The sequence below is a fragment of the Apodemus sylvaticus genome, chromosome X (genome assembly GCF_947179515.1).
Source record: "Apodemus sylvaticus chromosome X, mApoSyl1.1, whole genome shotgun sequence".
Taxonomy (NCBI): domain Eukaryota; kingdom Metazoa; phylum Chordata; class Mammalia; order Rodentia; family Muridae; genus Apodemus; species Apodemus sylvaticus.
This window is the reverse complement of record NC_067495.1, coordinates 150,981,165-151,053,253: the sequence shown is the minus strand read 5'-3', so window position 1 is coordinate 151,053,253 and position 72,089 is coordinate 150,981,165. Positions and strand designations below refer to the sequence as shown.

Genomic DNA, 72,089 nt, shown 5'->3' with positions numbered 1-72,089 from the left:
AACACAAAACACAAGAGACATTGATGAAAACATAAAAGATATATCATACATGGTTTTAAAAGCAAGCAGTAATTTAACAGAAATAAAACCTTTAGTGAAAATAACATTAAAGAAAAAGTGATAGATACAGGAGATACATGATTTCTTTGATGAAGAGTGAAAAAAACATCTAATTAAAACACTTAAGTTAAATTTTCATTGTAGACATAAAGGAAGTCTTGAGTCTATAGTCACAAAGGGAGCATGGTAGTGGACACACAGTGGAATCTCAGTAACACTCCTTGTTAGAATATTTCACAGTAGGGACTACAATAGCCTCTCTGTGCTCCCTTCTTCATCCTGAATACCTCTATTTACTACTAGCTGCAGCTGTAATGAATCAGTTCATTACCTGAGTCAATCACCTGTGAAACCTGGTAAATCACCCAATTCTCTGGAAGCAATTCAGGCAGCCAAGAGGACTCACTGGTACTAGCAAGTATACAAACATACATATGCATGGAAATGGAGCATGGTTTATAATGTTGAGAAAAAGCCACAGAGGCAAATGTCTGTCAGTCTGAGCTGGTGAAATAAACCATTGCGTATTCATATAGATTCTATGTTTATATGAAAGGGTACTTATGTAGAAACATATTTATGAAACACTATAGAGGAAAACAAATGGCTTGTATAAGGCATACATTTTAGCCCAAATTGTTATTTTTTTAATTTTTTTGGGTTTTTTTTCAAGACAGGGTTTCTCTGGGTAGCCCTGGCTGTCTGGAACTCACTCTGTAGACCAGGCTGGCCTCAAACTCAGAAATCTGCCTGCCTCTGCCTCCCAGAGTGCTGGGATTACAGGCGTGCACCGCCACCGCCGCCACTGCCACCACCACCACCCAGCCCAAATTGTTATTAAGAACTAAATATAGGGTCTTCAGAGATAGCTCACTTAATGTTATCTGATCATACTCTACCACAAATTCTAAACCCTACTACAAGCACATTTGTGTGTGTGTGTGTGTGTGTGTGTTTTCTTTATGTTAATATATGTGAGTATGGTACATGTGTGTGTGGTTTATGCACATATATGTGTTCATACTTGTGTATCTGAGGTCAGAAGAGGACATGAGGTGTTAGACTGTATAACTCACCACCTTTTTCCTGTGGAGACAGTGTCTCTCACTGAATCTGGGGAAGGTTAGAAACCAACAAGCCCAGGAGTCTTTCTGTCTCTGGTCCCTACAGCACTTGGTGGGTTACAGGTGAGCATGATTATGCTTGTCTTTTTACATGGGTCCTGGAATCTGAACTCTGCTCCTTAAACTTGCATAGCAATAAACACTCTTATCAATTTAACCATCTCTTCAGTCCCTCTGCTTTATTTTTTAGACAAAGCCTCTTCACTGAACTTAGACTTTGAACTTGTACACATACACCACATACACACTCATAAATACACACAAAAAATGGAGAATCATTAAAGAAAACACCTGACACCAAGCTCTGGCCTCTATAGGTATTTACACAAGAGTATTCATTCCCAAATACATGTGTGTGCATACATTGACAACCACATGTGCCAGAAGTGCAAGCACACACACAATATACACCACATTGGAATAGATAATATGATTATATAGTAACATTGTGCAGACCAGGAAAATGGATATAAATATATACAATTGAGCAGTAACCATCATGTCTTCTTTTCTTAGCTTTTTGGTGGGTGAACCAGTCCATTGAAGAACTAGAAGACTTAATGGGGGAAGTGTGGTATCTGATTCAACAGATTCCAAGAGCTGGAGAATGTGTTATGTGCTTAAAATGAAATTAAATTATTGTTTCCATCTTAAATAATGTTTTAATTTTTCCATTTGAAAGATGCATAATAAAAACATAAATAGCTTTACTACAGATTTGATTATAAGAGTAATATTTATTAGAAAAATTTTTAGAAACCTCAGAATAAAGAAAAGCTATTAAGATTATAAGACCTAGGAATACATGCTGTTAACAATTTAATGTACCTCCTTGTCTTAGGGTTTCTATTGCTGTGAAGAGACATGACCAAGGCAACTCTTATTAGGGTGAAATATTTAATTGGGGCTGACTCACAAGTTCAGAGGTTTAGTCCATTATCACCATGGCAAGAAGCACATCAGACATGCAGGAAGACATGTTGCTAGAGAAGGAATCAAGAACTCTATTTCTGGATCCAAAGGCAGCAGTAATCAAGAGAGACTCTGGGCCTGACTTGAGCATCTGACTTGAGCCCACCCCTACAGTGACACACTTCCTCCTACAGGCCACATCTAATAATACTGCCACACCCTATGAGTCTATGAGGGCCATTTTCTTTTTTTCTAATTTTTAATATTGGGAACAACCGCTTATATGTGGAGGTCAAAGGACAGCTTGCAGGAATCTATTCTTTCCTTCCACCATGTGGATCCCAGGGATTGGGACTGAAATCAGGCCATCAGACTCTGGCCTTACTTCTAGTATTTTACTACCATGAGTGAAGCTTTACAACAAACAACACTGAACATATGTCTTTTTAAAAAAATATTTATTTAATGTATGTGAATACACTGTAGTTGTCTTCAGATACACCAGAAGAGTGCATCCACTTCAGATACACCAGAAGAGAACCATGGTGAGCCACCATGTGGTTGCTGGGAATTGAACTCAGGACCTCTGGAAGAGCAGTCAGTGCTCTTAACCACTGAGCCATTTCTCCAGCTCTATGGGGTCCATTTTCATTCAAACAACAACATTCCTTTTGAGATTTATTTAATGTATATATTATTTCTCAAAGTCTACAAAATAATAGTTCTGTTTAAATAAATGTCATGAAACAACAGGGCTCTGTCATCAATTAGGTTTAGGAGGTGCTGGATTAATCACATAAAAATATGTTTCTTTGCTCTCCAAATTCTAAGAACCTTGATAGACTAATACCAACTTCAACAAAGTATAAAATAAGGAATATTGTATAACATGACTTTTTAACATAGTGAATATAATATGTAGTTTAACTACCTCCAAATATAGTATTTAAGGTTTTCTATATATTTGGTATTATAAATGCAATACATATGCCTTTAATCCCAGCACTTGGGAGGCAGAGACAGGCGGATTTCTGAGTTCAAGGCCAGCCTGGTCTACAGAGTGAGTTCCAGGACAGCCAGGGCTATACAGAGAAACCCTGCCTCGAAAAGCCAAAAAAAAAAAAAAAATGCAATGCAAATAATAGTTTAAAAAAATAATTTTATCTTCCCTTTTTTCTGTTGAGTTTTAAATCATTCATTCCAGGGATGTGTATTAAATATTTTCTGTAAACCAGGCACTGTTCTGAGTAAGTAATACTAGCCCTGGATATTATTATTAGAGGATTTTGTACAGCAAGACACTCTAAATGTTATGTTTCTTAACATAAATTGCTGAAAGTAGAATTTTAGGTTATATTCCACGATCGTATTAAGGTTTTAAAATATCATTCCATAAACTGGTTGTACCTATTTGCAATTTAGGCTCTCAGCTCTCCAGAAAGTTGTCCTTAAGACTATGTTATTTTAGCTGGGCTTGTTAGTCCACAGCTTTAATTCCAGCATTAGGCAGGTAGAAGCAGGTGAATCTTTGAATTAGATGACATTTTGGTCTACAGAGTGAGTTCCAGGCCAGCCAGAGCTGCATAGTGAGACTCTCCCTGTTGAAAGAGAGGTTAAGATTGTGTTATTTTAGATTAGAGAGATGGTTCAGATGTTAAGAGAGCACTTGCTATTCTTCAGACCAGCTAGGTCCCGTTCTCAGCACCTATACAGTGGCTCTCAACTGCCTATAACTTCAGTTCTAGGATATCTGATACCCTCTCTCTGGCTTCTGTGGGCACCAGGCATGCATGTGGTATATAGACATACATTCAGGTAAACCACCATACAAATAAAATAATTTTTCATTAAAGAAAAATAATTTGGGACTAGTGTCCCACTATATGCCTTGGTTGAGTCTACAACTCACTATGTGGATCAGACTGGACTGGAGCTCACAGAGATCTACCTGCCTTCACGTGCTGGGGTTATATGCATGTACCACCATTCCCAGCTTAATTTCTTTTTCTTTCTTTCTTTTTTTTTTCTTTTTGTGGTTTTTGAGACAGGGTTTCTCTGTATAGCCCTATCTGTTGTGGAACTCACTCTGTAGACCAGGCTGGCCACGAACTCAGAAATCCGCCTGCCTCTGCCTCCCAAGTGCTGGGATTACAGGTGTGCACCACCATTTCCTGGCACCCCAGCTTAATTTCTTAAATCTTAAAAATAATATTGTGTCAATTCTTTGGTGTTTTGTTTTGTGTATGAGACAAGATACTGCTATGTAGTTCTGGCTGGCCTGAAACTTACTATGTAGGCCAGGTTGACTTTGAACTCACAGCAATTCATTGCCTCAACCTCATGAGTTCTGAAGATACAGGGATGAACCACTACACACAGTTTTTTCCCCTTGGTGATAGATTTCACTATATTGCCAGACTGTCCCGAACACTTAGACCCAAATAATCTTCCTTCCTCAGCTTCTTGAGTGCCTAGATATGTAAGCACATGCCACAATGCCTGAAAGTCCTGGCTTTAAAAATATACTTAATTATACTATTTGTCTCTCTATTTAGTTCCTCCAATTTTTGTTTGTTTGTTTGTGGCTTGTTGTTGTTTTTGAGACAGGGTTTCTCTGTGTAGCCCTGGCTGTCCTGGAACTTGAGTAGATCAGGCTGGCCTCAAACTCACAGTGATCTACCTGCCTCTGCCTCTCAAGTGTTGGGATTAAAGGCATACATCATGACTGCCAGTTTTTAATAATCCTTTTAAAGTAGGATATATTAATTATACAATATATGAGTTTGGTTATTAATGTTTTATTATTTTTTAATTTGTTTACATTCCAAATGCTGCCCCATCCTAGTACGCTCTTACAGTTCTCCCCCTTCCCTTCCCTTCCCCTCCCCTTCCCTTCCCCTTCCTCTCTTCTTCCTTTCTCCTTCCCTTCTGAGAGGGTGATCCCTCCAGGTATCCCCCCATCCTGGCTCATCAAGTCTATGCAGGATTAGGCACATCTTCTCCCACTGAGGACAGATAAGGCAGTACTATTGGGGAATGGATTCCACATTCAGGCTATAGCTTTAGAGGATAGCCCCACTCCAGTTGTTGGGGGACCAAGCTATACATCTGTTACATATGTGTAGGGGAACTCAGTCCAGCCTGTGTATGTTCTTTGGTTGCTAGTTCAGTCTCTCAGAGCTCCCAGGGGTTCGGTTTAGTTGACTCTTCTGGTCTTCCTGTAGATTTATTATTTCCTTCAGGGTCCACAGTCCTTCCCCAGCTTTTCTATAAGAGTCCCCCGACTTCCATCCAATGTTTGGCTGTGGATCTCTGCATCTGTGTAAGTCAGTAGCTGCTCAGACAGCCTCTCAGAATACATTTATGCTAGGCTCCTGTCTGCAAGCATAACAGAATATCAGTAATAGTGTCAAGGAATGGTTTTTGCCCATGGAATGGGTCTCAAGTTGGGCCAATTATTGGTTGACCATTTCCTCAGTCTCTAATCCATCTTTGTCCCTGCATTAATTGAAGTCAGGACAAATTTTGGATCAAAAGTTTTGTAGGTAGGTTGGTGTTCTTATTCCTCCACTGGGAGTCCTTCCTGGCTACAAGGGATGGACTCTTTAGGTTCCATATCCCCACTGTTATTAGTCTCAGCTAAGATCACCTGCATTGACTCTTGGGAGCCTCCCCCATCCCAGGTTTCTGGCATGTCCTCAAGATGCCCCACACCTCCCCTCCATCTCCAGCTGCAGATATCCATTCATTTTCCTGGCCTTCTGGCCCTCTCTCCTGTCTCTCCTCACACCTGATCCTGACATACTCCTCACCCCATTTCCTTCCCCATCCCTTCTCCTATCCTGTTCCTTCCCTCCTTTTGCCTCCTATAACTAATTCATTCCCCCCTTCTATGTGAGATTCAAGCATCCTAGCTTGGGTTTTCCTTCTTGTTTAACTTCTTTGGGTCTATGTGGTATATTATGGGTAGCCTGTATTTTATGGCTAATATCCACTTATTAGTTAGTGAATATCATGGATGTCCTTTTGGGTCTGGATTATCTCACTCAGGATGATATTTTCTAGTTCCATACATTTGCCTGCAAAATTTATAATGTCCTTGTTTGTAATAACTGAATAGTATACCATTGTGTAAATGAACCACATTGTCTGTATCCATTCTTTGGTTGAGGGACATCTGGATTGTTTCCAGTTTCTGGCTATTATGAATAAGGCTGCTATGAACATGGTGGAGCAAGTGTCCTTGTGATGTTGTGGGGCATCCTTTGGGTATATGCCCAGGAGTAGTAAAGCTGGGTCTTCAGGTAGAACTATTTCCAATTTTCTGAGAAACGGCCAAATTGATTTCCAGAGTGGCTGTACAAGTTTGCAATCCCACCAGCAATGGAGGAGTGTTCCCTTTTCCTCCACATCCTTGCCAGCATGTGCTGTGGATTTGAGTTTTTTTATCTTCGTCATTCTGATTTGTATAAGGTGGAATCTTATGATCATTTTGACTTGCATTTTCCTGATGACTAATGATGTTGAACATTTCTTTAAGTGTTTCTGAGCCATTCGAGATTCCTTTTGAGAATTATCTGTTTAACTCTGTACCCCTTTTTTATATTTTTATTTATTTATAATCCAGCTGCTCCCCCATGTGTCACATTTTTAAATTGTGTTATTTGGGTTATTGGTGTCTAGCTTCTTGAGTTCTTTATATTTTTTAGATATTATCCCTCTGTCAGATGTAGAGTTGGTGAAGATCTTTTCCCAATCTGTAGGCTGCTGTTTTATCCTATTGACACTGTCTGTCCTTTGCCTCAAAGAAGTTTTGCAGTTTTATGAAGTCCCATCTATCAGTTGTTGATCTTTTTTTTTATTCGATATAATTTATTTACATTTCAAATGATTTCCCTTTTCTAGCCCCCCCCCACTCCCCGAAAATCCCGTAAGCCCCCTTCTCTTCCCCTGTCCTCCCACCCACCCCTTCCCACTTCCCCGTTCTGGTTTTGCCGAATACTGTTTCACTGAGTCCAGTTGTTGATCTTAGAGCCTGAGCTATTGGTGTTCTGTTCAGGAAGGAAGCTGTCTCCTGTACCAATGTGTTCAAGGCTATTTCCCACCTTCTCTTCTATGAGATTTAGTGTATCTAGTTTTACATTGAGGGTTCCTCTTCCCTCAATATCTTCACCAGCATTTTTTGTCAACAGTTTTCTTTATTTTTTAAGGTTTTTTTTTTTTTTTGGATTTTTTTTTTTTTTTTTTTTTTTTTTTGAGACAGGGTTTCTCTGTGTAGCCCTGGCTGTCCTGGAACTCACTCTGTAGACCAGGCTGGCCTCGAACTCAGAAATCTGCCTGCCTCTGCCTCCCAGAGTGCTGGGATTACAGGCGTGCGCCACCACCGTCCGGCTTAAGATTTGTTTTTATTTAATGTGCATGGTTCTTTTACCTGCATGCATCACATTTGATATTACAATATCAGCAAGGGCCAGAACAGAGTGTCAGGATCACTGGAACTGGAGTTACAGATGGTTGTGAGCTACCGCGTGGGTGTGGGTTCTTGGAATTGAACCCTAGTCCTCTGCAAAATAAGCTGTAAGGGTCTATGATTCGCCAAAGAATGATTCTCCAGATTCAAATAGTATGTAAAAGTAAGGAGTATTTTATTTTGAAGAAATCTATCTTGTTGTAGTCTACCATTTATCAATAAGGAGACACCCAAGTTAGTTCTCAGACCCAATTTAAAGTACTGGGGGAATTTTAAGGAAGGGTAGGTGACCTTTATCTTACTTGGTTGGCTTTATATTTAGGGACAGTTTAGAATTATTCTTGGGGGTTCAGGGGCTGGAAACTGTTGTTGGGGAAGCCTGGAAACTGTAGTTGGCCAATTGTCCTTGCCTCAGGCCAGGGAGTAGGCCGGTCAGCTTTTGATGGCTGGCAGTTTCTGATTAGCTTCCTGAGGCCTGGGGTTGTTTTCAGTAACTAACTTGCCTGGACTTTCCTAGTTCTGGGAAACAGAGATCTAGGCCTAGTCTCCTGAAATGTCAATTTGAAGCCTGTCATGGAGTTAGCCTGTCTCAGTCTTCTCAAAGCAAGAACTCTTAACTGCTGAGTCAACTCCTTAGTGCCCTTTGCCAATTTTTTTAGATTAGTACTTTCATTTATTGGTCAGTTTGAACTCCTTTTATAATCTATATACTAATCTTTTGTAAGATACATAGATATTGTGTGTCACACACACAATGATGTACATGTGAATTGTTTTTATTTAATGTGAGGATCGCTCTTGACATGATTTTTAAATTTTTATTATTTATTTATTTGGTTTTTTGAGGCAAGATATCTTTGTGTAACTCTGGCTGTCTTGGAACTCATTCTGAGGAACAGGCTGGCCTAGAATTCAGAGATCTACCTACTTCTGCCTGTGAGTGCTGAAATTAAAGGCATATGCCACCATGCCCAGTGATCTTTTCTCTTTTAATGAGCATTTAATGCGATAATTGTTGCTTTTGTTATTTACAAAATCCTTTTCTCCAGGAAAGTCAGAAAGGAATTCTAACATTTTTTTCTTAAAGTTTCATGAACTTTGAACTGAACTTCTGTACCTAAAAGCAGTTCTAGGAATCAAAAGGAGCAAATAGTTGTCATAAATTCCAAGAAGCAATAAATTCCAAGGAGCAAAAGGAGATTCTGAACAATGAATACCTTGAACTGAAGCCAGCTGACCATAAAAACTAAGGAAATGTTGAAAGACAGCTGTTTGAATACCTGTCCTGTACTCTGACTCAGTCACCTTGCATTCCAGTACTTTTCCATTCTCACCTTTGCCCCAGGATACACATTAGCTATTTATTAATATATCTATCATTACTTGTTCTTTCTTTTTTATTTGTGATTATTAATTATTTATTTTTGCACTCCATATTTTATCCCCTTACCCCCTCTTGAACCCCACCCACCCCTGTCCACCCTCTGACTGTTCCACATCCCATACCTCCTCCCCACCCCCTGTATTCACATAGATGTCCCCACCCCCCTGACCCACTGATGTTCCACCTGACCCATAGATGTCCCACCTGACCTCCCCACTCCCTGGGGCCTCCAGTCTCTTGAGGGTTAGGTGCATCATCTCTGAATGAACACAGACCTGGCTGTCCTCTACTGTCTGTGTGTTGGGGGCCTCATATCAGCTGGTATACGCTGCCTGGTTGGTGGTCCAGTGTTTGAGAGATTTCTAGGGTCCCGATTAAATAAGACTGCTGGTCCTCCTATAAGGTTGCACTCAGCTTCTTTCAGCCTTCCCTAATTCAACAACAGGGGTCAGTTGCTTCTGTCCATTGGTTGGGTGCAAATATCTGCATATGACTCTGTCAGCTGCTTGTTGGGTCTTCTAGAGTTTGGTCATGCTAGGTCCCTTTTTTGTGAGTGCTCCATAGCCTCAGTAATAGTAACAGGTCTTGGGACCTCCCCTTGAGCTGGATTCCACTTTGGGCTTGTCACTGAACCATCTTTTCCTCAGGCTCCTCTCCATTTCCATCCCTGTAATTCTTTCAGACAGGATTGATTATGGGTCAGAGTTGTGACTATGGGATGGCCCCCTTTTCCCTCATTTGATGCTCTGTCTTCTGCTGGAGGTGAGCTCTATAAGTTCCCTTTCCCTACTGTCAGGCATTTCATCTAAGGTCCCTCCCTTTGAGTCCTGAGAGTCTTTCACCTCCCAGGTCTCTGGTGCATTCTGGAGGGTTCCCCCAACCTCCTATCTCCCAAGGTTGCCTGTTTCCATTCTTTCTGCTGGCTCTCAGGGATTCAGTCTTTTCCCTCACCCAATACCAGATAATGTTCCCCTCTCCCCCCACTCCCTCCCCTCTTGTCCACTTTCCTTCCCAGGTCCCTCCCTCCCTCCCCATTTGTGATTGCTTTGTTCTCCCTCCCAAGTGGGACTGGGGCATCCTCTCTTGGACACGTCAGCTTGTTGACCTTTTTGAGTTCTGTGGATTGTATCTCTGGTGTTCTGTACATTTTATCATTCACTTATTAGTGAGTACATACCATGCTTGTCCTTTTGGGTCTGAGGTACTTCACTCAGGATGATATTTTCTAGTTCTATTTGCCTGAAAAACTCAGGATGTCCTTGTTCTTAATAGCTGAGTAGTTTTTTGTTCTTCCAACTACAATAGTGTGGATTCAGTACTTGCTTCACCTCTAATTAATCTACTCAATGAGACTGCCCTTTTCCTACTACTGGTGCAAAGCCACTTCGGCCATATTATCAAGTGTCTGAATGTGTGTCTCCAGTCTCCTTTCTCTCCTGTATTAATGACTCACTTTGCATGCCTAAACCATGTTCATTGCTATACAATAAGGTACTGCAATCTGGAAGGTTGATCCTCCTACTTTGTTTCTCTATAGTACTCTGGCTATTCTACTCTATTTTGTCCTTTCTCCTTCTCCACTTCCTCTTCTTTATGTTCTCTTTTTATTTAAAATGTATCTAGATTTATTTATTTTATGTGTTTGAGTGTTTTACCTGAATATATGTATATATACTATGTGTTTGCCTAGTACCCTTGGAAGTCAGAAGAGTGCAGGGCATCACATCCCCTAGAACAGGAGTTATAGTTGGCTGTGACTCACCATGTGGGGTCTGGTGATTGGATGTACATCTTCTGGAAGAGCATCAAATGCTCTCAACCACTAAGACATATCTTCAGTTCCTCCTCTTTTTTAAAATTTGTTTTATGTGATAATCTCACTACATATTTCAAGCTGATCTTGAACTTGTAGAAATCCTCTTATCTCAGACTCCTGAGTGCTGGGATTACATGTACCACCATGGCCTAGCTACTTTGACTATTCTTGTTTTATTACAGCCTCATACATATCAAAAATAAATTTGTAAAATTCATGGACTTTTCAGGATTGTATTGATTCTATAGAAGAAATTCAGGAGATCTTACACCTTAAAGCAATGGAGTCTTCTAAATCATGGATACAAATTATGTCTTTATTCATAACTCTTTTTTAAATTTGGAGAATGTTACAGTTCTATCCATGAAGCACATGTATATGGTTTATTAATCCCTAGATACTTGATTATTTTAGATATCAAAATGAGGGTAATTTTTTTTTTATTTTTAAGAGTTATTTTAGTCGTGTGTGTGTGTGTGTGTGTGTGTGTGTGTGTGTGTCTTCAGAGTACAGAAGATGATGTTGATCCCCTGGGTCTGGAGTTGCAGGTACTTGTGAGCCACCCTGTGTGGGTACTAGAACTGAACTCAGGTCTTCTGGAAGAGCAACAAGCAGCTGTAATCACTGAGTCATCTCTTTAGCCCAATAAAATGGTATAGTTTTGTTTGTTTGTTTCTTTAATTGATTTATTTATTGATTGATTTGTTTTGCTTTCCTTTGTTTTGTTTTCATTTTGTTTTGTTTTAAGATAGAGTATCACCATGCCTGTAATTCCAGCACTCTGGGAGGCAGAGGCAGGCGGATTTCTGAGTTCGAGGCCAGCCTGGTCTACAGAGTGAGTTCCAGGACAGCTAGGGCTATACAGAGAAACCCTGTCTCAAAAAAAAAAAAAAAAGATAGAGTCCTGGAACTCACTGTATAGACCAGGCTGGCCTTGAACACATAGAGATCTGTCTGCCTCAGCCTCCTGAGTGCTGAAATTAAAGGGATCACTGTGCCTGGCTGAAATGGTGTGTTCTTAAATTATAGTTTTGTATGTATTTTTTTGGTATATAGAAAAACAAATGGGGTGCCAGCAGCCTTAATAGTAGTTCATTGTTTATAATAAACAATATTTAGCTGGGTGTGGTGGCGCACACATGTCATCCCAGCACTTGGGAGGCAGAGGCAAGCGGATTTCTGAGTTTGAGGCCAGCCTCGTCTACAGAGTGAGTTCCAGGATAGCCAGGACCACACAGAGAAACCCTTTCTTGAAAAACCAAAACAAACAAACAAAAAACAATATTTATCTGTAGAATTTTGAGAAAGGGTCTCTCTACATAGGACAGTCAGAAGACTGTCCTAGAACTTACTTCTAGTCCAGACTGGACTCAAACTCTCAGAGATCTGCCTGTATGAATAATATATCTCATTGCTCACATCACAGTACTTTGCTACACTCAAAGAAGCTTTCCAATTAATGTTGTGATGAAAAGGAGAGAATAAAATAGGCATAAATCAGAAAGGTTGGTAGGACAGAAGTGTTCAATGTTATCTTCTTATAAAAGAGGCCCAAGGAGCTTTTTTGTGTTCTTCCAGCATATGAGGAATCAAAGAAATCCATGTGGAAAGAGCCCTCAGCAGATACCGGATCTGCCAGCACCCAATCTCCATAACTATGGAAAATAAATTTATGTCATTTACAAGCTATGTGTTTATAATATTTGTTACAACATCCTGAATAGATGAAGATAAGCTTTATAGTAGTGATTGTGTTCATTTTAAATGGGTGAATTTTGTAATATCTAACTATCATCTGTTTTTAAACATATACTTCTTTCATAAAAACAATGCATTTTTTTGCCTTAAATTGTATTCTACATTATCAGTGTGGTTGAATATCTGAAGCAGATTAAGATGATGGCCCCCATAGGTTCATATATTTAAATGCTTGGTCATCAGAGAGTGGCATTACTTGTTAGTAGGGTTAGTAGGTATAGCCTGGTTGGAGGAAGCATGCCACTGAAAATGGGCGTTGAGTTTTAAAATCCCAAGTCAGGCCCAGTGGCTTGCTTTCTCCCTGCTACCTGTGGATCTGGATGTAGCACTCTCAGCTTCTTCTCCAGCACCATGTTTACCTGCATGTTGCCATGCTTACCATCATGATGGCAATGTACTAAACCTCTGAAATTATAAGCAAGGTCCAATTAAATGCTTTCTTTTTTAAGAGTTGCTGTGGTCATGGTGTCTCTTTAAGTCAGTAGAACAGTGAGTGACCATGACAACATCTTTTCAAGAAATTGTATGCATTCACATGCTCTCCAGAAGCCAATATTGCTATTTTTTATTTGGGAGTACAACAGAAATTCATTATAATCTTAATTTTCATTCAGTCTATATCTTCTTATGTATACTGGCTACCTTAGTCACTGTTCTATTGCTATGAAGAGACACCATGACCAAGGCAACTTTTATAAAAGAAAGCACTTAATTGGTGACTTGCTTACAGTTTCAGAGGTTTAGTTCATTATCATCATGGCAAGGAGCATGGCAGCATGCAAGTAGGTAATGGAGCAATAGCTAAGAGCTACATTCTGATCTGTAAACAGAGATAAAGAGAGTGGACCTGGGCGTGGCTTGGGTTTTTGAAACCTCAAAGCCCACCCCTAGTGAGATACTGCCTCCAACAAGGCCATACCTACTCCAACAAAGCCACACCTCTTAATCCTTCTAATCCTACTCTTTGGTGACTAACAATTCAAATATATGAGCCTATAAGGGCTGTTCTTATTAAAACCACCATTTGACTCTGTGTGTTTCCTCTATTGTGATATATTTATTCATGTCTTTTGACCAGTTCATTACTGGTTTTCTTGTTAATTTGTAGTCCTTTTGTTGCCATGAAATGTCTACCTCATTCCTTCTAAGATACCAATGGCAAAACAAAGTTGTAGTCTATGGAAGTTCTTCCTGGAAAACCAACGACTTTACTGGGCTTACTTACAGAGCATGGGTGACAGGTTAAAGCAAAGTAGCTCCACTGAAAAGCCTTTACCCCCACATGGATGATGGCTTCCCTGTAGCCACACAGATGGAATTTCATTCTGTTAACCTTCCTCAGTCTATACACTCTAGTCTCTCCCAAGACTCAGAACAATTAGAGCAAAATTATATACAACTGATTGACAGGAATGGCTGAATACTCAAGTGAGAGTCTAACATCCTCCCATGTACTTCCATAAGAGTAGGTTAATAGTCAACAAACCCAAGTATGATGATCTTTTGCTAGCAGACACAGATGAATTAATGAAGATGGTCTGTCAGCTAAGAGGATAAAGCTGTACAATGTCTTTATACATTCATATTAGAATCCTTTGTTGCTTTTATGTATTGAAAATGTCATTATATTTATTGTTTTTTTGTGTGTCTACATGTGTATGTGAAAGATACAGAGAAAGATATCTACACCTACATATGTATTCATTCAGAAACCCCATGCATATATAGAAATTGGAGGATTGTTTCGGTAAACCTCCAACCCAAATAAGCCCAGGCAAAGAAAACACAACTCAATTAATATGAATACAAGCTGTGCACCTAGACTGGGCAGATCTAGCACTACACTACCATCTTCCCCATCTATGAGACCCCTTTCTCCAGGCCATGTGCTTCTGCACCCCTTTCCTTCCACCTCCTCCATTGTCTTCTTCTCCCCCACTTCCTTCTCTCCCAAACTTTCAGCTCCTTCTCCTGCCCAATCACAGGCTCTTGCCTTTATTTTGAAAATTAAGGGGGAGAAGGTTCACAGGCAGTCACCTGAGTGCTGACTTATTCCTTGTTAGCAGCCCCTCCCAGGGGAGCAGAATTAGCATCAAATACAAGCAGCCTCAGGGCTATCGACAACAGAGGATGACCTTGTGCGTTCTCTATCACTCTTCACTCTATTTTCCTTAAGATAGGGTCTCTGACTCTGGAGCTATGCTAGCAGCCAACAGATCCTCTTATTTTTCCTCACAGCTCTGGGGTTACAGGCATGTTTGGCTATGACCAGTTTTTTTGTTTGTTTGTTTGTTTGTTTTTGATTTTTTTGGTTTTTTGGGTTTTTTTTGGATTTTTGGTTTTTTCGAGACAGGGTTTCTCTGTGTAGCCCTGGCTGTCCTGGAACTCACCCTGTAGACCAGTTTGAGTTCTGGCCTCAAACTCAGAAATCTGCCTGCCTCTGCCTCCCAGAGTGCTAGGATTACAGGCATGTGCCACCACTGCCCGGCATGACCAGTTTTTTTAAGTGGATGCTGAGAATTTAAATTCAGGTCTTAATGCTTGAACAGTAAGTTATCCTAACTAGTGAGCCATCTTCCCATTCTCTCATAGTTTGGGGATTGTTTGTTTCTGAGACAGTGTCTGGTATAGCTCAAGTTGGATTAAAATTCACCTTGTAGCTGAAACTGGCTTTAAACTCAAGATTCTACCACCCAAGTACGGAGATTACACAGGTACGTGCCACTACGTCTAGTCCTCTTTTGTTAAAAAAAAAAAAAAAGTTCTTTTTCTCCTGAACATTTGAAGCATGAGCTATCCCAAAAGCTGTTGCCTTTATGTGGGATATGTTCTTCTAGCTGGGCTGCCTTATTTGGCCTCAGTGGGAGAGTATGCTTCTAATCTCACAAACACTTGATATACCAGGGTAGGGGAATACCCAGGGGACCCCTACCTACTCAGAGGAGAAGGGGAAATGGGTGAAAGAATTATGGGAGGGGGTGACTTGGAGGGGACAGTGAGTGAGATGCAAAGTGAATAAATACAATGATTTAATGTGATAAAAAGAATTAAAAAGACTTGATGGTATGTCATGTTATAAAAATATATCATTACATTTTCCTCAAAATATATATATACTTGTGCATCTATATATTTCAGTGGAATAAAATATTCTGATTTTTAAAAAAAGTTTTTTTCCTTATTTTTTTTATTTTTGTTTTGTGACAAGGTCTTATGTATCTTAGGTTGCCCTCAAACATACTGAGTGACTAAAAATGACTTTGAACTTCTGATCCTATTACTTCCACCTCCCAAATGCTAGGATTATAGGCATGCACTGTCATGAGTAGTGCATGCATTACTGAGAGTTGAACCCAGGGATTTTGCAAGCTAGCTAAGCAGTTCACCAACTGAGGTTCATCCTCATTGCACATCACATGAAGCAAGGTTCCAATTTCATCTTTTCCAGTTCGACTGTCAGTTAATGAAAGGCATTATTTACTCACCTAGCTGTTTTTATTGTTTGGTACCATTGTATATGTGCACAGATGTGTTACATAGTTGTCTATTCTGTAACATTGCTCAATGTATTCCCTTCCTCTGTACAAAGCTTTCTCCTTTGCCCTTCTCTCCTTCCCCTTTCTCTTTTCTTCTCTTTTCTTCTTCTCCTCTCTCGCCACTTAAAAGTAACTAGTCTAGGGACAGAGGGAGGGTGTAAGTTATCAATCTCGTGAGCTCTGGGTTTAAGGACAGGATTCCCATGGAGCCTTTAAACCCAGTAAACATTCATTTTGTTCAGAAAGCCTTTCATTGGTCTCCAGAACATTTGGAAGTTAGGGCGTTTACTCTGATTCTTGAAGATTATTTGTTCCATTTGCTTTTGCTGATTCCTAGAAATTGTGTGGCATTAACAGCAGAAGATCTTACCTAAGGTAAATAAAACCAGTTTGTTCTTGAGGGCAATCCCATCTTTCCTCACTGAACAGCATATACCAATGTAAATTATGGTACCACATAAAGAGCACAGTTCTGCAAGTCTAATCCTGGAAAGGTGCAATGGCCTTGGGACCACTGATTTAAGAGCCCCTACATTCTTCAGGGCAGCTGGCTGATTCCTGATGTCAGGGCACTGGATGTAAAATTCACTCCCGGGTTGCCTCAGCTAGGAACCAGGAGGTCTGCTAGTTGCAACTCGTGGGTGGTAAAAGAGCGGCAGTTGCAGTAGCTGGACATTCTGGGATTTGCTCCGGTAGTTCACAGGTCGCGGGAGTAAGAGAGAGATGGAAGCTCCTGTCTCCGAATTCTATCTTTTAGGGATGCAGGCTGCTCTTCACCACAGGGCCCGCAGAGGCGTGGCTAGAGCGGCGCTTCGGAGGAACGCTAAACTGCTCCTTCTCCAATCGCTAAGCACAAGGAAGGCCAAGGCGTGGGAGGGTTTAGGGGCGGGCCAGGGTTGGAGAGTAGGCGGAGCGTGGGTACTGCTCTGCTTGGCCCTCCCTAGCTCCTAGCGCAGCTCTGGATCACTGCCTCCTCTGCCGCTTCAGTCTAGCACACCTCTGAACAGGCCGCAGTTCCCCAAATTGCTATTCCTGGGCTCAAAGCTCTGCGGCTACTACGTCTGGTTGTCTCTGCTCCTGAGAGATGACACTGAAGTCGAGCGAAGGCGAGGGAGGGAACAGCATGCGCACCGCACTCTCGGACCTCTACCTGGAGCACTTACTACAGAAGCGCAATCGGCCTGAGGTTAGCGGGACCCCTGGGGTCCTCAGGGTTCGGGTTGGGTCTAGGCTCCAGGCCTTTCCATCTGCTGCTGGATTTTTCCTATTCATGGCCTTGTTCCCAAGCGCTCTGTCCCCCGGATGGCCAGATCTTGAGTGTCCTGCCCCAGGGTGGAGGCCTTAGCACTGGGCTCGGTTCCTGCTGAGATCTGGGTGTGGTGGATAGTCGCCTGGAGCAGCCCTCCTAGGTGAAAATCCGGACAGGCCCGGACTAAATGAATACTTGAGGTCAAAGAAAACTTGTTCTTGGATGGAAGTCGAGTAACAGACCTGAAGAAGAAAAATAAGACTTTAAAGAACACATCCAATAGTAGATCTGCCTGGTTGTTGTTGAGCACTTGTGTTCAGTTTCACAGACATGGTTGTGAAAACCAACTTCGTGCTCTAAAAAGCTCACTCATGTCCCTCTGCATTTCATTTCAGTAGGTCTCCTTGAGCTACGCTGTAAACTAAGGTAGACTTCAGTGTTAAGACAGTAAACAGTTACTAATCTTCTGTGTCAGAAAGGCCTCCAGAGGTGGTTGTGATTATATTCTGTGTAACATATAATAAATGTCGAACCACTTACCGCTCCTGCTCCCTTACTCTCTAATCCCTTCTCCTGGGAGATTTATGGTGCTGCTTGTGATACAATGAAGATGGCTTTGTGATAGGAAGGTAGAGCTATTAAACAATATACATTACTTACACAAAATGTCCAAAGATGATCCTAGACAAAACTGAGGAAAATAAATCCAAAACCTTTGCAGGAATGGTAGCTATTGTGTGTTTTGATAAATTTCTTTTTAGATAAAAGGAAAAAAAAAGAAAAAGTGAATAATTGGTAAGAAAAAATCCATATTATGATAGTTGTATTCTGGTTCCCCAATTCTGGAGCTCTGTTTCCTTTTCCTTGTCTCTAGTGTCATTTCCCTTCCCCAAGCCAGTTTTGCAAGTATGGTTATTTAATCTTGCCTTTCTATTCAACATACCCTAAGTCCTCTTTTAGTAACACTGACATAGCAATTCACTGCTTAGGGGAAGAAACTGTGCACGAATTAAATGTCAGCATATTTTATCTCTCCTGCTGGGAGGTAGGAGGACATTTTGATTTTGTTTATCTGTTTGTTTCTTCTTTTGAGACATGGTCTCACACTAGCTCAGGCTAGCTTGGTAGCTTACTCTATTGCCCCAACTGGCCTTGAATTCCTTGCAATTCTCCTGCCTCAGACTTCTGAGTTTATAGGCACTATAGGTATGGGCTAACATGTCAGACATCAGAACATTTTTAGTGTCACAATGAGATGGATTTATTTTTTACAGCAAGAAATTACCAGACCTCCCCGAAAAGTGTCATAACTGCTGAAGGAAACATCTGTTCCTGATGTTCTAGTTCAGTATCTTATTTAAGGTAGACAAGTAAAATGCAAAGAGCAGAAGTTAATGTGATAAAATTCTAATCTACTAAGGCCACAATGAAACCAGATTCCTATCTGTAAGGTACCTAGGTCTTTCTGGTTTTGAAAAATCATAAATATCCTAGAAGGGAAGGACAGAGAATGAAAAAGACTTAACAGACTATTCTAGGTACTGAGAAAACAGGGGCAAAGACTAAATAATTTGAAAATGTACTTTATTTTTTTAGTTTAAATTCTCTGAAAACACAGACCTTGAATGGAAATTTCCTCTTCAAATGAAACAACCAGACCTAAGAAGGAGCTCTTTCTCTGGTAGAATGATAATCAAGAGCAGACTCACTGATCATGCTCCCTACTGACTCACCCAAGACTTGTTTTCTGCTATTGTACATGGAATGTATAGAATGTCTCTGCACAGGCTGTTATGTTTTGCCCCTTAAATCCTGGATTCTACAAAGTGCAGGCTTCAGCAATGCTGGGCACTTCACAGTGCTTCATAACCCCCTACACCTCCTTCAGAGGAAACATCTGCTACACAGTTCAAAGGGCAGAGACAGTTTCTCAAAGGAAGTTGAAATAAAAAAAGTAGATTAAAAAAATTGGCAGGAGAAGTGGGGGTGAATAGAGCAGGGGCAACTACAGTTGACTTTTTCATTTAAACCAATTGGCTTCAGAACAAAGTGACAGTGAACTACTGAGCACAGGAATGAACAAACATTTGTTCAGCCTACTGTTAGGCTCATTGCCAACTGCTTCCACATGGTGAACATCGAATGCCCAGTCCCAGGAAATGAATGACTCTAAATTCAGAAGAGCCTGGGAGCTCCTTGCTATCACCTGCCAGCCTTGTGTAGCCCCTGACTAAACCACAAATATCCATTCTTCACATGGGCATCTGTTATACTTTGTAAGAGGGAAAAACTATAACAAAAAAGTTAGAAAAGCCATGAGAAAACCAACAATTCCCCAAGGAAGTATAGAGATTAAAACTATTTAACTATAAATGATAAGAACTGGAGCTACAGAAGGGCTCAAGAATCATGATTTTCTGGCAGGTATTGTCTTAAAAATCATACATTAACTAGAACTTTGTTTGTCAGGCACTAATACATCTATCAATCCAAAGGCCACATGGTTAAAGGTCTTTGGCTGATTTGCTTTATCTGCATAGTACACTCTGGATACATAGGCTTCTTCCAACTGAAACTCAAGCAGCTCCATTCTACCTCAAAAACCAGACTGTATTTCCAAATACTTTGCTCTTGGTTCTTGCATAGCCATTCAACCAATGTTGGGACTGTGTATAAAACATCATTAAGTTAAACCATTCTCTTTGTTTTTATTATATATGTTTTTTAAAGACATGGTCTCACTATGTAGCCTTGGCTGGCCTGGAATTAACTGTGTAGACCAAGATAACTTCAAATTCAAAGAGATCTACCTGCCTCTGCCTCCAGAGTGCTACGATTAAAAGCATGCCTTTAATCTTACCATGACTGGCAGTTGTTGTTGTTTGTTCTGTTTTGTTTTTAAATGGAATCTCACTGTATAGCCTAGGTTGGCCTCAAGCTCTTGGCAGATCTCCTTGTCTCAGCCTCCTGAAAACTGAGATTACAAGCTCGTACCACCAGGCCTAGCTGACTAAAATTAAATTCTTATCTCTACTTTGTAATCAATATTTGAAGGAAAAAATAGGGCTTAGAAACCATTTTCACTAAAATAATTTATAAGGCTTAGACTCCAGGATTTAGTTAAAATACAAGTACAGAATTCAGAGTTCAAGAAGACAACATGATACCAACTATCTTGCAGCCCAAGACTGTTGCAAACTCTGTATTGCAGGTTGCCCTCAGACTTATCCTCCCATGTGCTAGGATTACAGTTATGTTACCATACCTAGTTTATAAATAAGACTTTGTTGAAACTGTATAATACATTTTTAAACTGGTTAAGCTGATATTTTTTATTTTCTTCTCTTTCAAAATTAGTTTAGCTACTCATAGGCTTATGCTCTTCCATCATGTTTGCAATTTTTGGATTTTTGGTTTTTTTCGAGACAGGGTTTCTCTGTGTAGCCCTGGCTGTCCTGGTACTCACTCTGAAGACCAGGCTGGCCTTGAACTCAAAAATCCGCCTGCCTCTGCCTCCCAGAGTGCTGGGATTACAGGCATGCGCCACCACCGCCCAGCATGTTTGCAATTTTTAAAATGTCAAAATGTAAAAAGGTACTTCCCCTTACTCCCAGACAGGGTTTCTCTGTGTAGCCCTGGCTGCCCTGGAACTTACTCTGTAGACCAGGCTGGCCTCAAACTCAGAAATCTGCCTGCTTCAGCCTCCCAAGTGCTGGGATTAAAGGTGTGCGCCACCACCGCCCAAGAGGTATTTTTATAACTTGCATAGACCAGGTGAGTGAAACCACTTATATATGAGAAATATAATACCTAGCACAGGGCTATTGGCAGCTGACACCATCCGCTGGTCCTAGGCAGAAGTGGAGAACATGATAGCTGGGTCACTTTGACTAAGTCTCTTGGTTTTTTCCTAACTAAAAAAAAAAAAAAAAAAAAATCAAAGTTAGGTAGTCAAAAATAAAGAAATGTATAGTTGAACATTGCCACACCTTTAATCCCAGCTTGGGTGGGGGGAGGGCAGATGTAGGCTGCTCTTTGTGAGTTTCACTTTGAAGCCAGCCTGGTCTATAGAGCTAATTCCCGGGACAGCCAGGGCTATACAGAGAAACCCTGTCTTGAAAACCCGGGGGTGGGGGGATGGGGGGATGGGGGGGTGGGGGTGAGGGGGGAGGCAAGAAAAAAATTATATATTTTTTGATTTGCTGTTCAAGTAGTGCAGATACTACCCTCCTCCTCCTCCTTGTCCTCGTCCTCCTTGTCGTCCTCTTCCTCCTCCTCCTCCTCCTTCTTTTTTTTTTTTTTTTTTGAGACAGGGTTTCTCTGTGTAGCCCTGGCTGTCCTGAAAGTCACTCTGTAAACCAGGCTGGCCTCGAACTCAGAAATCTATGTTTCTGCCTCCCAAGTCATGTGCCACCACCGCCTGGCTGATGCTCACTTTTCTAAGGGGACAAGATTAGGCACTTTCTTCATTTCTTTAAACTTCTTAGCCTCTATCACATAGATATCTTGTCACGGTGCTTGCATTTATAATGTATTCTTTATAACTGTTTCAAGGTTTGTCTGTGGGTGGATTCTAAAATGTAAATGACAGTAAGTGGTGTTTATATTGTTGTAATTAGTTACTGAACTAATGTTTCGCATTTCCCAGATCTTTGATATTGTTTGGGATGGCAAGATGTCCAACCAAATTCTTATTTTCTGGCCTTTTTTGCAACTCTTGTGGGGCTGTGTTCTGCAGCTATGGCCAATGAGACAAGAAAAGCTGTCCTCTGGGAAAGTTCTGAGCTGGATCCTACTGATCTGGCCCCTCTGTCCTTCTTGCCTTCAAAGTGGAGCTAATTGATAGAGTCATATAATAGACTAAGGACTGAGAGAGGAGGAGATCCACATAAGTACTCAGGCTGCCAACTTAACTGGAAATCCTACTCAAGTCAGAAAATTTCATCTTGCCAGTTATAGAAAGGAATGTGTTTTTGAGAACTTGGTGGGAACAGTAGACTTACATTTTTCTGAATAGAAAGTAATCATTGTGACATAAAAATGAAGGGATACATGGGGGGGATTTGAATGCTGAGCATTTTCTTTAGTGGAATCTTTTGGTATTGTTAGTATGTCAGCATTCTCAACAGAGAGCTGTACGGTAACATAGTAACCACAGCTCACATTTACCCAGTGCTTCTAAGTTAAGTTAAGCTTGCAACCCAGTAAAGTCCCTAACTTACCATCCTCATTTTTGCAGTTGAAGAAACAGAAATACAAAAAGGTCAAGGATCCAAAGTTATCAGCCATTCATAAAAGAGCCAGGAATCTAACCCAGACTGTGTTTTTCTGTTAAAAAGTGTGTCCCAAGTTTTTAAGTTCTATTTAATATTTTTTGCTAAATTATTTTCTATAAATAACTTAAACACATAGTACACAATTTGGAAGATATGGTGAGTAAAGTTAACCCATGAAGGCAATTTCCTCTTTGCTCTGTCTTGTAGCCAACCAATTTCCCCCTTCCTAGAAATAACCACTGTTCCTTTTTCAGACATTGTGCGTTCTAAGTAAATGTGAATACATTCATTTTTTCACTATTTTTGGTGAAGCTGCATAATTGTGTTCAAATTGTTTTATTTTTCCACATAAATAGATGGTTTCAAAATTACCTGAGAACTTCCTAGTCATGGGTACATGGTGTCTTCCCATGTAGTGACTGTAGTGTCATTGAGTTGTTTGTGGTAGAGTACCTGGGAATTTTGTGAAATTCTGTGTTGCCAGGTATTCTAAGTTATTTTTCAAATTACAAACCCTTTTCAACATTTTTGTTACAACATAAATGTCATGTGATAGTCATGAGTTTTGGGACATTTTAGCTACTAAACAAGGCAGTTTCTCAACACTTCCTTATCTGGAAGTTACACAGTAAGTGACACTATGTTAGTCCTCAATGTTTTTTCAGTTAGAAAGGAAGCAGTAATTTTTTTTATTAGATATATTCTTTATTTACATTTCAAATTTCCCCTTTAGGAAGCAGTAAATTAAAAGGTCTTTGTGGAAAGCACACCTGTTATAAGACATACTTTTCTCCTTAAGTTTCTAGGCCAGATCTCCTTGTCTGTCATCTTTCCCCTCTTCTGTGCCCATGGGGAGGCATTCCTACTCAAGACTCTTTCCTCCAGAAAAATTAATTGGCAAGATATATTTTTCACAACTCTGCCTATTGAGAAAACCTTCTACATCTCCCCAGTGTCCCAGTGTGTAGATAGTATATAGCTGCTCTCCATTTTCAGTTTGTACCCAAATACCCAGTTCACACTAGTTCTTCCTCCTCTGGCTTGCTGTGTAGGTTTTGATTTATTATTTTATGAACAAACATTTGTGGGTAAGAAAGGCAAATTGTCTTTATATTATTCTCAAATAATCCAAACATTAAGTTTTTTATTTTATTATTTTATGTATATGAGTACACTGTAGCTGTACAGATGGTTGTGAGCCATCATGTGATTGCTGGGAATTGAACTCAGGACCTCTGCTCACTCCAACCCTACTCGCTCTGGCCCAAAGATCTATTTATTATTATATGTAAGTACACTGTAGCTGTCTTCAGACACACCAGAAGAAGGCATCAGATCTCATTACAGATGGTTGTGAGCCACCATGTGGTTGCTGAGAATTGAACTCAGGACCTTCGGAAGAGCAGCCAGTGCTCTTAACCACTGAGCCATCTCTCCAGCCCCCTAAACTTTAAGTTTTATGACATTAAAAAGCAATGCTGGTTGGTGGTGGCACACACCTTTAATCCTGGCACTCAAGAAACAGGCAGACAGATCTCTGAGTTGGAGGCCAGCCTGGTCTACACAGTGTGAGTTCCAGCATAGCCAGGATTACATAGAGAAACACTGTCTCAAAAAGAAAAAAGAAAAGAAAAGAAAACCAAAACACACACACACAAGAAAACAAACAAGGGAAAAAACTCCACAATACTGCAAGATCTATACAAGATTGAGGCCATCAGGGTTTCTTCATGGATATATGATACCCTCCCTCTAGGTCTGTTGACACAGTGGGGTGATATAGTTATTAATAAGTTGCCCTTGCTCCAATCAATGGCCTCCTGTCCTAGTGGAGAGACCCCAATATGATTTCCTAAGTTTATGTACCTATCTAGACTCAATGGCTTGCCTGTTTATTCTTTTTTTTAAAAGATTTATTTATTTATTTATTTATTTATTTATTTATTTATTTATGTATGTATTTATTATATGTGAGTACACTATAGCTGTCCTCAGACATACCAGAAGAGGGCATCAGATCCCATTACAGATGGTTGTGAGCCACCATGTGGTTGCTGGGAATTGAACTCTTCGGGAGAGCAGACAGTGCTCTTAATTGCTGAGCCGTCTCTCCAGCCCCTGCCTTTTTATTCTTTAAAAAATTGTGTGTGTGTATGTATGTGTGTGCTGTATGTTTACAATGTGTACAATCATGCACTAACATAGGACATGTGTCCTATCATTTTCTATCTTATGTTCTTGAGTCAGAGTCCCAAGGAACCTAGAGCTATACTGGTGGCCAGTAAGCACTGCTAGTCCTCTTGCCTTTGCCCCAGATATTGATGTAACACACTGGGCTTTTTATATGAGTGGTGAGGATTTAAATTCAGGTATTTGTTCTTGCGCAGCAAACAGTCTTACAGCTCCCTTTTCATTTTCCCACTTTTAAAAAGTATTTATTTCTAGTTTATGGGTTTGGATGTTTTCACCTGTGTGTCTAGTGTCCACAGAGGCCAGAAAAGGGCATCAGATGCTCTAGAACTGGAGTTACAGGTGGTTATGAGCCATCATGTGGGTTCTGGTTTCTCTGTAAGAGCAACAAATACTGTTAACCACTGAGCAATCTCTCTCCAGGTCCTCTTTTTACTCTAGTAATGACATTCTTCACCAATATTACTTGGAAAAATTCAAACTTGAAAATATACAAGATACATAAAATATATAAAAATATACAAAACTTTCTATCATTTGGCTTCTATAATTGACATTGCTTTGTTTTCCTTAACACATATGTACCTAAAACTATCCATCTATCCACTTAGAATACTTTACCCCAAAGAACTTCAGTGTGTATATTACTGCATAGAGTTCAATATTTGTTTATGGTTATATTTTAAGGTAAAATTTGCATACATTAAAAGGGCAAAGATCTTGAATATACTAATTCTCTCATGTTTGTCCTTTCCCCTCAAGACAACTTTTGTTTTTATTATTTACATCAGTTTTGTTTGTTCTAAAAATCTCACATAAATTTTATCATTGTACATATTCTTTTTTAATAGGACTTCCTTTATTCAACAAGTTTCTGAATTCATTCCTATTGTTTTGTAGTTTGAGCTCTTGAATGCATGGACAACTGGCTTGTGTATTGTCCTGTGTTTCAACAACTTTGTTGTTTCCTTTTGTGTGGACTATTGAGAACATAACACTGATATATACATCTGTATACAAGCTTCTGTGTGGACAAATGTTTTCTTTCATATTGGATGAATCCTTAAAAGTAGGATTTCTGGACCATAGAATAGATGGGTATTTTATTTCAGACCTTGTAGTAGGCATGCTTAGTCATGCTGTTGTTTTGGGTATTTGTTTATTTATTTTTGGGGGGAGTTGGATTTGGTTTTTTTCGAGACAGGGTTTCTCCAAGACAGGGTTTCTCTGTATAGCCCTGGCTGTCCTGTAACTCACTCTGAAGACCAGGCTGGCTTCAAACTCAGAAATTCGCCTGCCTCTGCCTCCCAGAGTGCTGGGATTACAGGTGTGCGCCACCACCGCCCGGCATTTGTTTATTTTTTAAGACAGGATCTTCTGTGTAAATCTGGCTGGCTGGAACTCTCTGTGTAGTTGAGGCTTGTCTTGAACCTGCAGTAGCCTCCTTGTCTCTGCCTCTGGAGTGCTGGTATAACAGGCATGTATTACCACTCTTGGCATTTGTGGTTCTAATTTAATCTATACTTTCTTGGTTACTGTGAGTCATATATCTTTTCTAATGAGTAATCTGTTCAAATCTTTTGTTTTTTTCATTGAACTTTTATCATCTTGTTATTCAGTATATTCTGGATACAAGTCCTTTGTTACATTGCGACCTTTTACTCTCAGTCCTTAACATGTCTTTCCAGTTTCTTGTTTGTTGAGATGAGGTGTCATTGTGTTGTCCAACTTGGTCTCAAATTCCTAGGCTGACTCAAGCCATTCTCCTGCCTCTGGCTCCTAAGTAGAGGGAGTACTGTGCTTATCTCTTATGCACCTGCTTTTTTTGTTTGTTTGTTTTTTGTTTTGAGACAGGGTCTTTTTTTGCAGCCCAAGATGGCCTTGAACTATGCCGTACAAGCTGGAGCCAAGCCCCTCCCCCTTCAAATGCTGGGATTATAGGCATCTACCACTAAGTTCTGCTTGTTCATGTTTGTGGTTCTATTTGGACAAAAGAGGGCATTTTTTTACTCAAGTTTTTTCTCTGCAGCTCAGGCTGGCCTTGAGTTATGAATGTCTAGCATCTGCTTTTGTATGAGTTTATTTTGATGAAAGATATTATGTTTGGTAAAATCGATCCTTTAATTTTCTGGTTATTGATCTTTGTGTCTTGTTGGCTAACATTTTACATAACTCAGTAGAATCTTTTGGTGAACATGTTTCTTAAATTTTTATGGCATTTATCTTTTCAGATTTTATTTTATAGCTAGAAGTTTTCATGTCATGTATTATAAAATATTTTGACTACCCCAAGGTATTGAAAGTATGTTTTCTTTTCAGACTTTATCTGCTTTACCTTTCACATTTGTATCTGTAACCCATCTATAACTGAGTTTTATATGTAAACTGAGGTATGAGTCAGATTAAAATCCATTTTCCTGTATCTTTTCTTGATTTACCTCATACTGCTTATCATGCCAAGAAAGAGAGTAATTAAGTCTTGAACTGTCTAAAGTGCCTGCCACTGTATGGTTTTGCCTGCATGTATGTCTGATTGCAACATGCATGCTGTGTCAACAAAGGTAAGAGGAGGACATCAGATCTCCTGGGACTGATGATGTTACAGACAGTTGTGAGCTGCCATGTGAATGCTGAAAATTGAACCCAAGTTCTCACAAAGAACAGCCAATGCTGTTAACCTCTGAGCTATCTCTTAATCCCTCAGAATATTTTTAATAAGTAATTTGTTTATCTGCAATGACCTCATAAAATGTGTGTATTAAATTGAATAAGGAACTTTTACAAACAGCTTCACATAGATTCAAAAGAGAGTAGATGTCAACCTTATAAAATAACTGGGTTTTCAAAGCTTTTTGGATTCTTATTACAGATTGTTGAATGGCTATGGGGTTTTACTGCTTATTTTATCTATTAATCTGTTATTTGACAGACTTCAATGAACCAGTCAAATGTTGCCACTGAGGACATGTACACTAATGGGTCCACTGCTCCAGGTAGCCCTACCCATGTCAAAGGGCAGGAGGCACGGAGAGTTCGGCTCATACAATTTGAGAAGATCACAGAAGAGCCCATGGTAATCTCTTGTCCTATTGTCCTTTATCACTTACACTCTACTGATGTAGTCATTGGACCATAAGAATATATGCCAAAGGCCACTCATGGAATTGTACAAACTGTCAACTTCACTGCTGTGTTTCTTTGTCCCCCTTTCAAGCTCCTTTCAGAGCATGCTTCCTGCTTTTTCTACTTGAGAACTGCCCATGATATAGATGAAAATGGTTTTCCCTGCAAAATTTCCTTAAGATGCTTTAAAGATGTTCTCAGAAAGGACTTACAACAAAGTTTACTTTTTCATTGCCTTTATTCCAGGGAATCACTTTGAAGCTGAATGAAAAGCAGTCATGTACTGTGGCCAGAATTCTCCATGGTGGTATGATTCATAGACAAGGTACTCTGGCAGGGAGGAGGGGTCCTAAGTCTAATTTTACCCTGGGATTAATTATTTACTCTCTGTTCAGTGGTTTGGGACAAGGAGCTTATGGTCTTAAAAACTGATAGCATTTTCATGAGCGTGCCAAGAGATTCTTTGGCTTAAAAATTGACCCTTTAAACCAGGCATGGGGGCACATGCCCTAATCCCAAAACTCAGGAACCAGAGGCAGGCAGGTAGGTCTCTTGAGTTTGAGGCCAGCCTAGCCTACAAAGCTAGTCCCAGGACAGCCAGGGCTACACAGAGAAACCCTGTCTCAAAAAAACCAAACCAAACAAACAAAACCACCTGACTCTAGATAATTGCATGTTAAGAACCTTCCCCCTACCCCTACCCCGAATAGGATTTCTCTGCTGATACCAAAGATATGCCTGTCTCTGCCTCCTAAGTGCTAGAATTAAAGTCATACACCACTACTGCCCAGCTCCTCTGCATCTTCTCATACATACTTTCCTTTTTAATTAATAAGTATATTACTACATGTACCCATTACATAAGACTGATATGTAACAGTAAAGAAAGCTGTATCTCTACCTTCCTGAAGCTAACAGCTTGAATGAGAAAACCAAATTTAAGTAGGTATAATTAATTATTGTATTTCCCTAATGTTAGGGTGCTAACAATTTTCAGATTTATCATTTACTAAAATATAATATAGGGAGCAATGAGAGAACAGAATAATAAATTAAAATATAACATTTTCAGCAGCTGGTAATAACCTATATGGTATTAGAAACTATAAACTATTCTCAATGTTGGGGTTATGGCTACTCCAGTGAGTCTCCTTCTTCATTATGTCCTACCCTTTTGTGTTTCACTATGTTTCTATTCATCCAAGGTAACATGATATGAATTTAGTAACCATCCTTCACATAGAATTTTAACATTGACTAACCATCTAAGAACACATGTTTAACAAAGAAACATTGAACTTACTGAATAATGGGGAGCACTGAGATCTTTTTCCCTGACTTTGTTGTTCTTTTTAATGTATACATGTGTCCACATCTCCTGGGGTTGGCAGCTATTCTAATTCCAGGAATGCAAGGATGAGATGCTTTTACACAGCTCTTGGATAACTGAAATCAAAAAGGATGATGCAGTATTGAACTGTGCTAGATAGATTCAGAACCAAATTTGTTTTTATCTCTCCTGGTTGAGTACTTCTAATATTTGAATTTTATTTATTTTACAAAATGCCTTAAATTGTAGTTTTGGTTATGTGGTATTCTTGAGCTATACTAACAGCTCTTGTTAGAATTTTTATTCTTTTATGCATTGAGTTTTTTTGTTTGTTTGTTTCTTTAATGGCAGGCTCCCTTCATGTTGGGGATGAGATCCTAGAAATCAATGGCACAAATGTGACTAATCACTCAGTAGATCAACTGCAGAAGGCAATGGTGGGTATTCTCTGCACCAGACAAATACTGTCTTCTATGTTCATGAAGGGTATATGGGCACTGGTGTCACTGTATCTCATTTCTCTGCAAAAGCATGGCTATCTTATTGAGAGGGTGGTTATCACTTCTGATCCTCTGATATTCTGTCTAAGAAATATTTCTCTGCTTTCATTTAGTAAAACTGCAAAGCAGGGCCAGTAACTTGAGAGCATCAATCTCATAAAATGACAAGAATATTGCCCTGGGTATCTGGAAATTGTGGTATATATTGGTATTTCTGAATCCCTGCTTTGCTTTATTTTTGCTCTATGGCTTTGAGCAGGTGGATTATCTTTTCTCAGTCTGTAGTCTCAAAATCCATTATGCACAACATTGTGCTTGGTGTTTATGCTGCCTCTCCTGTTTGCCCCTCCTGATACTTTGCCATCTTTCTTAACTCTGTCTTATGTCTCAGTAGGCTGCTTTTAATTTTTATATCAGTTGGGATTCATTCAGTAGATTCAGCAAGCAGTTAGTAAAGGCCGTTATGTCCTTACTCTTACTTGACAAACCTTCTCCTGTAGGTACCAATTTCACACAGGTGTGGGCATCCTCAAAAGGTCCAACTAGGGAGAGAATTCTTCCTGAGGATATGTATACTTGTGTGAATATGTCCTTCATGAAACTTTTCAAATTCCCTTTTTGAATGTGCTACCTAAGTATTACTGGGTTTCCCAGTAATATCACAGTACCAGGAGTGATGTCAGAAAATCAGCCCTTAAAGTGGGCCTCTGACATTGGGCTACTTGTCAATGAGCATAAGCTAAAAAAAAAAAAAAAAAAAAAAGTACATCAGAAAAGAGCTAATAATTCTAGGGAAATCTAAATTTCAGTTTAAAGACAAAAACAAATAGGAAACTGGGCAAAAGAAACAAAAAACTACTGACCAACCTTTTAAAAATCTGCTCAGTTACTGCAGCACAATCCATCATAGCCAGGCTATGGAGTCATTGGTCCCAAGTGTTGTGGATAGCCCTGGGGCTGCTTCTATTTTAATGCTAATTCTGCTCTCCCGGGCTTTGAACAAGGAATGAGTCAACACTCAGGTAACTTCCTGTGAACCTTCTTCCCAAATGGACTAAAAATAAGTGGCATATACATACTATGGAATACTGTCCCATCTTATACCAGAAGGAAATCCCATTATTTGATAAAACATGGGTGCGCAAGGAGAACATTATATAAATAAGCCAGACACAGAAAGATAGTCATCACATAAACTCTTATATATGTAGAATCCAGAAAGGCAAACCTGTAGAAATAGAGAGTGAAATGGTGCTGATCAGGGGCTGGGGATGGTTGGGGATCATGGAAATGTGTATAATAATTATGGATTATATTCTTGAAAAATGCTAACAGAATATATCTTAAGTATTGTCATAGCAAAAATAAGTAGTGAGGTAATGCATATGTTAATTGTTTAGTCATTATAAGATATATACATAATTTGAAAACACTTATATGTGATAATTATGTATATTTTTATTATTTAAATTGCAAGAAAAAAGAGATGATCAGCTGTAGTTATGGTAACCAAATTACAAAATAAATCATTGAGCTGAATGCAATATAGCTCAGGCCTATAATAAAAGCTCTTAGGAGGTCAATAACAAGTTAAACTTGTATCTACTTTTAGTTGTGGTGGGACTTGGGGGCCTGAGGTAGAAGGACCATAATTTAAGGCCAGCCTCAGCTATATAGAAAAACCAAAAACCAAAAGAAACATGTGACTATAAATATTTGCAATGTTCTATTGCTTTATTATTTTTGTGTCGTCATTTATGCTGGTGTGGGAAGCACATGACGATCTCATTGTTCAGGAGGTAATATCTAGCCAAATCTTAAACTATAAAGATGGTTCTGTAGTGAAAAGCCTGACTTTATAAAACCTCCAGGTTAGTTTTCATTACAGTCTCATTTTTCTTTTCATTTTTAATAGAAGGAAACCAAAGGAATGATCTCATTAAAAGTCATTCCTAATCAGCAGAGTCGTCTTCCTGCACTACAGGTATATAGTGTCATTTTCTCTGTTGTGCTGTTTTGTGTTCTTTGAGATTTTATTAAAAATTATATGATTCTATCTTTAAATTCTCAATCTCTCACAGGTGTTTAGTTGCTTGGCTTGGGATCTTATTATCCTGTTGTCTTATCTGTCATCTCCTTTATTTTCTCTCTATTTTCCTTGTGTCTGTGTGTGCTTGTGTGCTTGTTCATGTGTGTTCAAGTGCATTTGTGTAGAGGGCATAGGACAACCTTGGGCGTCATCCATCTTTGTGTGTTTCTTGGGATATTCTTATGAGTGTAGATGTGTTTACGCATATGCACATGTGTGTATATGAGTGTGGAGGCCAGAGGTTGATATTAACCTTACTTTTCCTTTATTTTTTGAGAGGTGTCTCTCAGAGAACCTGAAATTCATTGATTTGGCTAGCATGGTTTGCCAGAGAGCTTCAGGGATTCACCCATTTCTTCTCCCTGACCCTCTTCTCCAATACTGGAATTATAGGCAACACATTGTGCCCAGCTTTTTTTTTAATATATTCTGGGGATCTGAACTCAGGTTCTCATGGTCGTGTGGTAGATATTTTATCAGCTGAGCTACCTCACTCAGTCCCCATCTTTTTTTTTTTTTTTTAAGACAAAGTTCCATCTCACCCACCCTAGCTGGATCTCATCAATTAGATTAGGTTGGTTAGCTAGTGATCTTCAGGGATCCTCCTGTCTCTGCCTTCCCAGCTCTGAGCCACTAGGCTTAACTTTTTAATGTGAATTCTGAAGATCAAACTCAATTGCAAAGTACATACAAGGCAAGTATTTTACCAATTCAACTGACCAGTCTCCTCAGCCCTTTATTCCTTTTTCTTTGAGGAAGAAGACAATATTGGAAGTGATAGGAACAGGTTATCAGTAGCAGAGGAATAGATGGGACAGGACCTTGGCAAATGAATGTGCAAAAAGTTTTTTAAAATACCAAGCCTTGGGCTGGAGAGATGTTTCATGATTAAGAAAATTTGCTGCTCTTTCAGAGGGCATGAATTTGATTGACAGTACCCACATCAGGTACTTTACAGTGGTCGATAACACTAGATCTAGGGGATGTGTTGCCTTCTGTCCTCCACAGGCAACTGAACACATGTGACTAAAAACAGAAATGAAAATAAATACATGTGTATAGGGTTTTGTGTACTCTCCAGGATAGAGGATGACACTGGGTATCCTGCTCTTCCACTCAACTGTCTTATTCCCTTGACATACAGTTTCTCACTGAACCTGAAGCTCACCATTTCAGTTAGGCTGAATGGTCAGCAAGTTTCTGAGATTCATCTGTGTTTCCCTATCTGCGGGTTACATGAGTGTACAACCATGCCTAATTATCACAATATCCTATTAAAAACGTTTACATATGTTTGGGATCTTTATTAGTAAATTGTTTTGCATTTGTTTTTGTTTATGGAGTCAGGGTCTTACTATGTAGTAACTCACTATGTAGACCAAGTTGATCTTGAACTCATAGAGACTGCCTGCTGAGATTAAAGGAGTGAATGGGCTAAAATTCTTTCTGTTCCTTGTTATTTCTTCCCTTATTTGTTTGAGCTATATTTATGCTCCTTAATGTTATTACCACAAATAACCAGTGCTTGAATTTTCTTTCTGTTGCAGTGATAAAACATTCTGACTTAAAGCAACTTGAGAGGATAGTGTTTATTTCAGTTTACATTTCCAGATCTGTATTAAATTCTGGTATAATTTCCTCTAGTCATTTTTCCCTATGATAAACATTTCTTTTTAATTTTGGCCATTCTAGGTATTTTGTTTATTAATTATTTTGTTTATTAATGTTCTTATTTCACATAATGTTAGCAGGATTGCCAACGGCATTAGATATTCTTTTACAAATTGGGATTTCATGTTATGTGGTAATATACTTAGCAGATACTTAAACATTTATCATAGATAAATAAAAATGTCTTATGAAATTAAATTGTTTTCAATACTTTACAAATAATGCTGTGATAAACATGCTTATCCACATAAGCATGATTTATGTAAGAGAAATACATAGTTTGATAGAAGGTAGGGCAAAGAATGTCAACATTTGAAGATGATGGACACATTCATATTGCTAGACTGTCCTATAGAGAAAGGTTTATCAACTTTACCATATTTTTGAGAGTATCTTGTCAAGGAAACATCCATTTCAGATGGATGGTAGCAGCTCTCTACTCTGAGATGGACAACTTAGATTCAATAGCTAGCAACATGGTGACCCAGAAAGGCATTTCATGAGAAAGCCTTCTTGTTAAAAGGATCAGCTTTGATTCTTCTGCAAACACAACAGTATATACTTAAGAACACTTGAACAATCCAGCTGCACATGTGTGGGTACATGCCTACCATTTTTGCCTCATTCTTGTTCATTTCCCATTTCCTTATAGTGGGACGTTTTATGTACATGCTCTAATGTACATAAACAGTACAGTGTTTTTCCTGAGGTCCTTTTTGCCTTTTATAGATGTTCATGAGAGCACAGTTTGACTACGATCCCCAAAAAGACAATCTTATCCCTTGCAAGGAGGCAGGACTGAAGTTTGTTACTGGAGACATTATCCAGATAATTAACAAAGATGACAGCAATTGGTGGCAGGGGCGTGTGGAGGGCTCCTCCAAAGAGTCTGCAGGATTGATCCCTTCTCCTGAGCTACAGGAATGGTGAGCATGTTTGTGCTGGTGGAAAGCCCCTGTAGTAGCTAATTGCTTAGCTTCCGAAATCTGCTGTCTTGTGTATATTTTCCATATCTCATAAACATATGTTCTAGTTTTCTTTACATAATAGATGAGAAAGGGTCCACAGGAGTTGATATGGTTCATTGAAAGACCATTTGTTTCAGGGAAAGGAGCCTTTTATTGGCCTGTTTCCTTAAACACTCTTACTAGTGACAGAGCTCTCTTCCTTGTTTCCTGTATCCCTTTAATCACTCAGTACTGTTTCTAAGAAAACTTCTGAAAACAGTTACATTTTAAGTATGTGTCCTTTATGCAGATTCTTGTCCTCCAGTCAGATTGCTGAATTAGTGCAAGGCTGCCACACATGACCATAGAGTGGTAGAAAAATCCATATTCATTGTTGACTACCTTGTAGAAAATACCATGACAGCCTCAAAGAGTGTTAGTTCCTGTACCAGAACTATTTCTTTTATTTTTTGAGATTATAATATAATTACATCATTTCTCCCTTCCCTTTCTTCCTTCTAAACTTCTTACATATCCTTCTTTGCTCTCTTCAAAATCCATGGCCTCTTTTTTCATTAGCAGTTGAATATATATAATACACACACACACACATATATATAACATTAATATATTAATATATATTCTTAATATGCAAATTCCTAAGTATGCTAGTACAACCCAATGCCAAATGGTAAGCCCTGCAAACATATACAGACCTTTATTTTGAAGTTAGAGTTCTGCTTGAGCTTATTTCTAATTATTGTAAATAGCATCTAACCATGAGATGTGCTTTGTATAAATAAATGTTTACCATTACAACAACAGAAGAAATACAGTGCAGACCTGGAAGATTTTGGTGCATGCTGCCTGTAACTTCTGGGCCATTTTTAGAGCAAACACCTGGTGAAGAACGTAGTAGGATCAGGAAATGCAGATAGCTGAGAAAGACTCAGGAGAGCACAAAGTAAAACTGAGGCTTACTAATGAGGCATGAAATCAATTTAGAAGACTACAACATGTATTTTTTAAGTGAGAGTCAGATATTGTAGCTCAGGCCTGTAGTTCAGAGTGCTCAGAAGGCTGAGGCAAGTTCAAAGCCACCTGGGCTATATAGTAAGATCCTGAGTAAAAACAAAAGATGATTCATAGAAACATTGATATAGATTACACAATAACAGGTGGTATTGTTATTGAAGCTATTGTTTGAGTCATATATGTGATTCTGTGTGTTTTATTTGTAGAGTAGGGTTGTTGTAGATAATATATTTCTTATGATGAACTGAGTGTTAGCCCAATTTTCCAGGTCTCACCTCAAAGGTGGAAGAATGGTCAGGTTACACTAAAGGGAGGAAATTACTTTTTCTTACTGAAAACATTCACAATTCCAGGTGCCTAAGTAATCACATAAAATTATAAAGAAGAAAGGAAGGGAAGTGGGTGAGGGCATCTCTGCCTGAAGAATTTTAGAGTCAGGGAAGAGGGTCAGTCTTAAAACTTAACTACAGAAAAAAGAGGTAGCCTAGTCTGTCACGGGCTTTTACACTGAGGACCTACTGAATTTTGGTCATCTGTTCTTCCCAGGAGAGTGGCAAGTGTGGCTCAATCTGCTCCAAGTGAAGCTCCAAGTTGTAGTCCCTTTGGGAAGAAGAAGAAGTATAAAGATAAGTACCTGGCTAAGCACAGTTCCAGTAAGTTTTCTATATCCCCTTCCTCAAGAGTCCAAGTAGCATTAGTGTTTCTCCACCTCTTTAAACAGAAGAAGTGAGGATGCAGTATGTAGTGGGATGTATAGTATATAGAAAATGTGCCATTTCTTTTGGCTTTCTCTTACTCATTTTATTCATAAATTTACTGCTGTCAGAGAGAGAATGCCATTGCATGTTCAGGAAAGCTAGTGGTCTGTCCACACCTACTCATCACCTCACCTCTCAAGTAACTAACTGATCAAGTTTTCCAGACTTTTCTCCATACTTATCTTTATTCTGCTGATCACCAACTTCAGTATCTACAGTGGACTGGTTCCAGTACCCAGTGGTTATCAAAATCAACAGATGCTCAACACCCTCAAAAAAAGGGTGTAGAATTTATATAGGACTTATTTATATTCTCCTGTGCAAATTTTAAACAAGGCAGAATTGCATAGTGAGACTCTGACTGAAAAAGAAAATCTTGATTTTTCTAATACAATGAAAATGCTGTAAAATAATCATAATACATTGTTTATGGAATAATAGAGAAAGTCTGTATATGTTTAATATAGATGCAAAATTTTTCAAATATTTCAATTTGTGGTTGATTGAATCTGAGGATACAGGGCTCATGAATATGGAGGGCTGAATTTCAGTGGGTTGCTGATAATAAATGAATACCAATCTACAATTTATTCAATGTTTACATCCTGTTGGGAGCATTCAGAGATAATGACAGATGCATGGACAAATCAAAGAACCTGAAGCTACCACAGCCAAAGCATCTGTGAAGGAGTAGAGGAGGGTTTACCTAATAGCCTCTTTTCCATCTTGAATGGTTGGGTCAATATTGGTTCTGTTCTCCAAAATAAGGGATGTTAGAAGGATTACAGTGATGATGTTGATGTTATTGAGCTCTAAGTGCCTATGAGACAATAAAGTTAAATGTTCTAGAGAGATGGAATCTGTGTTGGGGATAGAGAACCATTACAATACTGAGACTGCAAGAGACTGAAAAGGTCAGGTCAAAGGGATGCAGAGAAGAATATAGAATTATAAAAAAGCACATAAAATCAGAATCCTAAGGACTAGCCTACAGAGCCATGTGAAAAGTTCAGATGGGGGATGCCGAGAAAATCAAGTCATAGATGAAAAGGAGTACATGCATCTGTTCTTCAGTTTGTTATCAGCACCTCCTGTAGCTGGTACAGCCATTGTGCTAGCATATTCAATTAGTAAAACATTCTTTATTCCTTGGTAAGTTTGGATTCCACTTGATTTTTTTTTTTTTTTTTTTTTTTTTTTTTTTTTTTTTTTTTTTTTTTTTTTTTACAACATAGACAGGCACGGAATGAAGCTGGAGTTTGGTGTGTCTGGTCTCACTACTTAAAGTCTAGCCCCTGCAGTTTTTTTCTTACCCAACATTTTAGATAATTCATTCAGAATTAAAATGGGCTCATGTCAATCCTTTCCTCAGAATTTTCATAGGAAGTACTTTCTGCTTTACTTTATTATGTACCACTTTTCAGCACTTAAAAATGTCCAACGTCCCTCCCAGAGACCCCCCCCCCCTCTGATTTCATGTCCATGGTCTCTCTCCCTGCATTTTATTTACTTTTTGTAGACAGAGCCCAGAGCTAGGATTATAGACATATACCACCACACCCAACCTTACCTCCTCCTCCTCCTTCTTCCTCCTCCTCCTGCTCCTCCTCCTTGTCCTTTTTGGTTTTTTGAGACAGGGTTTCTCTGTGTAGCCCTGGCTGTCTTGGAACTTACTCTGTAGACTAACCTGGCCTCAAACTCAGAAATCCACCTGCCTCTGCATACCAAGTGCTGGAATTAAAGGCACACATCGCCACCACCTGGCCAGCCTTCCCTTCTTACTGGATCAAGTGTGTCAGCTCCTTAACCGCAGCCAGTGCTTTATCACCCCACCTCTGAAAATTAATATGGTTTGATTTTCTTTGTCTCTAGTTTTTGACCAGTTGGATGTTGTTTCCTATGAGGAAGTTGTTCTGCTCCCTGCATTCAAGAGGAAGACCCTGGTGTTGATTGGTATCTTTTCATTGCCCCTCACCAATTTGCTAATTCAAGAGCACAATTCTGCCTTTATTTCCAATCCCATGTTATGTGTCCACTCTTCTTCAGGAAAGGCAGTAAGGAAGATGTGGAGTGTGGTCTCTTAGATACTTCACAAAGTAGTTATAAAGAACTTCTGGATCCTACAAGTAATCTATCTGGATCCACTTCATATTGCAAGTTTTTCTACTGCTTTTAGTACATAATCCTTTTATATTAGGTTTGCTCTTTGTCTACCTGTTTGGATGGCTTAGAAAATAAAAAGAAAACTCCCCAGTAGCTAATTCCTCTGTCAAAATAGCAATTATGTTCTCACTCAAATGGATACAACAGAATTGAAGCTATTTGGTGGCCCCAAATCTTGACAACTCTAATGACTCATTTGCAGGCTTGTTACAATACCAAACTATTTGAGCACTGGGATATAGAAATCCATCTCCCATTCCTTGTCTTATCCCCACCAGTGTTTCTGAGTAAAAGTGATGGAAACCTTTCTTTATCCTCACACAGGAGCCAGTGGGGTGGGTCGTAGCCATATTAAGAATGGTCTGCTCAGTCAGAATCCAGAGAAGTTTGTATACCCTGCCCCATGTAAGTATTTCTCAGATGCCTTGGAGGGGAACATTAGGCCTAAGGGTCAGGCAGATATGCCCTGTTAGAAAATTTAGAATCAGTGTTTTTCTGAAATGTCACATGGTCTTGTTCTTGTTTTATTTCAAACATTTAATCATGAAAACTGAAAATTTGGGGGGCTGGGGAGATAACTGTCAGTAAAGTGGAAAGTATGAGGTCCTGATTTCAGTCTTTGGAATCTACATTGAAGAGCCTAGAAAGGAAGGAAGGAAAGAAGGAAGGGAGGGAAGGAGGGGGGGAGGGAAGGAGGAAAGACACATACACGAAAACACTAAATATTTGAAAATGTAATACTACATACTGGGTGATGAGATGGCTGCTAACCCTGACACATGAATTTAATCCCCAGAACCCACATGGTAGTAGAACTGACTCCCATAGGTTGACCTCTTTCTTCCTTTCATGTGCATCACATGTGTGCGCGCATGTACACACCACACACACACACACACACACACTCCTTGCCAGGCTTTTCAATGTGCAAGTTGAGGGGAAGGAGTCATTTTAGGGACAAGTGACTACTGTGGAAGGTAAAGGAGATGGTTCATCAAAGGATAAAAAGAGGCTGGGAATATAATTTATCTCTTTTTAAAAGAATTATTTAAGCCGGGCGGTGGTGGCCAGAACTCTGGGAGGCAGAGGCAGGCGGATTTCTGAGTTTGAGGCCAGCCTAGTCTACAGAGTGAGTTCAGGACAGCCAGGGCTACATAGAGAAACCCTGTCTCAAAAAAACCAAATCAAAAACAAAAACAACAAAAAACCCAAAGAATTATTTATTATTCAGTATTATTATACAGTATTATTATGTAGTGTGTGTACTCATGTCACAACGTTTGTGTGTGTGTGTGTGTGTGTGTGCGCGCGCGCACACACACTCATTTCATAGCATGTGTATAGAGGGAGGTCAGAATACAATTTATAGGAGTCAGTTCTTTCCTGGAACCATGTGGTTACAGGCAGGTTATGAGCCTTCTGTGACAAATGCTAAGAAATGACCAGTCCCAACATTTTCACTTTTTACAGAATGTTTAAACCAAACCATTGTGTTCTTTCCATGTCACAAAAACAAAACAGTGCTGGAGAGATGGGTAGGTGGGGATATTTTATCTGTACTACCTTCCAGCATCAATCCTTCAGTTCATGAGAAAACCATCTCCATTATATTATCTGCCCCAAAGATGGGTTTCCATATAGACACTTTGGGCCAAGACACTAAAAGATAGCAAGGGCCAAGAGCTCATCAAGGATTTGAGTTCTTATACACAGATACAACACGGCCACCAAAGAAGAGTGAGGAAGATGGGAAGGAGTATCACTTCATCTCAACAGAGGAGATGACAAAGAACATCTCTGCCAATGAATTCTTGGAGTTTGGCAGCTATCAGGGCAACATGTTTGGCACCAAATTTGAAACAGTGCACCAGATTCATAAGCAGGACAAGATTGCCATCCTCGACATTGAGCCCCAGGTGGGTAGGCATAAAAGGGCAGGAGCAATGGTTTCAGCCATGTAATGAGGGAAGTGGGTGATGAAAAGTAGAGTTGGAAATCTTCCGGGAGCTCATGCCTGCTTCCTAAAGTTTTAGTGGGGTCAGCATGATACAACGGAATTGGTATTGGGATTTAACACTTATTAGAAGGAATACATTCTGACAGATAACTGGGTTGTTTCTCCTTTTCTTCCTTTTTCCTAGACCCTGAAGACTATTCGGACAGCTGAGCTTTCACCTTTTATTGTGTTCATTGCACCTACTGACCAGGGCACTCAGGTGGGAAAGGGGTCAAAATGGAGGTCCATACCTTCTAGGTCATTGTCAACTAACTGTTTTTCCAAGGCCAAGAAGATAAAGGGCATGCATATTTTACTCATTCAAGAGCTATTCAAGAGATGAGTTATTTAAGATTTCAAGTCTACTCATAGTCCAGAATGATACAGTTCTAATGGCCGAGATGGACAGTTAAATAATTCTGATAATGATATATACTCAGATCAAGCAAGCAGAGAGAGGTAAAGGACAGAGGTGGTATTAGATCTACAACCCGTGCAGTGTGGTTACAGTGGGAAAGGAGCCTGCTTGTAAATAACAATTTTTAAGGAATTGGTTAACATTTTAGAAGAATGGTTATTTCACTTTTACTATAAAGGATTGAGCTGGGTGGTGGTGGCGCACACCTGTAATCCCAGCACTCTGGGAGGCAGAGACAGGTGGATTTCTGAGTTCGAGGCCAGCCTGGTCTCCAGAGTGAGTTCTAGGACAGCCAGGGCTACACAGAGAAACCCTGTCTCAAGAAATACCAAAACCATCACACACACACACACACACACACACAAAAAGAAAGAAAAAGAAAAAATAGATTGTTTCTTACTATTGAGAGTCACAATTCCAGCAATCGAGAGGCGAAAGAGGATCAGGAGCTCAAGGCCAGTCTGGAGATCAAAGGCAAATAAGACTGCCACACATATAAAACATTATTTGTATTGCTTGTGTATCTGGCCATATCCTTAGCTCATGTTTCCATTGAATTAGTGACTTCATCTATTTCTAAGAATTCTATATTATGGTACTTCGCTGTAATAAGTTACAAATATCCCCACCACCACTATGGTATGTATTTCTCTATATATTTGCCTTTATGTAGTTAACTGACCTTAGGAGCCAGAAGCTTGAGACTGTCAATAACCTTTCTTATCCTTGGATTGTAGCTCTAAATTGTAGTTGCTAAAATGGCTTTCCCATGAACAAAGGGCTAAAACTTAGTGGATGATGCTAGTGAACGCTGTGCTAGGTAATTAGGGTTAGTTTGACATTCTTTAGTATAGTGGTTCTCAACCCCTTTGGAAAGCATTAGTATGTAGTGTTCTTAATTGGTTATCTAGCAGATAACAGACCACCGGATGGATCACCCATCATGGAACAAATTGGACGGGGAACCAGTTAATATAAACAATACTTGTTTAAATCTTTGCTTGGCTGCTGTGATTTGGGACTGCTGCTTTACCCATGGCTTTCTTCTTTGCAGACTGAAGCCCTACAGCAACTGCAGAAGGACTCTGAGGCCATCCGTAGTCAGTATGCTCATTACTTTGATCTCTCTTTGGTGAATAATAGTGTTGATGAAACTCTTAAGAAATTACAAGAAGCCTTTGACCAAGCTTGCAGTTCTCCCCAGTGGGTGCCTGTCTCCTGGGTTTACTAAGCTTACAGAATTGGCAAACATGTTCCCAGCCAACATTTGGAATGCCAGCCCCCCTTGCTTAAGCCAAAAGGGTTGCTTCAACTTCTAGCTCTCTATAACTGTCCTGAGTATGTCTTCTCACTCAGGCTCCTAAAGGGGTGAAGTTTTCATACTATCTAGATTTCAAAATGTTCTCTGGAAATCGGCCATAAGAATAACCAAATGCAACTGCTGCACTGAAAAACCAACTGTCCCTACTCCTGAAGTCTGAGCTCCTTTGCTTTCAACTATAGAATGTCTTTTTACTCTGGAATAAGCATCTTCTGAAATTTTCTAAAATGCCAAAATCAAACAGCTGTGCAATAGAATATCTGCTGTAGAGAAACCTTCTAAAGCAATAAAAATGCTGCTGTGTTAAGCTACCAGTGACCCTGTAACTCCATTCCCATCTGAACCGACAATCCCTTAAAGATACAAGTGTTATCTTTCAAGCAATGGCATCAGCATAAGATCTTTGGGAATCATAGATTCTTTTCACTGCCTCTATAGGTCTCTAAGAGAAAGGCTGAAAACATGTAACAAAAGCAGGGGCTGTGTTGGGCACTCCATACCTGTCTATACCAAGGCTCAGACATCTGCTATATTAACAATTTCCCTTAAAACTTCTACTTATATTCTTGCTCAAGAGCAAATCCACCCCCACCTTTTCCCTGCTCACCCTGCAGTCAACATTAAAACTGGCAGTTTCCTACCCGGGATACCTCTAAACCTGTTCATAAGCCCATCTGGCCCCCAGTACACTGCACAATGCATCTACTACCTTCTTCCTGTTTTCTGGAAAACACTGGATATAATGATCTCCCTAAAAAGCAGATGACTGCAGGTGATGATAGGCAATTTAAGAAAGACTCAGAACTAAGAAATTTAAAAGTAGCCAAAGGAAAAACAAATTCCAAATAGGACACAAACCCCAGATTTTTAATAAAAATATTCTCATTTTTGCTCTGCCAGTCCAAGATTATCAATTAGTAAATCTAACAGGAATACTTTTTAAAAGCTACAAATTATATTCTCCCAGCAATGAACAATTCCATTCTTCAAAAGAAAAGAAACAGGAAGGGATAGGAAAGCTTTGGCTTTCATAAGAACACAAGTAGCCATATGGAGTTGGGGAAACCCTGTTGTACATGACACCATAGACACCATAGACACCATCAAGGTCAATACCTGAATAAAGGAATTCTCACAGGACACTGGAGATAAGACCTCCCCAGTGAACATAGTTCAATTACATTCTTTTTTTCTCACAGAAGGTTCCATACCATTTTATTTAGCAGATTTAATTTTTTACAAACTTTTTAAAAAGCAATGTAGGAGAGGTCTATCTATGGCATTGTTGAAAATGGTCATTAGTAAACAGCTGCAGATAGTCACTAGGCAGTGCCATGTATAATGGTGTGGCTTCCTCAAGTAAGCAGAGGGGTTGATGGCAAAGGCCTGATTTTATCTCTTATATCCTTAAAACAGGACAGGATGGGATGAGATGGTCACACCAGCTAACCACTGAGTTCACAAGTGGCAGCTAAAAGTGTACCAGAACTTTCTACTTTGTTTGGGACCTCTGTTCTACTCCCTCAACAAAACATTTTTTCAGTAAGGCTTTTATATCTCCTCCCAGCAGACAGAATGCTTCAAGAAGTGGCTTATACTATTCAGACATCTCTCCCACCACTTTTACTTTCTTCTTCTTTTTCTTTTTGGTGGTGTCACTGTCCTAAAGAAAGAAAAAGTAAAAGTAAGTTCAATGTACTCACTGGCAAAACATTTATGACTCTACTACTCCCAATAGAAATCTGGCAAATTACAGTCATGTCTGTTCAAAATCTGAGGACATTTGGGGTTAAACAAATTTTGCCTGTGACCTTCTCAGTGAGGTCTACTTATACACCTTCCCTACCCAGCAACAACATAATTCAACCATGATTCATTGTTCTAAAATGCTGGGTGCCCCTACTTCTCTGTCCAAGAAGGGTAGATACAAGGCAAATCCAGAACACAGGGCAGCAGCAAAAGAGGCAATGGTAGGAACCCCCTCTTGTATAATTCCTGTCAAAGACTCAGCCAGTACAAAGGCATACCCATGGCTCACACATACCCCATCTCCAGCATCGCCCCCACTTTCTAGCACAGTTTTGGGCTTTTTATCCTTCTTATTCTTCTTCTTTTCCTTCAACTGGGGAACTGTTAGAGGGGTCTCATCACTTTCACTCTCACTTTCCCGCTTCCTCTGTGTAAAAAAAAAGTTAGAAATGTGGGAAGTTACCAAGAAATATTCCAAGTATACCCAGTGGTTTTGTGTCTATAAAGTTGATTAGTGCCTGATTTGTAAAAGATTTGAAGACAGTATCTTACTAAATAAAAGTATAGTAAGTCATGGGGCATGATGAGTGTGCCAAAAAGCAGCTTTGAGTATAAAAGACCCTGAGAAATTGTCTCAGTGAACCAACTCCAAGACCTATAGTGCTCCCTAAGGTGCTCTTTGACAACTTACAAGTTCCACCCACATAGCTCACTACTAGTCATTCAAGATTCTAACTACAAACATACCATTTTGGGCTCTAATGACAGTGGCCTCCAGCCTTGGGAATCTAAGTTAATACTACATGCTTACTCTTATCCTTTAAACAGTGAATTAACATGGACTGGAAATATTTTTTGGCGTCTGACAATTCTGTTCCTGGTGAATTTTGTAGAGGCCTCTGCTTTCAGCACACTTATGCTACAAATCATTTTACCCAGGGTAGAATCAAAATATGTGTGACACACATTCCATACAAAGTTATTGCCACAGTGGAGGTAGGAACCAAGGTAATTGATTAAGCCCATACTCCCCCTATCACAAACATAACACAAATGCCACTCACATCAACAAACATCCTCAAGTATGAGATAATATTTGTGTGTAGATTACTGCATGGATAAGCCTGCATTACTTGCTAGGATATGTGGCTTAGCCTACCTCAAACACTGGTGTATCTTAGTATCTCTTGAAGCACACTTCTTTTTTCCTTTATTTTTTTGTTTGGTTTTGAGACAGGGTTTCTCTGGCTGTCCTGGAACTCGGTGTGGACCAGGCTGCCCTTACCTCTGCCTTGGGAATGATGAGATTAAAGGCATATGCCACCACCCCACCCAGTTTGGAAGTACCTTTCAAATAGATTACACCACTCACTTTTACAATGTTTACTGCTTCAGCAGTTAACTGAGGAGCTTGAGCTTGCACTGCTTCAGCAACCAGTGCTTTCTTGCCAGACTCACTGAAAGCAAAGAGGTAATATGAGGTTAAATTCATAGATGGCTTACCATGGTGGTCCTATTATATTCTGTCATGTCCCTTGTTATTATTCAGTGATACTGGGCAACCCTAAAGCCTCCAATTAAAACACTGATGCTAGAGAGAAGAACTAACAGTTGTTTTTGATGATAGATTATCTCCACAGTCCATGCCCTAACTACTAGTAGTTACTAACTCAGGTTTCAAAGACCCAAGCAAGGGAAAGACTGAACTGCAGCATCAGGGCCTGTGGCATAGCATTTAGCAGTTGTCCCAAATAAAACCTTCCATCTCCCCTTAGCTGTAGTTTCCTGTCCTCAAGTGTGATTGATGCCCAAGTCCCCCAAAACCCCATCCTTACCACCCAGGCCCAGATCCAGAACTTCGAGTTGGTCTACTTCAACATCTACCCCATCTATGAACTGCTGCAGGGTGTGAAAGGGCTGGTCCTATAGATCCAAAGCTGCAGGATCTCCATGACACAGGACACCAAGAAACTATTAGAGAGGAGTCCCAGTGAGGATCCAACATTGATAGTGTAGTAGAAGCCAGAGGCCTCAAATCAGACCAATGACTCATTGCAAATAAAGATGTGTGGACAAAATCTGTCATACAGATGTGTATACTGTATGACACACTGTAACACACTACAGCTTCCAAAACTTTTCTTTTCCTTTGGGGGGTGGCAGTTGCCTTGGGCAAAGGGTGGATATGATGGGATGGGGAGATGAGTGGGATTGGTGTGCATGATGTGAAATTCACAAAGAATGAATAAAGTTTATAAAATTTATATAAAGACAATGGAATAAACATACAAATTCCATCCTTACCTGTAGTCAATGTAATCCTGTTTCCATGTGGCAGGGGTATTGTCTGTGGGTTTGCCATGCTTGTCCAGTAGGCCCTGCTTGATCATCATCTTCTTCTGACTTGCCTAGAAGTATTTCAAACATTAGATTATTGTCAATATAGGAAGTAGCCATTATGATTATAGACTATGGCTTAGACCCACTCTGCATAGACTATCACGAGGTTTCTTATGTATTCTCAGCAGGGCTTCATGCCCCTTACAAAATGTCCTGAATTCTTCCCTCTCTCCTCCTATTGTCATCAATCTCTAACCTATTCTTCACAATGGCTTAAGTGAGTAAATCTTGCCCAGATCCATGATGAGGTTAAAACTTTTACTGTGAATACTCTAGGAACCAAGAGAGCACTCCACATATTTTGATAGTAATAGTTCACAACTCCAGTATGATTACATAATGCCCAAAGGTTTCCCTTAATTAGAGTGACAATCTCTTAAGCAGGGCATGCCTCTGCTCACTGTCAATAATCTAGAGCTTCAAACAATAAACGGCTATGGCAAACAAAGAACTGCATTTGCTGGTACTTATTAACACAAATATAACCCAGCAAGGGCTCCAACCTAGTGTCACTGACCTTTGGACCTAAACCCCACTTCCGGGGATAAGTGTCTCTTTCCATGATCACCCTCTTTATCTTGGCAACTATACCATGGTCACAGGTAGAAATCACTGCTGTAGTCATCAATGCAATCGCTGCAGGGATTAGAAAGAAAAAAAATAATATTTTGGTAATAGATGAATTCTACTGTTTTATGCCTTTGTAGAACTCCTTAAATGCTAAGCTCTATTACCTTAACTGGGCTTTCCTTTGCTCTGGATGTATGTAAGGAGAAATGTCTCCATCACAGCAAGAAGCATTTGAAATATTAAACTTACCAAACTAAAATACAGTTAACAAAAGCAACTAAAGAAAACACCTAATAAGACCCCCCCCCCCCAAAAAAACCCATCAAACAAACAAAAAAACAGGTGCAGGAATGACACATACATCACCCTCAGGTCTATAGAACATTTCAAGTTTTAAGAATTTCTGTTCTGGGGGCTGGATAGATGACTCAGTGGTTCCAGAGGTCATGAGTTCAATTCCCAGCAACCACATGGCAGCTCATAACCATCTGTAATGGGATCTGATGCCCTCTTCTGATGTGTCTGAAGACAGCGACAGTGTACCCACATACATGAAATAAATCTTTAAAAAAAAAAAATCAGCAGGGCAGTAATGGTGCACGCCTTTAATCCCAGCACTCAGGAGGCAGAGGCAGGCGGATTTCTGAGTTCAAGGCCAGCCTGGTCTACAGAGTAAGTTCCAGGACAGCCAGAGCTACACAGAGAAACCCTGTTTCATAAAACAAACAAAATCTCTGTTCTGTTATATATAAGAATGGACCTTTTGCAGGTATCTGCTCACAGAACTGATTCAGAACTTTTTTCTGGTGAAAATTAGGATTATCAAATAAACTTGGACTTACTGAGAAGGCCATGGAGACTTGTAAGGGATAATCAATCCAAGCTTTACAGAGTTAAACTTTTACAAATTAAGTCACTGATTAATACCTGGTGGTAATAGTAGTAGCTCATGCCTTTAATCCCAGCACTCTGGAGGCAGAGGCAGGCAGAACTTCTGAGTTCAAGGCCAGCGTGCTCTACAGAGTGAGTTCCAATACAGCCAGTGCTACAGAGAAACCTTGCCTTGAAACACCAAAAACCAAATGTCACTGATACTAACTACAGATTACTGGTCAGTAAACCAGGAATGAACTAAAGGTTTTCCTTTAATCATCATAGACAACCATTACTACTCTTACTCTTGGGAGTGTCACTAGACAGAAAAGAGCATATAAATGTATACTTCCTCTTTAATCTGTATTCAACTAGCCTGTTCCTTCATAATTTATACAAACCCTAGGAGACACTATGATTATATAAAATCAAGGGAACCTAACAAGGGACTGGCCCACAATGAGCCTAGCTTCGATGATGCAGAACCTCTGCTCCAGAAATAATGAGGGCTACTCCCTCTCTTACCCATGCAGATAGCTTCCCCCTTAGTGGTAATGACAACAATCTCCTGGTTGACCTCAATGCCATCCTCATATCGAAGAACACCAGGAAGCATGATCTTGGCCCCATAGCAGATTGCATTCACCTATGGAGATAACACCATACATGAGGGCCAGATGCTATCCATTATCCCTTTTTTACTTCCATACCAGAATAGAGGAAGACTATAAAGGGAAGGTAGCCTTATAGTGGAAAGTAGAACTAAATAATACTGATAGCCCATCCACTGATTACAATGAAGTACAAAGGAACATAGAACAGTAACAAATACTTATGATGTGCTGGCACTACTCTAAAAATTACGCATATGCTATAAAATACTTACATGCATACATCACAACACATAGATAATATAAATTAATAAAAATTGCTTCCCCTCTTCCTTCACCGATCTAAACAAATAGGTTATTAAACTCTACTTTTAACATGTGGCCCATGAGCACTGTCATCTGGAACAATAAAACCTGGGGGCTGGAGAAATGATTCAGTAGTTAAGAGTACTTGCTACTCTACTCTTGCAGAGTACTTGGGTTTCTGAGCACCTGAGGGTACCTTTTTCTGACCTTTCTAAACAACAAGATATACATGTGGTATAGACATACATGTCAACAAAATACACATAAAACAAAACAAACCCCATCTTGGGGGCCAGAGAAATGACTCAGCAGGTACAGGTACTTGGCCTAATGCCCAACTACTTGAGTTTGATCCCTGAAACACACAGTGAATTAAGAGAACCAACTCCCACAAGTTATCTTTAACCAACCTCCATATATATGTGTGCACACATATATACAAATAAAAATGTATTTTTAAAAAACCCAAAAGCTGCCTCAAGAGTTTTCTATCAGTGTTCCAGAGAACTGCTCTTGAATCTTTTTCAAGAAACTATAGTGCACTTATTAGAGATGAAGCAATAAACAACTTGCAAAGAACAAAGCAACTTGCTAAAAAAAATTATACCAGGCCTGCTAAATCACATTCACACTTAACAAGATCTCTTACTGACCATGTTCTAACTTCTCTTTAAAGTCACCTAGAAGCCAACAGTCTGACTCCAGCACAATAAAGGTATATCACATTTGTATGATTATGTCGTTAAGCTTTCTTAGTTCCTGTTAGTACCACACCTTAGTATACCTCTTCAAATTTTCTGAAAATTACAAAGTTTTCAGACTTACACATATTTTGATTTAAATATGCATAAATATCTAACAACAAACTGCTACACATATAAAAATGTATCTTTTAAAAATCCTATACTGGAGCCGGGCGTGGTGGCTCACGCCTGTAATCCCAGCACTTGGGAGGCAGAGGCAGGCGGATTTCTGAGTTGGAGGCCAGCCTGGTCTACAGAGTGAGTTCCAGGACAGCCAGGACTACACAGAGAAACCCTGACTCAAAAAAAAAAACAAAAAACAAAAAAAAAAACAAAAAAACAAAAACAAAAAAAAAAACAAACCAAAACTAAAAATCCTATACTTAAATATTTACTTACATTTTTAAGACTTTCTGAATATAAGTAAATTACATAGTAAATATAGGATATGGGCTGATAATGAGTTAGTTCAGTGAAGTCTGGATTATACTGTCTCAAATAATAATGTGCTTCATCAGAAAAAAAGCATTTCATTGAAATCCCTATAGGGGTAAATAACATCTCTGAAATACTCCAGGCCCAACCTTTACCTATTGAAACAATTTTTGCTGAGTTTATTTCAAGATACAAGTAGACCTAGCCCTAAAATGTTACTTTAAAGCGATATACCTGGTTTTAACCTAACAAATCTAGCAGTAAATTTTTCCATTATTAATGGCACAAAGAGAACATCTACAATTAATGGGGGAGGGGAATAACCACAAGGAAAATAAAAGTATGATATATATGATTTCGCAATGCTAGCAGCATCTCATCTTTGGAGACACATTTTCTGAAAACATTGACTTTTACCCCATAACTTACTGCACTATCTTTCATAACCAGACGTTTATGAGATGTCAACAGCTTTTCCAAAGGGTAAACAACACGCCGCAAGTAACTCTCATCCTTATGGTTATCATACAACCACTGAGCATCGAGTACATCATGCATTGTCACCATGTGGTCCTGAAAGGTAGTAAGATATTAAATTCTGGGTCTTCATACTGTATATCTGTCCATTGGACTCCCAAACATTTTACAACTGAATATGAATATAACTATATACTAGTTCAGGCTCATCATAAGTCTTTTGAATCTCCATAAAGTATTTGTACATGTTGACAAATTAGATCTAAGCAGGCATTCCATTTTTTTGTACTGCTTGGGATGGAACCCAGGTTTACAAATGGTTGCCAAGTGCTCTAACACTGCATTAACACTCTCAAACTCTAAGCAAGATTGGTGTAGGTAGAATAGGAAATGTATGAATAGAGTAATACTCTCTACCCAATCATTTCTTTGCCAATTTCAATGTCCCAAAGTTTAATTAGCATAATACGAAAGCTGCCTTGAACTGAACTCAAAAATATGAAATCTTTCCTAAGATGTAAAGTAGACATACGATTTCTAAAGTCCTCTAGTCGTGAGTCCAGGGGTGGTGGTGCACACCTTTAATTCCAGCATCAGGGAAGAGAGAGGCAGGTGAATCTGAGTTTGAGGCCAGGCTGGTCTACAGAGGGAGTTCCAGGACTCCCAGGGCTACACATAGAAACCCTGTCTCAAACAACCAAACAAAATAACATAAGCAAAAAAAAAAAAAAAATCCCCACAAAAACCAAATCCCAAACCTCTAGACCCACAATTGCATACCTTTTCACTCATGACTCCAGAACGCACCCTCCGAAGCTCCTGCATCTGACCACCAACTCCCAGTAACAAGCCAAGGTGTACACATAGGGTCCGAATGTAGGTGCCAGCTTCACAGCTCACCCAAAAGATTCCTAAGACAGACAGACAGACAGACAGACAGACAGACAGAGAGAGAAGGGGGAAGGAGGGAGGGAAGGAAGGAGGTGGAGGAGGAAGAGGAAGAAGAGTAAATACATGATTTCTTTTTCAAACCTTGGGCATGGTGGTGCCTGACTTTAATCTCAGGAGCAGAGACAGGTAGGTGGATTTCTGTGAATCCAAGGACAGCTTGGATTGCAAACATAGCAATTTCCTTAACAACCAGAGCTACATAATGGAGAGCTACATACCCTATCTAAAACAAACTAATAGAAAGAACAGAGTTAACAGACATGGGGAATAAAGTATGACTACACAATGTACTCAAGTTTCTACTACTAACAACAGAATCCTTGATAATACATTCCCCACCTGCTTGTGGGTCTAAAGCAATTCAGCTTCATCTAATGACTCACCTAATCTTCTTTCAGGATCATATTCTATCATTTTGCTCTCGTAGATAGTCCTTACTCGAAGCTGCCTCTTTACTGCAGCAATAAGTGGGGGTCGCTGAAACAGGGCACCTGTCAGAGTTTCTAGGGCCTAAGAACAAAGCACATACAAAAAAATTATATGGGTTCATTTTAAAATTTGACAAAGGTGCATATTTAGGGAGCTTAAGAACATAATTCAAATAAAAGTTTTCTTTCATAAAATTTTAAGAGCTAAAATGCCCTTTAGTTCAGTTTCTTCTTTTTCAACTACTAAGGATAGCTCAGTAGTATCAGAACTTCCTTCACAGAAAAAGCATGGCGCTGGGCAGTGGTGGTGCATGCCTGTAATCCCAGCACTCTGGGAGGCAGAGGCAGGCTGTTCTGAGTTTGAGGCCAGCCTGGTCTACAGAGTGAGTTCCAGGACAGCCAGGGCTACACAGAGAAGCCCTGTCTCAAAAAAAAGCATGGCTAGAAGGCATCCCTAACACCAGTTGTTCTCCACCCAGGAATCTAGGACAGCCCATTCAAAAAGCACAAGAGACATTAGCCAGGAAAACTTCCTCGGAGTTCAGAGGCTCAAATTAAAAGTATCCTTCCTACAAGTTATAGACTTACCCTAGAAAGCTGAGTACCCCCTTCAATAGCATTGTGCAGCCGGACAATTCCAACATACTCTTTGCCTGAAAAAATGACAAAAGAGTAGTCAGGTGTGGCCACTGAGTTTTGTTTTACAAATTACTGCCATTTAACATGACAGAAGCAGTAGGGAATCCAAAGTCTGTTTCAGTCAAATCTGTACTGACAGACTTAATATTGTAGATAGAGAAAAGAAATAAAGACTTTTTCTTGTGTCAGAAATAGCACATGCCATGCCTGCCAGCCCCCCCCCCCCCCACTTAATGCTCAATGTAATGCACAGATGGAATACCTACGGTAGAGTCTAACAGGAAAATACCTTGTACTTTAAGCAGAATTTTCTTAGATGAAATGAGGGAACCACACTTGAGATAAAAACATGACCTGAGTTAAGAAGCAGTAAACATGCCAGGTGGTGGTAGCACATGCCTTTATTCCCAGCACTTGGGAAGCAAAGACAGGTGGATCTTTGAGGCCAGCCTGGTCTAGAGTTCCAGGACACCCAGGGTTACACAGAGAAACCCTGTCTGCAAAACCAACAACACAACAAAGAGCAGTACCAGCAAGCATACAAGTGACATGCCCCAGCACTAGGAACAGGATAGGTGATTCAATATCCACATCTTATAGTGCCTGGAACTCTTAAAGAACCACCATATTTTAGCAGAGAACAATTATATAGAAACCAATTCACACTCCTGCTTTAAGATTTTATTTTCTAAAGAAATAGTTTCTAAGAGCCAAAATGTAGAAGTGAAACAAGTACAAGGAGCCCCCTACTCTCTCTTCTACATACCTGCACTCTGTTGTGATTTCACCAAACGAGTGGCTCGTTCAATGCACACAATTAAGCAACCAGTCACTTTGGGATCCAGTGTGCCACTGTGGCCAGTCTTCTCTACCCGAAGTATTCGTCGGATCCAGGCTACCACCTCATGGGAAGAGGGGTTAGAGGGCTTGTCGAGATTAATGAAACCTGTCCTAGAATAGGAAAAAAAGAGTAATCATTTGTTCTTGCCTTAAAAAAAAAGCATAAAGACTTAAACCTCTCTCTCTCTCTCTCTCTCTCACACTCACACACACACACACACACACACACACACGGCAAAGCTGTTGTAAGCTGCCATTACTTCCTTGAATAACTAATGTGAGAATTATTCAGTTTCAAAAGAATTCAAAAGTTTGGACAGAGCTTTTTCACCATGCCTACCTGATATAGTCCCCAATCTCCCTCTTCAGAGGATTTGAACCACAAGGAATAGGTGTATAGTGTGTTGTCCTTACATTTAGCTTATCAAAATTCTAGAAAGCAATAACATAAGCTTAATAATACATTAGTAGAAGTAAAACAAGAGTCAGTAAATAACACCGTCAACCATTGTAGCCTTTCAAACCCATAAATGCATTTTATTCCTATTATTAATAATGACACACTGCTGGGTGGTGGTGGCGCACGCCTGTAATCCCAGCACCTGGGAGGCAGAGGCAGGAGGATTTGAGTTTGAGGCCAGCCTGGTCCACAGAATGAGTTCCAGGACAGTCAGGGCTACACAGAGAAACTCTGTCTCAAAAAAAAAAAAAAAAAAAAAAAAACCCACAAAAACCCAAAAAGAATTCACCAACTTATGGCCATCTTTCATCATCAGTTTAGTTTTATTATGCCTACTACAAATAATAATACTCATTTGTCTCTCCCATCTCTGCCTGTTAAGATTTCTCACAGCAGAGACCCAGTCTACCATGTACTAGATATTTTTCTAGGACCAACAAAGAAACACAGATGCCATTCAAATGACAGTGCATTATAATCAAGCAGAAAATCAACTTGGTTGAATGATATAAATACCTCACTATTTTACCAACATATATACATATGGCCTATTAAAATTCCTGGTCAGATCAGTGAGATAGGTCAGTGAGAAAGGGTGCCTGCTGCCAAGCCTGACAATCCAAGTTCAACCCCAGGAACTCATGGTACTTGAGAACAAACTTTGCAAGTTATCTTTTGACTTTCACATATGTCATGTGTAGCATGCACCCCCCTCCACGCCATCCACACACTGTAACAGATGAAATAAAAATCTTCTTTGTTAGATGTCAACTTTATAGCTGGTATCCACTTTGTGAAAATTTTAAATTTTAGTTCAACACATTACTCAGTACCACTATTTAAATCCCTAAATAATGTCCTATAATTTCTATGACATGCAACCAGGAATTATTAAGCATGCTTCAACAGAATACCTGCTATAACTCCCAGCATATCACCCTAAGAGAAAATATCATGAGCAACTAACAGATTCAGTGAGGTTAAAAGCCTGGCCCAGGGCTGGAGAGATGGCTCAGTGGTTAAGAGCACTGGCTGCTCTTCCAGAGGTCTTAAGTTCAATTCCCAGCAACCACATGGTGGCTCACGACCATCTGTAATGAGATCTGATGCCCTCTGAAGACAGCTACAGTGTACTCACATAAAAGAAATAACTGTTAAAAAAAAAAAAAAGAGTGGCCCAAGGTCACATACAATCTTAATTCAAAGGCTTTAAAACCCATATTCTTAGGCACAGTCTACAGGAGTTGATTTCAGAAATGCATTGTCTAAAAACAGCAATTAACATTTTGGTGACATACTATATTCCATGCTACATCATTTGAGGTTTTCTAAATGTTCTAAATGTAAAATATGCCGGCAGTGAGTATTTTTTTGTGAGACAGGGTCTCTTTATGTAAACTAGGCTAGCCTAGCCCATTGGGATAAAAGGCATGCAACACAACACCCCAGCCCAGCAGTAAGCATTCTTTATTATTAGCTTTTTAATTAGAAATAATATAGAATTCAAGCATTCATCTGATAGAGAACATACCTTTAGTAACAAGGGCCACTGAGAAGTGTCTAATTGAGCCACTTTAGATTCTGGTTTGATAAGAAATTCTTCAGCATGTTGTATTTCCTTCAATAGAGCAGAAACATTTTCTCAGCTTAATTTTGGAAGTGCATGCCTTTTAAACAAACAAGAGGAAAGGAGGGATGATTTCTGAAACCCATGTCACTGAACTTTAGGGACATCAGGTTGAATCCAAATATTTTATCAAAACCATGGCTCTGCTGATGGAATAAGGAAGAGAAATTCAGGGCCAATATCTCATCACTTAGTATGCCACATATGTTAGAAAATTTCTCTGGGAGTTGTGTGATTTCAGGTTTTTGCCTGCTCTACATAATGACCACTAAGTATTAGCATACTGATTGAGAATATTTTAAAACATTTCCCCCCTTTAATGCGTTGTTTATTAAATTATCCAAATCAGTCAAAGCAAAGTAAAACATTCACTCACGGCTACATCTTCCTCTTGTAATGGCTTCCGGTCTTTTTTCTTCTTATGCTTCTTTGGTAAAGTAATTACTACAAGAAACAAACTCAAGATTTGAAGATTTGAAAACTAAAACCAAAGTTTAAAATTAACTCTAAAACCAGGACAAAGAAAACATTTTAAAGTCTGACATTACTGGAGAGAACTTACGTTTGTGAGGCCAAACACTAGGATGGCTTGGCTGGTAAATGACTCTAGCACGTGTTGGCTTCCCTTCGGGTTCTCCACGTGGCTGTGGCAAGGCCAAATAATACTTAGGGAAGCACTTGTCCACAGGCTGGAAAGTTTCACAAATGACCACTGCACCGTCCATAAGGGCTTGTGATCTCTTAAAATTTTTCTTGTAGGTCTGAGTCATACTTGCTCCCAACTTCTCTGCTCCTTTCCTTCCTAACCCTTGCTCTGCACTTTTGCTATCCTCATTTCCATAATGTCCCGACTAGTGCCGGCAGAAATGCTACCGCGTCTCCTTATTACGACACAGTCGCCTTCATGGCTAATGCCTTTGGAAGGGGACCCGAGTAGAGTCTTTTGCGCGAAGCCGCGACCTAATGAAGCCTAGTTACTGGTCTCGAACGCGTGCATTCACCGGTAGAGCCAGAAAAAAAGTGGTGAAGCGGCCAAACTGCGACTGGAACACGCGGAACCTTAGGTCACGATGCAACCTCACTATAACTAGCTCCCGGTTATGTAAGAGGCCCCACAGATCTCATGGCACGGCCACCCGCACCCCTTACCTTCTGCATCCGCCATCTTGAACTGCACCGCGTGCGACCCGCCCAAGCCGCCACAAGCTAACAACCGCAGACGCCCACAGTCTGAGACTAGTCAGGGCGCGCCACTAAGACCCGCCCACCGTTGCACCTCCCCTAGCTTACTGATACATGAAAAGGGAAGTGGAGGGAGGTTGGCCGGGAAGGCGGGAGCAAAGGAGGGCGGGGGCGGGAATCTCCAGGAACGCGCGGACTGTCTGCCCAATTTCATTGGCTGACTCGGCCATGGAGGTGCGACCGCACATGCGCCTGGAAGCTCCCCTTCCTCCCCCACCCACACTTCCGCCCCTTAGCAGAGCGCCTTGGAACCTTGGAGAGGCGTCGGCCGCAGCAGTCTAGAGCGTGTGGGCGTGGCCTGTACTGTACCCTCCTTCAGTCTATCTTCAGCTTCAGCACTTGGACATCCTTCTTAGCGCGCTATAAATAGTTGCTGGTGTTAACTCACAGACATTTTCTGCTTGCTATCATGTCAATTGAAAAAGACATTGAGGTACACAGAATGTCAAAGTGAAAGCTGTTTACTCATTGAAATTCCTATTAAGTTATGGCTGTATTGGCCAATAGAAATTGAGTTCAAGCCTCGTGTAAACATTTAAATTTTCTAGCAGCTACATCAAACTAAAAAAGGTTGAAAGTAATTCTGGTAGTTAATTTTACATAACCTTGCAGATCTGGGGTGTCATCTTAACATGGAAGCAATATGCAGCAGTGTGTAATGTTTTACTTTTTTCTGTATGAAGTTTTTTCCAGTGTATGTTTCACACTTAACCTGTACTCTTAAGTTCGAATTCCATAGCCATCAAGTGCAGAGTTCTAGTGGCTTAGATATGTAACGGGCAGAAAGTAATAGCTCCAGGATTGAGCCCTGACTTTTGTCTGGTAGACTCTTTTATCTGTTAATCGGAGCTACTGCCTTTTAAATTAAGTCTCTGGAATATCCTCCTTCACCCTGTTTCCTATTCTATCTCTGTAGATTCTTTTGGCTTTCTGGATACATAACCTATTTCTAGTGAATTTGATAGATCATTAGTTATCTAATACTTCATTTTAGATTGAATCATTTGCCAATAGTTTTCCAGTTAGTTGTTGCTGACAAAAAAATAGTGTTTATTCATTTTCTTTCGATCTACAACGCTAAAATCAGATTTTTTTTCAGTTTGTTTGTTTGTTTGTTTTACTATGACTTACAATGGGTTTTCTCATCCAATTGTAATTCTTTCTGGAATTCAGTTTGTTAATAGTGGTAATGATCAGAATTGACTATGGATAAGACCCTTAGAATTAACTATTATTATTTTTTCTTTTTTAATTTTTTAAAAATATTTTTATTTTCTATATTCTTTGTTTACATTCCAAATGATTTCCCCTTTCCCAGATCCCCCCTCCCCATATGTCCCATAAACCTTCTTCTCTCCATCCCTTCTCCAATCACCTCCCTCCTTTTTCTCTGTAATGCTCCAGTGATAATTATTTGTGTGAGTAAATCTGAAGTACCCATTTGCCATTTGTCCACTGGCTTCATCTTTGTCCTGTATCTATGCTCAAATCTTTTAGGAAAGATTTTGCTTTCAGAGAGTTCCAGAATCTGTTGGCTTTTCTTCACCCTTACTTCTCTAACCATCATTATAATGTCTCTATTTCTCCAGTAACTTCCTGCAGTCCCATCTTTTTCTACTTTTCCTAGATTGTCTTAACAAGCAGCCTGAAAGTATCATTAAACTTAGGTCCTGTCTATGTTTAAAATACTTTTTAAGGATTGGTGATAAGGCTCAACAGTCAAGTGTATGCCAAGCACACCCAATGTTAGCATTTTGTCTAAACTCCACCCCACAATTACCTGGTAACACACACTCCCGAAGTTGAGACAGGTAGATCTCTGTGAGTTCAAGGCCAGCCTGGTCTACAGGAGTTCTAGGTTAGCCAGAACTACACAGAGGAACCCTGAAACAAAAACAAGGCAATAAAATAAAAACAGAAAAAAAAGTCACTTGTTATAGGGTCTCACATTGTACTCCTGAATTGCCTTGGTCTTGGTTTATAGATCAGGTTAGCCTTGAGCTCAGAGATCTGCCTGACTCTGCCTCTAAAGGCATGCCCAACATGACCAGCTCTATCTAGAGTTTTTTAAATAACAGAAATTTCTGAAAATGGCATTGTGATTATGGTTGTGACAGACTCTGGTAGGCGCATTGACAGGGAAAGGAGCCATGCCAAGGTAATAAAGGTAGCAAATTTCCAAAATGTTCAGCTTCTTCTTCCTCACATTTCTGACTGGAGACAAAACCCTGACAGCTTTAAACAAAGGCTTTGTAGGTTTTTGCCTCCTCCTAAGAGGCACCCCTGCTGAAGAACTGGTCAACAAATTCCAGGCCAGATCAAGACAAGCCATGTAACAATTGTAGACCAGGGCTGGAAAGATGGCTCAGTGGCTAAGAGCAATGACTGCTCTTCCAGAGGTTCTAAGTTCAATTCGCAGCAACCACAGGGTGGCTCACAACCATTTGTAGTGAGACTCAATGCCCTCTTCTGGTGTGTCTGAAGACAGCTACAGTGTACTCAAATACATTAAATAAATAATTCTTTAAAAAAATAGTTGCCCACCAATCAACCATCTTATCCTTCTTCAAACCAACTGTAAATTAAGCAAGGTAAACTTCAGGGACTTAAAAAAAAAAACACTTAGAAGCAGCTTAGAGAAGAGACTGGGCCTTTTGGTTTCCTAATCTCCCCCAATTTGCAAAGGATCTTTTTCTCTGTGTTCTTTGTATATCTGCTGCACATGTGTGTGTTTCCTAATACACAATAAAAGCCTTTCTTCAACTACTGGTTCTATCTTCCAGTACATGAGATTTTCCCACTGCATCCTTCTGTGCTTCAGATTTTTCTCTTTTAATTCTTTAACTGGCAGAGAAAACAAATTCAATCAATACCTCTAGATTTTATAAGTTGTACAAGATTTCAAGAATTATAGAATTATATCATCATCACTGTTTTAAATAATTTTAGTAGCAATCCAGTTCCTTACATTTTTGGTTCAGGCTATGGAAAGAGTTCCAAGGGCTCACTTGCCTCCTTAGAGCACAAGGCTTATATTTTGATTGACTACTATTCCAAATTATATATAAAACTCAGTGAATGTATAGTTTTGCTGATTCTCTACCAGAAATAAAGGGCACCTGGGAAGATTGAGAGTTAGCAGGTCCCCTACTGAGCCTCCATTGTTTAAGTAAACAAGGCTGAGTGAGTAAGTGAGTGAGTGATGAGAGCAAAGAAAGAAAAGATCATTTCCCTCAGGCAGATTTTCTTATGCCAAGAGTTAACCTCTGCCTTACCCCAGGACATATTTTAGAAACCTAGGAGCCACAAGAGAAAATAAATGTGTTTGAAGACAATTCTTAGAGTTTGTAAATGTGTGTCTCTGCACAGGAAAATGAAAATTCCAGTCTCTTCTTGAAGACTGGGGATTTAAAAATCTCTGAAGTTTCCCTCCCCTAATTTAGTCAGTTTGAAAAAAGATAGGGTGGTTGATTGGCCCCCAACTGTTTGTAGCAAGTCCTGAACCAGCCTTGAACTTGTTGAACTAGTCCACCAGCAGGGCCCTGCAGGTAGGAGACAAAGGCTTACTAGGCCTTTGCTTTAAACTGCTAGGCCTTTGTCTCAAGTCAGGACTGTGAGGAAGAAAACAAGCAGTCTTGGAAATTTAATATTTTTGCTGCTAGTCATAGACCCTCTTCCTATCTGTGTGCCAAGAAAGGTATCTTAACACCTGATGCTCTCCAGTTTCATTGAACATCATTTTCATGCTAATACCTCAATTCCATTTCATTCTTCCTTATGTCTTAATAAAATTCTAGTGCATATGTATCTATATGATCTATATCTATATCAATATCTTTATATAGGTGTGTGTGTGTGTGTGTGTGTGTGTGTGCATAAAATCACATTTTCTTTAGCCATCTGTTGGAGACTGTTGGTATCAGGACCTCCAAGACCTGTGACATCACATAGGAGACAGTGCAATCAATAGACTTGTTTCCAAGGCAACAGCCACCATATTCCCAGAATCTATTGGCCTCACCTTTACCTGTGACCAGGTCACCATCTGTATATATAAGGGAAGCATTCCCACCCCTTCCCCTCTTCTCTTTGCACCTCCACCTTTGCCCTTTCCCTCAATAAACCTCATGTGGAACCATTTGGCCTAGTGTGGTCTCTCTGGAGCCGCTGCTACCACCCGCAGACCCCCTAACACTCTCTTACCTCCCTCACTCTCAGTTTTTCTCTTGCCCTTCTTGGGCTCTCCTGCCCTCCCCCCTCTCTCCATGTGGTCATGGCCGGCCTCCACTTCTCTACTCTCTCCCTCTCTCTGCCTTTCTCTGCCTCCACTACCCCTTTAAGTCCCATCCAATGCCCTGAATAAACTCTATTCTATACTATGTCAGTATGTGTCTGGTCCCTCAGGGAAGGGATGCCTCCGCATGGGCCTGCTGGGGCACTCCCTTCCCCTACACCGCTGTATATTATATTCTCTAACCTCTTTCTCTTTTTATGATCACAACAGAGACATATTAGGCTGATTCCACAACGTGACTTTTATAAATATTGTTGCAGTAAACATGAGTGTTTAATTATCTCTGTGATTTGCTGATTTAGATTCTTTGAAGTATATTCCCAAGTGGTATAGTTGAATTATATGATAGTTCTTGTTTCAGTATTTTAAGAGAAATTCATGCTGATCTCAATAGTTGAAAAACTAGTTTATATCCCTACCAGTGGTAAATAAGGGTTCCTTATTCCCCAGGTCATTCATATTTTTGACGATAGCCACTCTGACCATCCTAGATGATTGTTGATGGAGTCCAGATGACAATAAGCATTGATTTAAGAAAGTGTTTTAGCTGAGCTTAGTGATGAATGCCTTTTATCCTAGAGGCAGGAAGAGCTCTGAGCTCAAGGCCAGACTGGTCTACAGAGCTAGTTCCAGGACAGCCAGGGCTACATAGAGAAATCTTGATTTTAAAACAAAAAGTATGTGTCTTGTTAGTATATTGTACTGGCTAGTACATTGTTTTGTATGCCAACTTGACACAGGCTGGGGTTATCACAGAGAAAGGAGCTTCAGTTGGGGAAGTGCCTCCATGAGATCCAGCTGTGGGGCATTTTCTCAATTAGTGATCAAACATGGGAGGGCACATTGTGCGTGGTGCCATCCCTGGGCTGGTAGTCCTGGGTTCTGGCTGAGTAAGCCAGGAAGAATCATCCCTCAATGGCCTCTGCATCACCTCCTGCTTCCTGACCTGCTTGAGTTCCAGTCCTGACTTCCTTTGGTGATCAACAGCAATGTGGAAGTGTAAGCTCAATAAACCCTTTCCTCCCCAACTTGCTTCTTGGTCATGATGTTTGGGCAAGAATAGAAACCCTGACTACGACATATATACTTTTAAATTTCGATTCCAGACTATATTTCTATACACTATTTTCACCACAGTCTGCCCAGTTTCCAAAACAATATTCCCACAGTTGTTTGAGAAATCAACACTGAACATGGATGACTCCTTCTGGTACTAAGTCCTTTACTAGTTAGAAATGCTATCATGTATCACCACTTAATGATGGGGCAATTTCTTTTTGCTGTTAGACAAACTTCACAGAATAAACTTACACAAGTCTATACCTAGGAAGTATAGGTTAGTTACTGTGTGGTCTCCTGATACAATTACAATATGAATAAAGTTTATAGTAAGCTTTTAAGATAATGTTAAAAGTCTAATACAGTAAAAACATGATCCAATAAATACTTTATGATCAAGTATGTATTAATATATTGTCTGTGCTATACTTCTATGCCTCTGGCCATGATGTAGACCTGTTAATGCCAGCATCACCACAAAAACATGATTCATGTATTGCTTTATGAGATCACCAGGTAATAAAAAATTTGAAGCTCCATTATGTTCTTTCATGTGTGGTACATGTGCAGGTGCATTTATTCATGTATGTGCATACAGAGACCAGAACAGGGCATCAGATGTCTTCCTCTATCATTCTCTGTCTTACTGCTTTGAGACAGAGTTTCTCACTGAACCAGAAGTGCATCCATCATTTCAGCTAGGCTGGCTAGCCAGAACTATTTCAGGAGTCACTCATCTCTGTGCCACCCAACAAGTGCTGGGGTTATAAGCATGCACTGCCATGCTTGGCTTTTTTACAATGGTGCTGGGGATTCCCACTCAGGTCCTTGTGCTTGCAAAGCAAGCACTCTCATACACTGAGCCATCTCCTCAGCACCTTGTCTCTTAACCAAAACCAAAGTTTATTAGACAGATGGAATTTGACTAATAGATTAAAAATGGCAGGTTTATATATCATACACTAAGTATGATATATAAAGTTAGCCTTCATTATCTATTGATTCCATATCTGAAGACTAAAATGTAATTGAGAAAGTATTGTCTTTTTTGACCATGTATAGACCTTGTTTTCTTGTCATTATTCTCTTAAAAATATAGTATAACAACTATTTATATAACATTTATATTGTATTAGCTATTGTAAGTGATCCAGAGATTGCTTAAAATATACAGGAAGATGTGACTAGGTTCTGGAATCAATTTCAGGCAGACACAAAATGATGATATTTACATCTACATCATCTATTTATAAAAGATAATAATTGACATATCAGGTTACAGCAATTTGCAAATATTTATGTCCTCCATTTAGGTTCCGACTGCTGCATAAGAAGTCATTACAAAACTTAGAAATGTTAAGAAGCATTGTGTTAAAGATGTCTTCATGCTAGAAATTTAGACAGGGTAAAATAGGAATGGTTTCTCTTGATCCATGTTTGAGGCCTTGCCTAAGATGACTTGATGGTTAGGAGAGATGGAATAGCTATAAACTATCATCTTCTGGAAGCTTATTCCTTACATGCTGTTGTCTATACCAGGGTGGCTGGAAGGTCAGGTTTACTGGTAATAAATCACATACTCTGTAGGACTTTACACATGAAAACATTATATTTACAACTTATAATGGGTTGGCTAGTCTGATTTCACTGTGTAGTACAGGGCTTGAAAACTGAGTGTTAGAAGAATAAAACTGCATCATCCTTTGTGACTCAGCTTCGAATGTCTCATAGGACTATATTTTCAGTATGCTATGGTTAAAATCGACAAAAACCTCTGTAGGTTCAAAGGTCTCAATGCCTGGTGCTACCCAACCCCATCATTCAGTGAAGGAAGTGTTAAAGAATTTTGGCTTCTCAGCTGAATATTGATACATGCAAAAATGTAGAGGACAAAAGGCCTTAATAAGACATGATTTATACTTTTGTGAGAAGAGGAACTTCTAGAACTTTTTCTTGGATTTCTCAGCTGTGATGATCTCATTTTATTTAACATTTATTTATTTTATTTATATGGGTACTCTGTTGCTGTCTTCAGACACACAAGAAGAGAGAGTCAGATCTCATTACAGATGGTTGTGAGCCACCATGTGGTTGCTGGGAATTTAAACTCAGGACCTCTGGAAGAGCAGCCAGTGCTCTTAACCTCTGAGCCATCTCTCCATCCTGATGACCTCATTCTGCTTTTATAGGCAGAAAATCATTGTGGAGATGCTGATAAAATTTTTACTTTAGCCGTTCATAGGTTGTGGTTTTAATATATACTTCATTAATTATCATGTCAAATGTGTATATTTTCTGTTTATTCCATTGCTTATTTTTATGTTTTTTTTTAATTATACATATTTTTCATGTCTTTATTTTCTTATTGGATTATTAGAGTTGTATTTGTTTCTTCTGTTGAGTTTCAGGAGCTATTTATTTATTTAATATGTATTTATTTACTTGAGACAGTCTCACTTGTAGCCTAGGCTGGCCTGATATTCACTATGTAGCCCATACTATCTTTGAACTCATGTCAATTTTCCTATCTCATCCTCCCACATATCAGAATTATAGGCATGACCTACCATTGCCTGGCTCTCTTTAAAGTCTTTTGACAGATTACATAATTTGAAAATATTTTTCCTAGTCTGTAGCATATTTTATTATACTCTTAACAATGTGTTTTGTAGCCAGGCGGTGGTGGTGGCGGCAGCGCACGCCTGTAATCCCAGCACTTGGGAGGCAGAGCAGGCGGATTTCTGAGTTCGAGGCCAGCCTGGTCTACAGAGTGAGTTCCAGGACAGCCAGGGCTACACAGAGAAAGCCTGTCTCGAAAAACAAACAAACAAACAAAACCAAAAAACAATGTGTTTTGTAGAGCACAAGGTTTAATTTCCAATCAAGTCCAGTTTATTATTAGTTTTTTTGTTTGTTTTTAGGGTTTTTTATTTGTTTGTTTTTTGTTTTTGTTTTTGTTTTGAGATAAGCCTTTTCTATGTAGCCACTGGTTGTCCTGGAACGCACTTTGTAGACCAGTTAGGCTTTGAACTCACATGGATCCATCTGTCTCTGCCTCCTAAGTTTTGAAATTAAAGGGTTGTGCCACCAAACTTGGCCATAGCTTTACATTTTACTTGTTTTTTATAATTATTTTTAAATTTTAAAGATTTATTTATTTCATGTATGTGTGTATACTGTCGCTATCTTCAGACACACCAGAAGAGGGCATCAGATTCCATTACAGATGGTTGTGAGCCACCATGTGGTTGCTGGGAATTGAACTAAGGACCTCTGGAAGATCAGTTAGTGCTCTTTAATCACTGAGCCATCTCTCCAGCCTCCCCCCACCGCCCCCTTTTAAAAATTTTTTAAAGATTTATTTTACACATGTCTTAAGGTTTTACTGCTGTGAACAGACACCATGACCAAGGCAACTCTTATAAGGACAACAATTAATTGAGTCTGGCTTACAGGTTCAGAGGTTCAGTCCATTATCATCAAGGTGGGAGCATGGCAGCATCCAGTCAGGCATGGTGCAGGAGGAGCTGAGGGTTCTACATCTTCATCTGAAGGCTGCTAGTAGAATACTTACTACCAGGCAGCTATGATGAGGGTCTTAAAGCCCACAGTCCAGTGACACATCTACTTCAACAGGGCCACACCCTCTAATAGTGCCATTCCCTAGGCATATACAAACCATCAGAATACATATGTGTATTTCTCTACCACATGATAGCTCAATGTCCTTGAAAATCAGAATACTGCATCAGATCCTTTGTAACTAAAGATAACAGATGTTTGGTAGCTATGATGTGGGAGCTGGGATTGAAACCTAGTCCTTTGCAAGAGCAGCATGTGCTAAATCACTTCTCCATCTGTGTATGTGTGTGTCCTTATTTATTTATTTTTATTTTATGTATATTGGAATTTTGACTGCATGTATGCCTGTATGAGGGAGTCAGATCCCCTGGAAGGAGAGTGACAGATGGTTGTGAGCTGCCATGTGGGATCTGAGCCCGACAATCGTTGGCCTGCACCCAGGCCCTGGGCTGTTTGGGGGCCATAGGGGTGCCAACCCAGCCAGGAGTTTTTTTTTGCCCTGGCTGGCGTGCGTGCCGCCATTTTGCCTACAGGACCCAGAGAGCTCGGGAGGGCAGAGACGGCTAACAAGCATAGCCTGAGGCTAACAAAGCGGGGGTCTAGGCCCCAACAGGCCCTGGACTGACCCCAAGAACTGGGCGGCTTGGTGGGCCATCTGTGTGTCAACCCGCCCAGGAGGTTGTTAGCCCAGCAGACTCTCCCGGCGCTTTCGGGGAGCGAGAACGTGCACGCCCGCCATCCTGGTCACCTGGCGGACCCCGTTGACAGTCATAGCCCGAGGGGAACTTTGCTCAGACCTTGGCCTCCCAGGCTTTTGCATGGACCCAGGGCCTGGGCGGCCAGGCTAACCTTGTGTGCGCCAGCCCGGTTGGGGGATCAGCTGCCCAGCGGAGTGATCAGCACCTGGGCGAGGTCCCTGCAGCATACATAGTCTGCGCTCCCTGGGGGTGCACAAGGGCTCCATCTGGTTCACAGACACAATCTGGGGCAAAGCACACTAGAGCTGCAAGGGCACCCAAGAACACATCAGCAGGCCAGCGGGGAGAAGTTGGTGTGCTCTGGTGAATCCAGCAGGCCCCAGCAGGAGCCTTCAGGTGCCTGCTTTGAGATCTGAACGGCCTGGCCTACAGCGCTCGGTCTCCAGGAAGTGCCGGAGACAGTCTGGGAGCTCACAGCACGGCTTGCTCCTGCGGCCCAGAGCTTGGGTCCCAGTCCTGAGGCCTCTGGCTGGAGCCTTCAGCTCAACTCTCTCCGCTTCCTGATCCAGATCAGCCTGGGTGGCAACACCCAGGTCCTCTCCAGGTCCTGCAAAAGGCAGGAGGGGCTTCTGGGCGGCCAGCTGGGAGAAGTCCGTGTGCTCCGATGAATCCAGCAGGCACCAGCGGGAGCCTTCGGGTGTCTGCTTCGGGATCTGAACAGCCTGGGCAACAGCACCCTGTATCCAGGCAGTGCAGGAGGTAAGCTGTGCACCAGAGGCCACCTGGGAAGGGGCAGCTTGCACTGGTGAGTCCAGCACTGACAAGACCAAGTAACACCAGTGAGAACTAGATGGCAAAAGGCAAACACAAGATCGTCACTAACAGAAATCAAGGCAATATGGCAACATCTGAACCCAATTCTCCTCTACCAGCATGTCCTGGATACCCCATCACACCAGTAAAACAAGATTTGGATTTAAAATCACTGGTCATGATGTTGGTACAGGAACACATGAAGGACATACTTAAAGAAATTCAGGAGAAAATGGATCAAAAGTTAGAAGCCCTTGCAAGGGAAACACAAAAATCATTAAAAGAAATCCAGGAGAATACAAAAGCCAATAATGAGGAAACGCAAAAAACACTTAAAGAAATACAGGAGAACTTTGGTCAACAGGCTGAGGTCATGAAAGAGAAAACACAAAAATCTCTTAAAGAATTACAGGAAAACACAGCCAAGCAAGTGAAGGAACTAAGCAAAACCATCCAGGATCTAAAATCAGAAGTAAAAACAACTAAGAAAACTCAAAGGGAGACAACTTTGGAGATAGAAAGCCTTGGGAAGAAATCAGGGGACAGAGATGCAAATATCAACAACAGAATACAAGAGATAGAAGAAAGAATCTCAGATGCTGAAGATTCCATAGAAACCATGGACTCAACCGTTAAAGAAAATGCAAAATGCAAAAAGCTTGTAACCCAAAATATCCAGGAAATCCAGGACACAATGAGAAGACCAACCCTAAGGATTACAGGCATAGATGAGAGTGAAGATTTACAACTTAAAGGGCCAGCAAATATCTTCAATAAAATTATGGAAGAAAACTTCCCTAACCTAAAGAGAGAGATGCCCATGAATATACAAGAAGCCTACAGAACTCCAAACAGACTGGACCAGAACAGAAATACTTCCCGTCACATAATAATCAAAACACTAAATGTTCTAAACAAAGAAAGAATATTAAAGGCAGTAAGAGAAAAAGGCCAAGTAACATATAAAGGAAGACCTATCAGAATCACAGCAGACTTTTCACCTGAGACTATGAAGGCTAGAAGGTCCTGGGCAGATCTCATGCAGACTCTAAGAGAACACAAATGCCAGCCAAAACTACTATATCCAGCAAAACTCTCAATCACCGTAGATGGAGAAACTAAGATATTCCATGACAAAACCAAGTTTACCCAATATCTATCCACAAACCCAGCCCTACAAAGGATAATAGGAGGAAAACACCAATACAAGGAGGGAAACTTCACCCTGGAAAAAGCAAGATAGTAACCTTTCATCAAACGCAAAAGAAGTTAAGCAATCAAATTTAAAAAATAACGTCAAAAATGATAGGTAGTAACAATCACTATTCCTTAATATCTCTTAACATCAATGGACTTAATGCCCCAATAAAAAGACACAGACTAACTGACTGGATACGTAAATAGGACCCTACATTTTGCTGCTTACAGGAAACACACCTCAGGGTCAAAGACAAACACTACCTTAGAGTAAAAGGCTGGAAGACAATTTTACAATCAAGTGGTCTCAGGAAACAAGCTGGAGTAGCCATTTTAATATCAGATAAAATTGACTTTCAACCCAAAGTCATCAAAAGAGACTCTGAGGGACACTTCTTGCTAGTCAAAGGAAAAATACAACAAGAAGAACTCTCAATCCTGAACATCTATGCTCCAAATGCAAGGGCACCCTCTTTCGTAAAAGAAACTTTATTGAAACTCAAAGCACACATTGCACCTAACACAATAATTGTGGGTGACTTCAACACTGCACTTTCTTCAATGGACTGATCAGGAAAACAGAAACTAAACAGGGACACAAACTAATTGAAGCTTTGGACCAATTAGATTTAACAGATATATAGAGAACATTCTATCCTAAAGCAAAAGAATATACCTTTTTCTCAGCACCTCATGGTACCTTCTCCAAAATCGACCATATAATTGGTCACAAGACAGACCTCAACAAATATAAGAAGATCGAACTAATCCCATGCCCCCTATCAGATCACTATGGAGTAAAAGTGGTCTTCAATAGCAACAAAAACAACAGAAAACCCACATACAAGTGGAAACTGAACAATATTCTACTCAATGATACCTTGGTCAAGGAAGAAATAAGGAAAGAAATTAAAGACTTTTTAGAACACAATGAAAATGAAGACACAACATACCCAAATCTATGGGACACATTGAAAGCAGTGCTAAGAGGAAAACTCATAGCCCTGAGTGCCTCCAAAAAGAAAATGGAGAGAGCATACATTACCAGCTTAATGACACACCTGAAAGCCCTGGAACAAAAAGAAGTTATTTCACCCAGGAGGAGTAGAAGGCAGGAAATCATCAAACTCAGGGCCGAAATCAATCAAGTAGAAACAAAGAGAACCATACAAAGAATCAACAAAACCAGGAGCTGGTTCTTTGAGAAAATCAACAAGATAGATAAACCCTTAGCCAGACTGACCAAAGGGCACAGAGAAAGTATCCAAATTAACAAACTTAGAAATGAAAAGGGAGATATAACAACAGAAACTGAGGAAATCCAAAAAATCATCAGATCCTACTACAAGAGCCTGTACTCAACACAACTGGAGAATCTGGAGGAAATGGACAATTTCCTTGACAGATACCAAATACCAAAATTAAATCAGTACCAACTAGACCATCTAAACAGTCCCATAATGCCTAAAGAAATAGAAGGAGTCATAGAAAGTCTTCCAACCAAAAAAAGCACAGGACCAGATGGTTTCAGTGCAGAATTCTACCCGTCCTACAAAGAAGAGTTAACACCAATACTCTTCAAACTATTCCACAAAATAGAAACAGAAGGAACACTACCCAATTCCTTCTATGAAGCCACAATTACGCTGATATCAAAGCCACACAAAGATCCAACAAAGAAAGAGAACTTCAGACCAATTTCCCTTATGAACATCGATGCAAAAATACTCAATAAAATTCTTGCCAACCGAATCCAAGAACACATCAAAACGATCATCCACCATGATCAAGTAGGCTTTATCCCGGGAATGCAGGGTTGGTTCAATATATGGAAATCCATCAATACAATCCACTACATAAACAAACTCAAAGAACAAAACCACATGGTCATTTCATTGGATGCTGAAAAAGCATTTGACAAAATTCAGCATCCTTTCATGCTTAAAGTCTTGGAGAGAACAGGAATTCAAGGCCCATACCTAAACACAGTAAAAGCAATATACAGCAAACCGGTAGCCAGCATCAAACTAAATGGAGAGAAACTTGAAGCAATCCCACTGAAATCAGGGACCAGACAAGCCTGCCCCCTTTCTCCTTATCTTTTCAATATTGTACTTGAGGTACTAGCTCGGGCAATTCGACAACATAAGGAGGTCAAAGGGATACAAATCAGAAAGGAAGAAGTCAAACTATCATTATTTGCAGACGACATGATAGTCTACCTAAGTGACCCAAAAAACTCCACTAGAGAGCTCCTACAGCTGATAAACAACTTCAGCAAAGTGGCAGGTTATAAAATCAACTCAAGCAAATCAGTGGCCTTCCTATACTCAAAGGATAAGCAGGCTGAGAAAGAAATTAGGGAAATGACCCCCTTCACAATAGCCACAAACAGTATGAAGTATCTTGGGGTGACTCTTACCAAACATGTGAAAGATCTGTATGACAAGAACTTCAAGACTCTGAAGAAGGAAATAGAGGAAGACCTCAAAAAATGGGAAAACCTCCCACGCTCATGGATCGGTAGAATCAATATAGTTAAAATGGCCATTTTGCCAAAAGCAATATACAGATTCAATGCAATACCCATCAAAATCCCAACTCAATTCTTCACAGAGTTAGAAAGAGCAATTATCAAATTCATCTGGAACAACAAAAAACCCAGGATAGCTAAAACTATTCTCAGCAACAAAAGAAAGTCTGGGGGAATCAGTATCCCTGACCTCAAGCAATACTACAGAGCAATAGTGTTAAAAACTGCATGGTATTGGTACAGTGACAGGCAGGAGGATCAATGGAACAGGATTGAAGATCCAGAAATGAACCCACACACCTATGGCCACTTGATCCTCAACAAAGAGACTGAAAACATCCAATGGAAAAAAGATAGCCTTTTCAACAAATGGTGCTGGTTCAACTGGAGGTCAGCATGCAGAAGAATGCGAATTGATCCACCCTTGTCTCCTTGTTCTAAGCTCAAATCCAAATGGATCAAGGACCTCCACATAAAGCCAGACACTCTGAAGCTAATAGAAAAGAAACTGGGGAAGACCCTTGAGGACATCGGTACAGGGAGAAAGTTTATGAACAGAACACCAATAGCATATGCTCTAAGATCAAGAATTGACAAATGGGACCTCATAAAATTACAAAGTTTCTGTAAGGCAAAGGACACCATCAAGAAGACAAATAGGCAACCAACAAATTGGGAAAAGATCTTCACCAATCCTACATCAGATAGAGGGCTAATATCCAATATATATAAAGAACTCAAGAAGTTAGACTCCAGAAAACCAAACAACCCTATTAAAAAATGGGGTACAGAGTTAAACAAAGAATTCTCACCTGAAGAACTTTGGATGGCAGAGAAGCATCTTAAAAAATGCTCAACTTCATTAGTCATTAGGGAAATGCAAATGAAAACAACCCTGAGATTTCACCTTACACCAGTCAGAATGGCTAAGATTAAAAATTCAGGAGACAGCAGGTGTTGGAGAAGGTGTGGAGAAAGAGGAACACTCCCCCACTGCTGGTGGGGTTGCAAATTGGTACAACCACTCTGGAAATCAGTCTGGCGGTTCCTCCGAAAACTGGGCACCTCACTTCCAGAAGATCCTGCTATACCACTCCTGGGCATATACCCAGAGGATTCCCCACCATGTAATAAGGATACATGCTCTACTATGTTCATAGCAGCCCTATTTATAATTGCCAGATGCTGGAAAGAACCCAGGTATCTGTCAACAGAAGAGTGGATGCAAAAAATGTGGTATATCTACACAATGGAGTACTATTCAGCCATTAAAAACAATGAATTCATGAAATTCTTAGGCAAATGGATGGAGCTAGAGAACATCATACTAAGTGAGGTAACCCAGACTCAAAAGGTGAATCATGGTATGCACTCACTAATAAGTGGATATTAACCTAGAAAACTGGAATACCCAAAACATAACCCACACATCAAAT

The 72,089-nt window shown here is 40.0% G+C and overlaps 2 protein-coding genes and 1 non-coding gene across 4 annotated transcripts; 1 reads left to right on the top strand and 2 right to left on the bottom strand.

The window, feature by feature from the left end:
* Positions 1-16,983: 16,983 nt before the first annotated feature.
* Positions 16,984-42,437, top strand: Mpp1 (MAGUK p55 scaffold protein 1). Its single transcript, XM_052171796.1, has 12 exons — positions 16,984-17,246; positions 27,705-27,848; positions 28,145-28,223; positions 29,580-29,665; positions 31,644-31,712; positions 34,218-34,414; positions 36,017-36,123; positions 38,101-38,181; positions 38,716-38,796; positions 40,105-40,307; positions 40,533-40,607; positions 41,860-42,437. Exons 1-12 carry the CDS (start codon positions 17,145-17,147, stop codon positions 42,034-42,036), a joined length of 1,401 nt encoding a protein of 466 aa, XP_052027756.1. The 5' UTR covers positions 16,984-17,144; the 3' UTR covers positions 42,037-42,437.
* An 887-nt stretch (positions 42,438-43,324) lies between these two features.
* Positions 43,325-56,526, bottom strand: Dkc1 (dyskerin pseudouridine synthase 1). 2 transcript variants are annotated; one of them, XM_052171793.1, is made up of 16 exons: positions 56,385-56,526; positions 55,798-55,879; positions 55,612-55,679; positions 55,140-55,226; positions 53,489-53,580; positions 53,075-53,259; positions 52,258-52,322; positions 51,625-51,751; positions 51,071-51,201; positions 50,243-50,386; positions 48,244-48,364; positions 46,793-46,911; positions 46,180-46,283; positions 45,248-45,332; positions 44,171-44,302; positions 43,325-43,789 (listed from the first exon to the last, which is right to left on the bottom strand). In XM_052171793.1, the coding sequence occupies exons 1-16, from the start codon at positions 56,391-56,393 to the stop codon at positions 43,724-43,726; spliced, it is 1,617 nt and encodes a 538-aa protein (XP_052027753.1). In that variant the 5' UTR covers positions 56,394-56,526; the 3' UTR covers positions 43,325-43,723. The 2 variants fall into 2 exon arrangements, with proteins under 2 accessions (XP_052027753.1, XP_052027754.1); XM_052171794.1 differs by lacking the exon at positions 55,798-55,879 and having other exon boundaries at positions 56,385-56,525.
* Positions 50,661-50,794, bottom strand: LOC127675896 (small nucleolar RNA SNORA36 family). Its single transcript, XR_007975577.1, has one exon. It is a non-coding gene; the product is annotated as a small nucleolar RNA SNORA36 family (small nucleolar RNA).
* Positions 56,527-72,089: the final 15,563 nt, after the last annotated feature.

Excerpts from the sequence above, each read along its gene's own strand:
- Mpp1 (XM_052171796.1), top strand. The coding sequence starts at position 17,145 with ATGACACTGAAGTCGAGCGAAGGCGAGGGAGGGAACAGCATGCGCACC. Across the intron at positions 17,247-27,704 it reads AGAAGCGCAATCGGCCTGAG|ACTTCAATGAACCAGTCAAA; the intron begins GTTAGCGGGACC and ends GTTATTTGACAG. Across the intron at positions 28,224-29,579 it reads TGGTATGATTCATAGACAAG|GCTCCCTTCATGTTGGGGAT; the intron begins GTACTCTGGCAG and ends CTTTAATGGCAG.
- Dkc1 (XM_052171793.1), bottom strand. Across the intron at positions 55,680-55,797 it reads TAGTGTTTGGCCTCACAAAC|TAATTACTTTACCAAAGAAG; the intron begins GTAAGTTCTCTC and ends TGTTTCTTGTAG. Across the intron at positions 44,303-45,247 it reads AAGCAGTAAACATTGTAAAA|AGGAAGCGGGAAAGTGAGAG; the intron begins GTGAGTGGTGTA and ends TTTTTTACACAG.